We start from the raw sequence: 72,089 nt of genomic DNA, 5'->3' as shown, positions 1-72,089 counted from the left end.
TCAATATTATTATATAATTATTAGTTATTATTAAGGTGATTATTTTTTGTGTATATAATATATTTCAACTCATCTCAGTAATACATAACAACATTTTTCTTTATTTCATCTGGCGTGTTTCATGGTACTAAAGCGGTAGAGCTATGCTTTTCCTTTTTGAAAATCGCTTTCCAAGTGTTTGGCTACTGAAACGAGCAGCGTCAACGACTCAATGTGAACAAACTGAGTTCGTACAAGCTCGTTGTTTGAGGCACTGCAATCCACATCTAAGATACGTGTCTTGCGGGTCCCAAGCTTCACTACTTGTGGTATTGCTCAATCTCCTGTTCGTGATTTTTTACTCCCTCGTATTGTTTGCTTCCGTGAATTCTACAACTTTGGCTCAATCTATTTCTTTTTGCTTGCACTTTATTCAATGAAAATATCCAAGGTTGCTCAACCAATTTTCATTTTATTGATGATCCTAACTATTACCTATGAATAAAAAAATGTGTGATTTTTTGAAGGGTAAGAAGCTTTAGCGACTTGTGACTAGGAATGTCACACTTTATATTAAATTCTTTGGTAAAGATGATCAGCAATTTATTGACCGATTGAATAATTGGGACAGTAAAAATAATCAGATTATAACATGGTTCAGGAATAATTCAACTGCTAGTATTCATCGGTAGTTTAGGCACTTTAAGACTACTAAAGAGATGTGGGATCACCTTACAAGCAAGCATACTGCTTCTAACTTGTCCATTCAATACCAACTGTAGAAGGACCTGGCTATTCTAAAAATGAAAAAAGGTCAGCCGTTGCTTGGGTTTCTTTTCAAGATTGAGACTATCTGGAATCAACTAGTCTATTCTGAGCCTACATTTAAAATGATAAGGATATTAAAGCCTTTTTCAAGTGGCAAGATAAATTTCGTCTCATACAATTCTTAATGGCTCTTATTGATAATCTTGAGCCTGTCTATGCCTCTCTGCTCCACCAAAGCCTTCTTTAGTCTCTTGAGGATGCTCTTCCTCTTCTTTGTTTTGAGAAAACTCATTTGGGACTTCTCCAAAGGGCCCTTGACATGGCTTTCGCTACTTCTAGAAAGAATTCTAAGCTTTGTCATCGTTGTCCTCAATTTACCCATACTTTTTATCAGTGTTCATATATCAAGTGCAAAACTTACTAGAAGAAGGGACATATTACTATAAACTGTCCTTCTTTTGGAGCGTGTCATTTTACCATCTAACGTTCGATTTGAGCGGTTCAAGTATCCACATGAAGCTCTTCGATTCCTCTAGCTCACACTCAAATAATCATCCGTTAAAAAGATGGATATCCAAACCCAAAATGGTTTGTTTTCACTCAAAATACTTTCAAAGGTGTCCAAAACACACTACCAAATGCCATTAACTTTGGAGTCACTTTGACCATCTCAAATGGACCACACACAACTAACAAGCCAATCATATCACCTAAATAAGCATTCATACTCAAAATGACTACCAAACTCCAAATTCACAACAACATAAAGGGGTGGATAAACTTAACACAATTATCATTTTGGTCATTTTGACACATAAATCATTTAAAATATATCACTTATAATTGTATCTTGGCTAAGCACACTCATTTAATCATAATAACATTAATCTTGGGCCAAGATATGCACACTTCATATATTCTTATACAAGTGATAATAAAATCATGAAATGCTCCTAAGTTGGAATTATATTATAGCATATTCGTTACAAAACCAAAAAAGAGGAAAGGAAAGAGCTATACAACAATGTTCTTCACTCTTCAATCACTCTTTCCTTCTCCTTGCCCCTACCGGAGTCCTCACTTGTAAAATATAACCACGAGGTAAGATAAATATCTCAGTCACAAAATAATTCATTACTATTAATTACATGCACAACCATATAAGAGTAAAGCTTTTATACACTAAAACATACTTTTAACATAGTTCAAGATAATCTTTTTTCATTTTCACTCTAGCATATTCAACAATTCCTTTTCATAAATACAAATCATTTACCACTAGCATGATCACTCTACCATCATAGCCTCCATATCACCCTGATTGAAACCGTATGTTCTTGGACCAAGTGTACATTCACAATAGTCCGAGCTCATCTTTAATGGTAGGATCACCCGACCAAAGGTGTCTTATCTCACTTCAGGACTATGGTCTCCCTCTATCGCACATGAATCGGGGTATCGTTACTCCAACACCGCATCACTGATACTAAGGAGTGTCACTCTCCAATGCCATATCCTGTATGGATACTAAGGAGAAAATCTCTAAAACAGTGCCTCACTACACACTAAGGAGATATATGCTATATAAACTTTCATTGCTCCTTCCTATGGGTAGACTCCCACCCTTCTAACATGATCACACTCACGCTTTCTATACATTTCACACTCTTGTGAAAAATCACGATCTTTTTCACATAAGGATTCAAAAATCTTTATCATTTCAAAAGTAGTTTCTAATGCACAAGCAACATCATTTTTCACAACATACTAAATTTTTGAAACACATGTAAATAAATATATTCATCTACTTACAAACTATTAAGCAATATAATCAATTAGTATAAATTATCCTTTACCTCAACCCTTTATCACACAAAAGGGTTACCGTGATTCAACGTTAGCTCTACACATTCTATATGCACAATAAAACTTGAGCAACACTTAATCTATACAATCAAGTGATAATTGTCAATTATCACTCCAGATAAACCCCAAATTCACTAAGTTCTAAGTACTCATAACACTCAAATTCCTTATCACCATTCAATTATTCACAGTATTCAAAAACTCTCAAATTATGCTTAGGGTTCATTCAAACCTTCAACAAAAATTTTAAATCACCATAAAACTCATAAACCTCGGGTTAGAGTCTTGATTTAACTCCCCAAAACCTTAAATAAGCTAATAGATTTGGTCTAAATCTAAGAAAATTGAGATCGAAGCCCCCATTGCCCCAAAAGTTAGAATTTTCACATAAAGAGAGAGGAGAGAAAATGTGGAACTTACCCAATAATGATTCAAGCTTTAAATGCATCTAAAGTGATCCAAAGGTCGTGCCCTAGCAGTCACGAGCTCCTCTTCATTGCTCTCTCTCATTTTCCTTCTTTCTTCCTTTGATTTTAAGTCTGATTTCGCGATCTGATAAGTATAGAATTTGTACATGTGCCACGGCGTATTGACACATCCACCGTGGCGCATGGAACAAGGATCTCAAGACTCTCTTTGAATTTATCTTTGTGCCATGGCTTGCTCAATATTGACCTAGCCTTATTCTAAGGTTGTCCAAGGATCCAAAAATTATATTAGTCTCCTATAAACATCATTAATCAATAATTTATCTAAATTAACCAAAAATACCCTTAGAAACATTGATAATTCCTAATTTGAAAACTTAGGATGTTATATTAATAGCATGAAAAATGTAAATCTTCACCTTATGTGCTTGTATTTGCTACACTTTTATGTACTTGAATTTATGTGCCTTAGTTACTGAAATTATATAATCTCACTCTCATTGTTTAATACTTTTGAGGAAATGCTAAGTACATGGCTAAAGGGGAAGCATCAGAGGCTAGAGAAGCTTAATTCTTTAGTAAAGCTTTTAGCTTTGTAGTTTGTATATTTGAATACTTATTATTTCTAACATTAGAGGTTTGCACATGTTAGCTATATCTCATTTACATGTTTGGATTATTTAACAATTACTTACTAGACCTATTTGTTAACTTAGGCGTTGCTGATGCTCTGGCCCAAGAGTTGGAAAAGCATTTGTGCAAATGTATTAATATAATTGATAACCTTTATTACTTGATTCAACTTGGTATATTAAATATAGTATTCTTGTGCATATCTATTATTGCAATTAAGCCTATGTTATGAATTAATATTTGAGGAGAGACACTTGTATATATGCAAGGAACTTGAATACTGTTATTGGCACATAGCATTCTAGGATCCTTATTTAGTACTGGATTGAGTTATAATTGGTAGTAGTAGTTAAATATTTAATTTGTCTATGTTTAGATTCTTGGATTTCCCTAATTAGGGATCCAAGTGATTAGTTAAATAAGGTTGAAGTTACTTTCTACATGTTGTTCACTATGCCGTTAACGTAGAATTCGCTGCGGCGAACAACAGTTATGGTTGTGGTGAGTAGAGCTATTAGATATGGCGAGTGGGTCATGGTGATTTGCATTGCACTGAGTGTGTTAATTCGTAGTTGGTTACAGCAAGGGAACTTTTAGCCACAACAAGCTAATGCAAGTTTCCAAAATGACTATTCTATCCTTTAAGCTTTGTTTGGTATGAAGAGAGAGGAGGGGAAGGAAGATGAGGATCCCCCCAATTTAGGGGGGAGGTTTTGGAGAGGAGGGGATGGAAATTTTTATAAAATTTTAACATATTCTCAATCACTCTAATTTTTGAAATATATTATTTATCTCATCAATTATATATGTGGGGTCCCAATTTCTAGTTTGACATTTATATTTAAAAAAAAACTTCAAAGCTATGGTTGATCCTTTCGTTGTAGGTTGTCTATTAGTGAGTTAATTAAGGGTTAATGATGAAGGTCATTACAAATTTGATGTCAAGTTCTCAAGTCTCAAGAACTAGTGCCTGTGAATGTTGCATTAAACATTGAGCACATAGAAATGTTAGCAATTTTTATTCTTGATAATGCCTTAGAATATCGTGATTCTAAACTGTTCAAATTTCTTAATGCTCAAGGTACAATCTTATAAGACTCCTATCTCTACACTTCTCAACAAAATGGTCGATCTGAATGAAAGCATTGTCATATTCTTAATTTAATCCGTGCTCTCCTCATTTCTTCTTCTTGTCCTAAATGCTTATGGGGACAAGTCACCTTAACTGTTGTATATTGCATAGATAGAGTTCCTATCCGAATTCTTAGTAATATTTCTTCTTTTGAGCATCTTCATGGTATTCCTCTTGACTATAGTCTTTTAAAAGTTTTTACCTGTATCCATTTTGTTCTTCTCCCTCCACATGAAACTATCAAATTGCAAGCTTGTGCTCATGTTTGTTGTTTTCTCGGTTATAACCTTGAGCATAAGGGTTATTGCTGTTGGGATCTCATATCTCATCACATTCAAATTTCCCATCATATTGCTTTCTAGAACATATGATGTTGTAATTCTTAACCAATTTCTACTCATCCTCCACGTCTGAATTTGTGATCTTTCGAATTCATGTTTGCATTTATGATGATGACAGAATAAGATCATGTATTTAGCGAGGGTCATTATATATCAAACTGTACTACAAGAAAGCTCAAGAAAGATCCGAAGAGTCCCACACGGTCTAGTTTCAAACCAACTTATTGTATATAATGGTCTGACACATATGCTCTCCCGCTGAGCTGAGTAACGCCAGCTGGTGAGGCTGGTCAGGTCTATTTTCCTTGCCGGCTAGCCCACTCCAATTTGGGCCATGGGATTTGAGCGAATGTATGGAACTCTTGGCTTCAAGACCAGAAGGGCACTGCGGGGGAGGCTGATTTCACAGTATAGCTAACACACCTTTAGGGCGGCATTGTGGAGGGATAACGGTCTTGTTTTCTTTTCTTTTTGTTATCAAAACAATTCTGTAGAATAGTTTTTTGAAACCAGTTTTAGAAACAAAAATGAAAAAAATCCATTTGAATCATTATTTTAAAAAACATGTCTAAATTGATGAAATAAAGGATGAAACAATAATTTATTCTATTAACATAATTATTATTAATGAAAGCATGACATTTTCTATATTTTCTCTAGTTTTGCATAATAAAAAGTACGAAACATCTAAAAAATGTTCTAGTTTTTTAGTTTTGCAGAACGACTATTAATTTTTTTTCATTTTTAAAAACAGATAACAGAAAATATATTTTCAAACTAGTTTTTTCTTCTTTTTTTGTTTTTCAGAATAAAAAGTTGTTCTAAAAACCGGTTGCCAAATAAGCACAACAAGTCGCTGCTCTTCTGTCCCATAATGTCTAGTAAGCCTAGCTCCTTGGACCACTTTTTTTTTTTTTGGCAATACACTGTTTTTTAATTGCCTAATGCTCGAAATAGGCTGCCCCCAAAAAGTAGGAAGATATTTAAAATGTAGAAAACCAGATGAAGGGCAAATGTTAGTAACCACATCATCATGGTATTATAGTTTTGACTCCATTAACTTAGTGCCTAAATTTTAATTCTGTGTATCTCAACTTCTGTAGTTTTTAACCATTTAAAATGTCGGCATTATATTTTAGAAAATCAAATTATAAGGAATAAAGTTATTTCTTAAAATCTAAAAATTAATATTCTAAATTGTTAAAACTATAAAAATTGAATTATACTGAGTTAATGTTTAAGAATTAAATTAAAATTTAAAGAATAAATTATATCTAGTTAAAGTTTAAAGATTGAATTACAATTGAATTAAAACTATGAAAATCAAATAACTAATTTGTTTTCCTAAATTTTATTATATTATTAACCTTAGCGTCATTCTGTCCCACTTTGGCCCCAAAAATGACTTTCAAGACAATCGGACGAGATTTATCGTTTTCTTTTAGTGTCAAATTGAATTAAATGTATCAATTAAAAATTAAATTTGGTCATCCAACCAATCTATATAAAAACAATTCTTTCATACATGCACATATGTATATATTGAACCAATTTGGATCTTCCAAATTAATTGAGAGACACTTGTTCAACTAGTGAATAAAGTTGAATCAACTTATTTTAAGATTTTCAGTTTAAGTCCTAATATATACAACCACATTAAATAAATGTCAACTTATTTTAAAATTTCAAGTTTAAGTCCTAATATATACAGCCGCATTAAATAAATATGTCAAACTTATAAAGCCACTGTTGATAATAACATTCTTGTACAGCAAAATTTCAGATTCGTCTAAACAAAAAATGAACCAGAGACTTCTCAAAACATCAAGTGGTGAAATAAAAAAAAAAAAATCCTCCAATTAACAAGTAAAAAATTCGTATGATCATTTACAAGTAAAAATCATGGATATATATCTATGGTAAATATGCATCGCAGAGCCAAATTCTTGTCAAGATCACACGCGAATCAGTTTCGTACTCACTTTAGAACCCTCTCCAAAAATAATAATGGCAGGGGTCATACAGAGATGTTGCCATCCTTTATTTTATGATTAAAAATAATTTGCAAAATTGAGTGTTCTAACTTTTAACCTCGGACAAGGTAAACCGCAAGCAGCAAAGCCCAAACAACGAAGGATCAGGAGCAAGGTTTGAACCAAACACCCCTCGTCCTTATAATACAACTCTTGCTAGCTCGTTGCGACAAATTTTGAGGGGCTCGAACAGAGACTTGTAATGACTCTACCTGCTAATTGATCAAGATGACACATTATTACTGTCTGAGCTAGTTGTATGCATCATGTCATGGCTTCACAGATCGTACAATCAAAACAGATTGAAGTTTCTCAAAATGATCACTGATTCAGAACTGTGCTGTGATTTACATGGCCATGCACATATCACCAACAACCTCGAGAATCATAAATTCAAAGACCAAAAGTATCCCATTGGGAAAACATGCTTTATTTTTCTTCGTATGTGCCATGTGGATATTCCATAAAAAATGGCTACAATATCCCTGACATCAGATTCACACTGTATCATCAATGAGACTGGCCACCACCATGCGTTGTTATTATTCTAGCTGTGAGTGATAATCCAGAATGATTTGAATCAAGAAAGCATAAGTAAGATGTTGGAGCCATTTCGGGATACACATGTAAATAAATGAAATGGCAGCAGTCAACAGGATACATAATCTTGAGGTACAAATTGATGCCGAACACGGATTACAAGGCTCAACAAATTTGAGTTTTCATGCTTGTCAATAAATCTGTCGACGTATAATAGCAAAACTAACCCAAGGCAGTGTTGAGATTTCTTGGACTCTTCCTCTCCACTTTTCATGTTTATCAGTGGCTCATGAAGCTGCTACTTCTAGGGCACTAGACAGTGGTCAAGCTGCAAAATAATGTGAAAGCCCTGCAGAAAAGACACAGCAATCACATAATCAAACACAAGACACTAGGATGTAAAATTATGTATTTCTTTATAGGTCTGCCATGTGTTTAAACATACATAAAGAGTTCAACTCTAGAAATTAAGTTTAAAACACAATAAATTATCATTTCTTGGTAAAGCAGTCTGGCACGTGTCCAAAACAATCAAGTTAGACAAGATGGTTTTTTGAAGTCCTGCTGCTGCAGAATTTCAAGCGTGTAGATTCTTTATGAAAGTAGCGAAGTTACCTGGGAAAACAAAATACATACAGAATAGGATTCCAGAGCTACTTTCAACTCCATGATTCCTCTTTAATTCTTTGTTTCTTTGGCCTTTTCACGTGTGCATTGTCCAAGGAAATTGGTTCCTCAACCATAGCATTTTGCTCTGGGATTAGTGATTCTCCCCCATTTTCTCTCTTCTTTGCACTTCTGCACAGATTATGCTAGAGTTACGCACAAAATATCTTCTATGCCAATAATATTAGTATTAGTCTAAAAATATGTTAAAAGTAAAGAACCTGTCACTTTGGGAAACATCTTCCAAGTTCTTGTCTAACCAATGAATGCTGCCAGTGGTATCTGGCTTCAGGGATCCAAAAACATGAAGTATTTCCTCATCAAAGCTGCAGAGATAAATCATTGGTGTGAATACTGTGATGAATAACTTGCCAGATGAAACTTTGACACGCTTAAAACATACATAAGCATATGTCTGATCTAATTAAAATTCAAGAAGCTAGAGAACAAATATAATTAACAATAGCAAATATTAACGAAGTTGCAATAGCAGCAGATATATCAAATCAATAAGCTTAAATGAGGCAATACTCTGTCTTTTCACAATGGAAAGCATCTTCAAGGAGACCTCCATGAGAAAAAATTGGAGATGTATTGGAGATGTATGAAACCAAATTCTTCCTAGTTGCTAATCAACAAAGGAGTGACCAAGGTTTCATGAAGTATTTGACAGACCATCTGAAAATACATAATTCTAAACAATTATTTGAAATGCACATTTCAGTCTACTTTTTAGATCTTACAGTGAGGTCAACTCACTTCATTGAATTGAATTCTGATGCAACATAGAAATGCATTGAACACGTAATCTTATTTTAAGCGGCATCAGCACTATCACCTCTTGACTTGAAAGCGTATCATGGTTCCAACCTTTATCACATGCCGCTTACGCAATCTGCTTGTATATCTACCTTGTCCACGTTTCTATTAGAAAAATACACAGCATGTAGACAACATTAATTATAAATACTAAAATAACAATCATGATTTTAAGGAGGAGGAAGATGTAGATAGATACTATTGAATATCAGGTTGAGGTTACTCACAATTTTGTATGAGAACTCTTCCCTAATGTCTTTGTCAACAATTATTGCAGAAGAAAAGCCGAGCACAATGGCATGAATAGATTCTTGTGTAAGCTTAACCACCTTCCCTTCTGAAAGCAACAATCAATTGACAAATTAGCAAAGAATACACAGGAGGTCCTAAAAACACTTGGGGATGTGAATAAACCCTGGAAAATTAAGAAAACAATAGATAAATCTATAAAACAGAAAAACATGCAGAATATTAGTCTGATATAACCAAGTAACTACAAAATACTAACATCCATGACTCTTAAATCACAATAAGTGAATTACCTAAAAGCATATCCGGCTTTGGAGAAAAAAGTAACAATTTCGCATTTAGTTTAACCCCAAAATAAGGATGAACTCCAGAAAGAATTTTTGCACATTTATCAAGGAGGTTGATATCATAGGCTAACACAACCCCATCAAAGATTTCACTGAACCTGCAAGGACAGCACAACCAAAACAGCATTATAAACAGGAGTGAGTATGTGGGGAGGAATATAATTCTCCATCACATCTTAAAACAAGTAACGTACTAACGTAAGCACATTGGCATGCTTAAACCACAAAAATTTCATGATACTTGAAAATGAAATTTAAACTCAAAAGTAAACTTATGGCTACCACTATGTGACACACAACACACATGCACGCATGTGTATGTGCATGTGCACATATTCAACATGCAGAGAGTTTGGCAATTCTATGATCGTCATTTTTTTCAATTTTCAAATATGTAAAATAAAACCTATATAACATAAATCTCACAATTTGTGGGACTTCTCTCACAGGGAAATGATAAAACAGAGCTAAAAAAGCCAGCACCCAAAATTGCCATAAATCTCTTTCTAACCCAATAAAAAGATAATAACAGCTAAAACTTCATCAAAAATCATGTCCTTTAAACATAACAAAAACCATAATTGCAATCATAAATCGTACTAAAATATAAAATCAAAGGAAGGTGCAATAACTTACGTGAAAAGCAAAGTGCTGAGCTCATTGAGAACTGCTTGGGGAACTTTTTTACTTTTTGAAGGATGAACATATACGACTAGATTAGCATCTGACACCTTCAACCCCTCCATTGCTACTACTCCTGTTTTGTGGAGCAGAAGCGAAGCTACTCTTTGCCCAACAATAGCCTTCCAAAACTGTGAAATCTTTAGCAAAACAAGAAAGAAAAAAAGAAAGAAAAATGAAGGAATCGCAACAAGAATGAATCATAGATTTAGACTGCAAGTTGGGAATATGTCACGAGTCCCACATTGGGGAGCCTAACAAGTAGTGTGGAATTTATAAGAGTGAAGGGTTCTCCCAACCAACAAGTTAGTCTTTTGGAATGGACTCTCCTTTTGAACTTGTGCTCGTTATATTAATGCTTTCATTGAGAGGCTGATGTCACGGAAAAGGCTACCCACCAAGGGTTCTGACCAGTCAAAGGCCGAGTGAAGCGCCGTAGAGTAAAGCCGCTGGGAATGTCAGCTCTTAACGGGGTGGCATTGTCACAAATCCCACATCAGGGAGCCTCATAAGTGGTGTGGGGTTTATAAGTGTAAGGGACTCTCCCACCCAACAAGCTAGTCTTTTGAAATTTTCAATGTCACGACCACAAGCCCTCTGAATAGAACTCACCTCCAAAAGGCGCCTCGCAAGAGGAGGGTGCCCGGTTGACTTATAAACCACCCTCTACCAATGTGGCCTCCTGATATGGGACTCATGACATAGCCCACCCCTCAAAAGCTGGCGTCCGCGACGGCTCACGCTCCACGGCGCTTCATTCGGCCTTCAACTAGTCGGCCCCTCCATGGGCAGTCCTTTCCGCGAATGGCAACTCTTAACGAGAGCACCAATGTCACGACCACAAGCCCTCTGGATAGAACTCGCCCCCTAAAAGGTACCTCATAAGAGAAGGGTGATTTATAATCCACACTCCACCAATGTGGTCTCCTGACATGACAGAATATGGTGCAAGTCATTTGAGAAGTGAAAAGAGAAAACAAGGCTGCAATATGAATGAGGTGGAAAGCAATTGAAATGTCTGGAAACTATAAAAATTGGATTTCTTTCTTCCATATAAGAAAAAACTATATTGTACTCCCCACCTCAATCTGCTGCGTAATACAGTACTAAGCCATTTTCTTTTTCTCTTGCTACCCCCAGGGAAAAAAACTGTATGCATTTTAACCCCAAACATGAAAAACTCTAAGTTGCAAAGAAGAAGTGGCTGAGGGTCAGTTTGAGATTAAAGGATCAGCAGATACTCAGCACCAGGTAAGCTCAAAGTGGATAAATAACTATACATAAGACAGACGAGAAAAGCATCCAAGTGGAGTGTTTAAAAACAAGTTCAGAAAACTCAGCATTTTCCGACATCCGGAGACCTGAAATCGTTGGGTGCCCAGTACGGAAAGGAAAAAATTTTGGGAAAAGAAACACTTAAAAAATCATACCCCACGACGTCAGCAAACGGTGCTTGTCGAAAGGTAGGACGCCGAGCTGTACACAACCCAGGCCTGCTGGGGAAGATACTATAAGAAATAAGCCGCCACCTGACAGAACGTTCACGAAGAACGAAAAGAGGACAAGGCGGACGCTGCCCGGTCTTCAGACTTCAGAGCAAGGGAATGAAGTAGGTGATAGCTGATTCAGTTGAAGTCCGACCAATACTCTATGCTCAGGGGATTTGGAGGCTATGGTGTCGAAGCCGCTTTAAGGGGCTAACTAGGGTTTTGATATTTCTGACTTTTTTCTGTGGAAGGATGGATTTCATGGCACATGAATATTCACCCCGTAATTCTGCTGGATCCCCTGTCCCCTCAATTTTTAATGTAATATTTTTATTTTGTAATTGTAATAATAATTAAAATTTTATTGGAAAAAAAAATTAATCAATATTTTAATTTTAATATTATAGTATTATTAATTAGTACTAATTAAATTTTAAAATTTATTTATTAATGTTAAAAAATTAAGCAGCTACAAAACAAAGATATTAGGAGAAAAAGTAAAGACAAGAGAATGAGAAAATTTCTTATAAATTATTGTGTCCTTCAATATAAATTGCATGCTATATTTATAAATATGATCTTACATATTAAAGGTTACACAAATGATAAAGATAAATAAAGGATAATCAACTTTCATGATGATAAGAGTTTCATGGGAGAAAATGAAGATGAAAAGGTGATGAAGATGGGCATTCCCTATCCTTTTAATATTCATAATACTCCCCTTGAATGTTCATTATATAAGAATGTACCTTATTAAAAACTTCAATTAAGAAAAACCTAGTAAAAAAAAAAAGTACATCATTCATTTATATGCTATTTAATACTGTCTCATTAAAAACCTTATTAGGAAAACCTAATAAAAAAAACTTAGACAAGGAAAAAAGAGTACAATGCGTATTAACTCCCATTTTGACAACATCAATTGATATCTCTAAGTCTGCGAAATCCAATATCATGAATAAACTTTTCAAATATTTTAGCAAGAAGTGACTTAGTGCACATATTAGCTAGATTTTCTTTTGAACGAATTTGCTGGATATTAATTTTATCATTCTTTTGAAGATTGTGAGTGAAAAAAAATTGGTGAAATATATTTCATTCTATCTCCTTTAATGTACCCTTCTTTCAATTGAGTAATATAAGCAGTATTATCTTCATATATGATTGTCAGAATCATTTTGTTAAAAGACAAACCATAAGTAGTTCGAATGTGATGAATTAATGATTTAACTACATACATTCTTGACTTCCTTCATATACAGCTAGAATTTATGCAAGATTAGATGATGTGGCTAATGTTGTTTGTTTCATAAATCATCATGAAATGGTTATACCACCACATGTGAACAAATAGCTTGTATGTAATCTACCAACATAAGGCTTAAACAAAAATCCAACATCTACATAACCAATAACGTCAACTTTAGGTACTTTGGAATAAAATAATCACATATCCATAATACCCTTAAGATAACGAAAAATGCGCTTAACACCATTCCTGTTCTTTTGTGTTAGTGAAGAATTATATCTCGTTAATAAGTTAATAGCAAATGAGATATCAAGTCGCATGTGACTAATAAGATACATTAGTGCTCCGATTGCACTAAGATATGGTGTTTCTGGATCGAGAAGTTTTTCGTCACATTTTTAAGGTCTAAAAGGATTTTTATCTATCTTCAATGATCTTACAATCATTGGGACACATCATAGATGTAATTTATCCACATAACAATGTTTTAAGACCTTTCTTGTATACGTTTCTTGATATAGAAAAATTGCATTATTCATATATTTCATTTGTAATTCAAGGCAAAATTTTGTTCTTCCAAAATCTTTTATTTCAAATTCTTTCTTTAAGCAATTTATAACTTTGAAAGCTCTTTAGGTGTTTCAATAATATTTATGTCATCAACATAAATAGTAATTATAGCAAACTCTTTTTCAAATCTTTTCATAAAATTACAAGGGCAAATTGGATCATTTTTATATTATTCTTTCAACAGATATTCACTAAGTTAGTTATACTACATATATCTTGATTATTTCAATCCATATAAGGATTTATTTAACTTAATTAAATAATTTTTGTGAGAACTTGAATTGTATGCTTTTAGCAATTTGAATCATTTAGAGAGTTTCATGTAAATGTCACTATCGAGTGAACCATACAAATAAGTTGTAATAACATTCATTAGATGCAAATTGAGTACTTCACTTATTGCTAGGCTAATTAAATATCAAAAAGTAGTTACATCTACTATTGGTGAGTATGTTTTAACAACATCAATTCCAAGCCTTTGTGTAAATCCTTAAGTCACAAGCCGTATCTTATATCTTACAATTTCATTATTTTCATTTCTTTCTCGCACAAAAACCCATTTATATCTAACCGACTTAATACCTTCGGGTGTATAGACTATAAATCTAAAAACATTTCGCTTTTCAAGTGATTTTAATTCTGCCTCAATTGTGTCTTTCCATTTTGGCCAATCCTCTCTTTGTTTGCATTCCTTAGTGTATTTTGGTTCGCGATTTTCATTATCATTTATTACATCAAGCGTTACATTATATGCAAAAATATCGTTGATGTTAACATCATTTCGATTCCATTGTATTTCATTTATAACATAATTTATTGAGATCTCATTATTTTCACACATTGCAACTACCTAAACTTCTTCTAGAATTAAAATATTAGTAGTGTTAATGACTCTTCGTGAGTTACTAACTTTTCTTGATTTCCTCAATCTAACCATCTGTGTTTCTAACCCCTTTTTTTTCAAGGACTTTTATCTTTAAAACCAATAGGCCTTCCACATTTTATGCATTCTTTAGAATCATTTGCAATAAAGGCTATCCAACAGGGACATCAATTCTAATTAGAGCATTAGTAGTTAGAATATGTGATTTAGTTATTTTCTTTGGTCAATAAATGCATTTGTCAATTAATTTGCTAAATTTTATAAATAAATTATCTTTTGAACTTCTAGTTCACATTGCTTTGTATGGGGATGAAGATGAGATAATGATAATTCATCTCAACTAATTTCTTTTTCCAACTGCTTATTTTCTCTCCTAATGTTGGGAAAACTAATTAATCAAAATGATAATCAGTAAATCTAGCTATAAAATAAATCTCCTATTGATGGTTTTAAATATTTAATTATAGATGGAGATTCATATATTCTCATTCTTTTTTGAGGACCTATCTTAGTATGTTGTGATGGAGTAATCAGAATATATACTGCACATCAAAAAATTCTTAGATGGAAAATATTAGGTTCCTAACCAAAAATCAATTCTAAAGGAGAGCTCTTAGGATAACTTGTTGGCCTGATATGAATTAATGATGCTACATGTAAAATTGCATGTCCCTAAGTAGAAATTGAGAGATTCGACCGCATAAATAATGGTTGTGTAATCAATTGTAAGCATTTGATTAATGATTCTGCAAGTCTATTTTGTGTATGAACGTGTGCTATAGGATGTTCAATATCAATTCCAAGAGACATGCGATATTCATTAAAAGCTTGTAAAGTAAATTCACCAACATTACCTAGACGTATTTTTTGAATAGGATGTGCTCTTAATCTAATAAGTTGAGCAAACAATTTTGGAAATGTTAGGTTAACAGAAGATAATAAGCAAACACGCAATTATTTTGTCGATGCATCAATTAAAACCATAAAGTACTTAAATGGTTTGCATGATGGGTGTATAGGTCCACAAATATTACCTTGTATGCGTTCTAGAAATATGAAAGAATCATTTTCTATTTTTGCTGGTGATGATCAAATAACTAACTTTCCTTTAAAACATGTAGCACATGAGAAATTATAGAATTGTGGAATATGTTGACCTTTCAATGAATGTCTATATGATTTTTCAATTATCTTTTGCATTATAATTGACCTGGCATGGCCTAGCTGATTATGTCAAATATTGAGTTTATTACCATTTGTAAACTTCTAGTTTACAATAGCATGTGTTTCAATTGTATTTATAAATGTATAATACAAGCTAATGTAAAAGGCAGGTAATTTTTCTAGTGTCCATTTTTTACCAAAAATTAAATTTGTGATATTAATATATTCTATATTTTCTTCATTTATTTCTCAATATGGTATCCATTTCTGTGGATATCCTTGAAACTTAATAATTTTTTTGGACTTAGTAGAATAAAATGCACGATCAATGTGTAATTTTGTTCCTCCAAACAATAATATATTAGCTCTACCAAAGCCATCCATCATCTTTATACTTTTGGGTATAGTTTAAACATTAACTTCTTACATTACCAAAGGAGAAAAATATTTTCTATTTTTAAATTTTGTATGAGTTGTTGCACTATCAACGAGACACATATTTCTATTATTGTCGTTAGTACCAATCAAATGAATACTCATTCTTCATTAAAAAAACATAAAAATATATAATTAAAACATGGCACAAGAAAACTTTATTCATTGAAAAAAACATCATAAGTAAATTCTCTAAAAAAAATAACATTATAAGTAAATTCTTTATTCCAATGCAACAAAATTAAAATGATACTTAACTATAAAATTTAACAATATCAAGATTTAAAAAATTTACCTCTGGACATTTTCATCCCCAATTAGGTGATCAATTCTTCCTTTAGGATTGGCAAAGAAATCAACAACATTCAAATAGATAACGTTCATGTCGCCATAATCAAAATCGCCTTCTTCAGAAATAAAATGTGTCTTTATCTTCACCTTTTTGTTTTTACTTTTACTTTTAAGCGAATCTTAGTAAAGATTAGTCAAATGTTTTGAAGTACGAAAAGTACGTGACCAAATGACCTTTACAACCACAATGTTAATACAAATTTTCTATATTATTGTCGTCATCGTCGTTGTCATCATCATCCCCACTTGTTTCTTTCTCATTTTCTCTTCATTATTTATCTACTTTTGGTGAAAAGATGTACTACCATGGCCATGTCCACGTCCACGACTATGGCCATGACCATAGCCAAAATCCTGAGCTCGAGCTGATTCATTTGGCACTACATTCACTTTTGGAAATGGGGTAGAACTTGTTGGACGAGATTCATCATTTTTTTTATAGATTACCAGAGTTCTCGTGTTGATAATGTGTTATAAAATTAAGTAACTAAAAAATAAAGATATTGGGAAAAGAAGTAGAGACAAGAAAATGAGATAATTTCTTATAGATTATTGTGTCCTTCAATACAAATTATATGCCCTATTTATAGGCATAATCTTACACATAAAAGGTTACACAAATGATAGAGGCAAATAAAGAGTAATTAACTCTCATGATTGGGAGAGTTTCATGGAAGAATATGAAGACGGAGTTTCGCTATCCTTTTAATATTCATAACAATCAATGAATTACATTTTCATGATATGATATATTTTTTACTTTGGTTTCATCTGAATAAATTTTTCGCTTGCTTGTTTGATGGCAAATATGTATATATATATAATATATATATATATATATATATATTGCTTGTTTGTTTTCTGAAATTTGGGATTTCTTGCTGGATTTTCAAGTGTTTGTGATTCAGGTTATAGCATGAAAAATATAGCGACCAAATTGTAAATTAATCTAATTGATAATAGATTATTTTGAAAATCATAATATCTGAGGGATGAATTAAACAAAAACTATTATTAAGAAGGGATTAAAATGAAATTTTGTTCAAATAAAATATGAAAAATGTTTCTACCCCAAAAAAAAAATAGAAAAAGTGTTTATTTTTATATAATAATAAATAATAAATCATCTGAAAATATTTCTAATATCAAATTACTTTTAGGTCGAATTCTCAAATCAGTTGATAATGGATTCATGCCTGTAACAAAAATGTAAAAAAATAATTGAAGACAATATGATACTCGGTCCTCGGACGACAACAACGGTTAACAGCACTACAAAATGGTTCCTTCTGGATTAAACGGCACGGGTGAAAGAGTGATTTCTTTATCCTTTCTCTGTCGCTCTCTTCATTTCTCACATCTTCATGGATTCGCTTTCTATACTTCTCCCTTCTTTTCCACTCTCCAAAAAGCACTCCAAAACCCAGAAAAATCCGTCTGAATTCAAACCCTTCAATCTTCTCTCAAACCCCAAACCACCTGATACTTCATTCCAACGTTCATATCCCACTAAGAACATTCCTATTTCGCTCCAAACCCATTCTCAGAGTTCTCTTCAAAATTTAGCCAACTGCTTCTCTTTCGCTTTAATTGACCTCTTAGCTACTTTTCCGTGCCTTGCCTCTGAATCTGTGGCCGAGCCAGCATTGGGAAAAATCAGCCTGGAATCGATTGTAGTTTCGATTGATAACTTTTTCAACAGATACCCTTTTTTCGTTGCTGGGTGTACTTTCATTTGGCTCGTTGTTATACCTCTGACTCAAGAGTATTTCAGAAAATACAAGTTCATATCTGCCATAGATGCATACCGGAAGCTCCGAGATGACCCTAATTCTCAGCTCTTGGACATAAGAGATGGAAAGAATTTGAAGTTCCTGAGATCTCCCAATTTGAAAATTTTGAATAAGGAAGTAGTGCAGGTTGAGTTTTCAGAAGGAGACGAAGAGGGGTTTATCAAGAAGGTATTGGAAAGCTTCAACGATGCGCCAAATACAGTCCTTTGTATTCTGGAGAAGTAAGCGAAACAAAATATAGAATTTCAAAGCAATATATTCTCCTATGGTGAAAAAAGATTCTGAATCTTGTGTTCTTTAGGTTTAAAAGACAGATTTTTGGAAACCAAAAGGGCAAAATGAAAATTATAGTTTGTGCCATAATAAAAAAAATTGTCTGATCAAATTGTTTAATTGGGCAAATGCAGAGTTGTTTCTGACGGTTTTACTTTTGGACCTCTATGAAGGTCAAGTAAAAAATTATGTTAGAAATTTGATATGCATAATTTATTTGACCGTTAAAATTTTAAACTATCGGACAAATAATCATATTATGGGACGTGGAAGAATGTACGTGATGCATTTTCAGTTTTTTGCTCTTGCAAAGGACTGATTGGATAATTGCTTCAATCTTTGGTCCTGTGACATGTAAAGAGCCTAGGGGCCTTCTCTGCGCAGTTTTTTCTTGTTTGTGAGGCAAGCTAATTTATTTTGACCTACAAAATGTCTTAATTTGATGTGTCATATTTCATCATCTGATTACACTGTTGACTTCTTCACTTCATGATTTTTACAGAAGATTGAAATATTTAGTTTATATAAATAAGTCTGTCATAAGGTGGATAGAAATTGCATTGTAGACGAACAGAATTTCATTTTCTTTTACTAAATGCTATACACAATTACAAAGTTCACTAGCTGCTTCGTTTTTTGTGTGTAAGGTAGTTTTGATGGTAAATCCATGCGAGTAGCTGAGTTGCTATTTAAGAATGGTTTCAAGGAGGCCTATGCAATTAGAGGTGGAGTTAGAGGCGAGCAAGGGTGGATGGTATGTGTTTTCTTTTGGCCCAATTCTGGCTGATGTTCTTTACCACGGAAAATTTATAAGAAATTTGATATATGTTGGCAAATAATCAAATTCTTCAACCTTTACTTTGGCATCTATTTAATACTCTGTTGAATTCGAAAAATCCTAAATTGGGGATTCATTATTAAGTTATGATAATTCAGTTCCCACCCTTTGATTTGATTATTACCTTAGAATCAAGGTTTCAGGTTGTGGAAAGTCTGTTGGAAGGATGGTTTAGAGGAATGAATTTTATGCCTCTATATTTGCAGGAAATACAGGATAACCTTTTACCTCCTTCTGTGCATATTTACCCAAGGAAAAAGAAAAATGCTTCAGAACAACTTGGTGCCAATGGGGCCATTCAGCAAAATAAAGATAACGGCAACACTATATTGCCAGATGTCCCCAAATCTGTAGATCAAAAGTTGGACAGTGGACGGGTGAGAAAGTCAGCAGAATCCTTTCCAGATGTTAAAATTGATTCTAAAGCTTCCTCCTCTCCCTACCCGAATGTACGTTCACTGAAACTATATTTTTTCTCCCCAGTTACCATTCATTTAAGTACTGTCAATCATTTTTGGATATTTTAGCAAGAAACAAAAAGCATGTCCTTGTAAGATTTAATAATATTCTGTTTGTTCATTGGTGAAAGGCTCAACTCCTTCCTCATTGTAATCAATGAGCAAATATGTGGGAGCACGAAAGTTAGCATTTCAATAGGACCATAGTTGGGCTCACACTTGTATACCGTGGCATGTTACTTTACTGGTGTTCTAAATCACACTGTTTAAGAAATAGGGAGAAAAATAGTTTAGGATGACATGGTATATAATATTAGGGTGATTCTCTGGAAAGCACTCCCTTTCAAAATGTTAATCTCTCTCTATCTCTCTCATTCATAATATAATGTATGTAATATTACTTTATTGATTAGAACAATCTGAAAGTCTCAAGATCCATCTAATGGTGAGGCCTATTGAGAAGCAAAGGTCTCTAATAAATTGCCCTATGATTTAGGTACTCAATGATGGCGTGGGTAAGAATGACCATTCTACCTCTGTTTGTGGTAATATTATAACTACGCAAAGACACCAACCCTCTTTGTTTATGGATAATGTATGCACTTCTTTTCTTGCATCATATCATGTCAAGGACCATTTGCATTAAAAAGATTGAACTGCTAAGTAAATGTTCTTGAATAATTTTATTATATCTCTTACATTTTTAGTGAAAGTCCCATTAGACTCACAAACTCAAGTAGTTACGTGAAGGCCTATGAATAGTTTTATTTAATCTCCAGAATTTCATGCTTCAATCCCACAACTAAATAGGGACTTTTTCATGATTGTTTTTATGTTCTTGACAGTACCCAGATATGAAGCCACCATCCTCCCCAACGCCATCAAAGCCGCAATAGCAACATTGTTGGTATATGATTCCCATTCTTGCCTAATATTTGATTGTTTTAACTTGACTATGATATCTTCTGTTTTATGTATGTTAAATTTCTGGAATAATTGAAGCAGTGTTTTCAGTTAGGAATGAGCTACAGAATTATTTGTCACCTTTTCTTTCCTGGCAATGAAAATTAGTCTTGTAATAATGGATTTATTGCATGTGATCCTAAGTCCTCACTATTTACGAACAAAACCAATCTGAATTTCTTCTGTAAAGTTAAAATAGTACAAAATTCAGTTACACTAAAGAAATAGGTGTGCCATCTATCATTTTGGAAGACACACCAGCCCTAAACTATTGAGGTGGAATACTTTGGCTGGCTTGGACACACCAATGCATACAACAACTAAACCTTGCACGCATAACATTTCATGAGCAGAGACATCATAGAATAAAGAGAATAATTTACCAAGAAGGATTATGATGAGTAGTGAGACTTTTACTTCAATGTTTTATTTTACCTGCTGAAGGATATTGGGATACTCTTTGATTAATGTACATAAACTCATACTGTGATCTACATTTATGTTTGAACGAAAGAAACAAATAGAACAGCAGTAATTTGATAAAACCTATGGCTGCCTTTGTGATCGATCAAAAAACCAACCCTATGCGTATCTATTTGTATCTTTCCATGTTTGTCAGTTGTCAGCTGTCAGATTGTTGATGGGTGGCTTGGGGTCAGGCATTCCCTCGTCGTAATCCTTTTACATATTAGCCATTCCTGGGTTTGATATGTTTGTTTTAATTTTTTCCCTTCAGAGTTCTATGCAAATTTTTGTAGAACAAATATTAAAATAAAGTCAACCTTTAGGAGTAGTGGAGTCAAACAAGAAGTCCTTGAAGTTAGCTATCCTGGGAGGGCCAAATGGAATTTTACTTGTTTCATTATAATCTTTGAATATAAATTTCGGTTTCTTTGTATTACTAAATAAAGATGCTATCATTATTCTTTTATCTTCTTGACAGGGTCCCCCAGAAATGAAGCCATCAGCTACCTGATTCTTTCATCCATCAGAGCTTCAACAGTGATCTGGTTAACTATGACATTCTCAACTGGCATCTTTAGGCAGAAATGAGTTTTATAAGCAGAAATCGAGTAGTTGAATTTCTTATCTCCACAATTGTATTTTCTTTGTATGCTTGTTGAATTTCAGAGATAGTGAAAACTATGTTCTCAGTTATGATTGAGCTTAGGGAATTAGTTGTCTTTTTTTTGTTCCCCGACAGCAATCAAAATTCTTTGTATCTTAATGAATGTACTGCATGAGATCCTTTGTCCTCACACTGTACCCACAGAATCAATCGGACTCTCATTTGTGATTGTTATTCTATGAAGCTGTTTAATAAGCCAGCATGAGAAATTACATTTAAATTGAAATATATTAGGAATTTGTGGTGCGAGCAAGGTATCTATTCCCCTGTGGTTTCTGGAAAATATGTTTTGAAGATGACAAGTCTTGCTCAGAAACGTGTTTCTTGAGTTTTATGGATTATCACATGCAGTTTTAGAAAGCTGATTTTTCTTAAAGAATGACTTCCTTCTTACACTTTGTTTCTATTATCCATGTATTGGTGAAAAGAAAGACTTCAAATTGGTTTCTCTGAAAATTAAAAAATATGGACTTAGCATGCACATCGTATGAAGAGAGTTTATCTTCAGATAACATTGTAGGAATGGAAAGCTCTTATCAAAGGATATCTTAAAAACAACAATCTTTGGAAGCCCAATGCACCCATTCAACAATCTTTAGACACAAATACACAACATTGTCCGACATATCAAGACAGATTTTAAAAGGGAAAATGACAGTTGGGGTCAATTTTGACAAGATAATGAGAGTTAAAGACCCTAAAACCTGAAAATGCCAATTAAAAGCCAAGGTCCTTTATTGATTAGGGAAGTTCTATGAACCAAATTTCCCTTGCTGGGTTGAAAAAATATGGTTGAAATGTGTACCAGTTGAGCTTCTATGATTTCTATCATGCATGTAGAGTCTCACTATTGAAAGTCAAGAATCAATATGTCAAAAGTGCTTAATTGAAAACTCTTCCAGCTAAGATTTTTATGATCATGCATAAATAAAATTTCCCCCAATGGAGTTTCCACGATCTTCAATTTATATATAAAGCTCTTCCTTAGCTTCCATCGTTTAAATCAGCAAGGGCAACATGGTCCATACATTATCTTTATATCTTATATCAACGAAAGACTTTGATTCTTAATTGGCATGTTTAAATTTTGGGGTCCTTCTTAAAAAGGTCCATAATTGTCGTTTTACCTTTTTGAGAGTTGCAACTAAATCAGAAGTGCTGATGCTTTTATTACAAACCGAAATCAGTTTTCCCAACAACTAATTCAGTAACCTGCGACGCTTAGAACCGTCATAGGCCAGGTATGCTGCAAACTTCTTCACAGTAAATTGAGACCCAATGCATAAAACAAGCTCCACGAGATCATGAGGTTGAATACTTGAAATGATACTTTGCCATTCTGCATCTTCATGGAAAGTTGTTGAGTCTCCATTGTGATGTTGAACAGTAGCCTTCGTGTAGTTAATGATCAGAACATTTATGAGAAATTGAGTCGTCTCACCAATGCATGAAACAAACACAATGTTGAGAACCACTGCTTTTAAGCAGCAACCCATAACCTGAGGTGCCTTGAAAAGTACTGAGCGTCCTTCGCCCTTGTAAATGAACCAATCAGGATACTCATCGCCTGGTAAGTGAGAATCATCCCACCTTCCATTATTCCTTCCCAATATATAGCATCAACATTTGAATGACGAACTTGTATTTAACCACTTATAACACCAAAAAAAAAAAAAAAAACTGTCCTTCATTTTAAGAAGGAAGAATGACAATTACTGATTCCAAAAGATTGAAATAATGATAATTAGGCTCCTGATAAAAGTTTTAAAAATATGAGTTGCAAAATGTCAATTCAAACCGTTGCAAACAAAAATCTCATTTACAATATAACAATTACATTTAAATGTCCCATTTATAATTAAAACTTTTATATTTATAATTGTCTAAATGCGTATTTTTAACTTATTTTTTTAGAAAAAAAACTTATCAGATCTAACTATTATTAATCCAATCTTTTGAGAGCTAATTGTCATTTACATTTTTTTTTTTTTAAGAAACATACTAATAAGACTTGCCGCTCCAGAAGCAGCAGTGCATATGTGGAGTACTTATCACAAAACTCTAGCTTTTTCATCCATGATGGGGTCCTAAAGAAAACTCATTTTCAAACATGATGGGGTAGAGAAAAGACAGGGACAAACCTGCAAAATTTTCTCTTTCAATAAGTCTGATTTGTCGCACAATCCCATTTGAATTAAAAGAGAATTGTAGGAATCTGTTGCTCTTTCAATGTGAACTTGGTCATGGCCCTCAGATGATGCAGAAGCTTCCATATGTGAGAATTGTGGTGTATCTGAAGTTGATTCCAATTCCATAAAATTTGCTGTCTCATACAAGGCGTCCAAAAGTCTAGCCATTTTTCCACTGAATTGAAACTTTAGTCTGCATTCCTCCCACATACCTCGAAGCCTCGCAAGATTGCCCAGAACTGGAGATAGGCCGTGGAAGCTACCATTCTGTACAGCTGAGAAAACCAGAGATGATATTCCCTGCAAAAATGCTTCACTACGGGACTGGGGAATATTGGTGGGTGACATCCAAGACCATATGAGAGAAGGAAATATATCTTGTGCTCTCCATACCCACACAAGGATACATTTCCATGCTTAAGCCCTTCCAAACTTACTAATGACCTGGGTATTTGTGTTATGGCAGTTTTATCTGCCATTAGAGTAGTCAAGGATTCCATCTGCTCAAAATCTTCTTCTAAATGATCAATCATTGAACAATTAGAAAGAATGAGAGTTTTCAAAGATTTCAACTTGTAGATACTTCTAGGGAGATCTCTAAGGCACTTGCAGTCCTTTAGACTTACCAGGAGAAGATTTTTTAGATCTCCAATGCTCTGGTGAACTGAAATCAAGCTTGGACAATCTTTTAGTATCAGTTTTTCAAGGTTTGGCAGTTTCTTGAAATCAGGAGTTTGTCTTAAGAAGGAGGAATGGCTAAGAGTGAGTGTTTTCAACCACCGCAGAAACTGCAAAATATGAAGTTTCATATGATAAATTAAACAAAATATATGGCAACAATTTTATCATCGATAATGTACTGCTTTAAAACATAGAAAATCACACACAATAATACACCGGGGGCTTCTTCCAAACTAGTTTGAGGCTGGTGTATTTGAGGTCATTACCAACTAAATTTTCCTGATGAAAGTTGTCTGGTGTGCATTTTTATGGAAATCCATGCCAAAAAAGCCACCTCAGGTTTTTGGAAATATACTTATAATCGCCATTAAGATTTACATAATCTAGTTGAAGTAATCTGAGTCTCTTCATCACCTTAAATGCCTTGGCTTCAATCAAAGTCTTGCTATCAGTTCTTGGCAATTTCAGAGCTATGCCCTCAATAGCTTTTGTTGCCTGCAAGTACATAGGAGAAGAAAAATGAGGGAAGGAAAAAGCATATGCCTCAAACTTGTTTGATAAGCACATGCTTTTCTTTTGGTTTAATGCATGGTAATGAAGTACACAAAATGGACAAATGATCAACGAAGATTGAAGAGGGCTTTCAAATGCGTACAAACCATACTGTACTTTAATCAGGATTTGTCCTCTATTGATGCTGCAAGGTTAAGAAGAAGTTGTTTGTAGGAGTTATCCAAAACATCCAAGAGAGGAATACACAAGAAATAGTGAAACCCTCTCCTTCTAGAATGAAGTTTTGAATTAGAGAAATGAATTGAGTTGTATATTTGCACAAAAAACTGTTATGCTGAAGTGAGTTTCCGAAAGCATTCTTTTATACACAAATTTCTGAACAGAACGTTCCTTAACCAAAAGGTAATCGAAATCTACCATTCATGAAAGAATGAATCATGAATCATTCATGAAAGAATCAAAATTTCTCAATTATATTAGCTGATTGTTTATGAAAGGTACTTAATCATAAAGCAAAAGCTACTGAGAAAATGTTGAAACATCATCCTGAACCCTGATCAGTTTATCAAACTATTTTCAACACTTCTTACTTTGAAGACTACACCAAATTGAAAAAAATCATCCCTTGACTTTAGAACTTGCCAAACAAAACAGTTGCATAGAAAATTACTACAGTTTGTTCTGTTAACACATGAAGCACTTCTTCATGAAAGCATAATCTGCCGCGTTCCTCAAGGTACTTTGGTGGACTTCCATGGATGATTTCTCTTCCCATATCCCGTATTAAATCATGCATTTCAAGCTTGTTATCCCTACTAACACTTATGGGGCTCCGCTCTATAAGTATTTGTATCCCAATTTTTGCATGAAATCCACAACCATTTAATATTTGTGTGACATATTCTCTGTCCTTATTGATAAAGAAGAAACACATGTCAGGGAATATGTCCTGTTCCATATAATCCTTTAACCCATCAAAGCTTATTCTCAACTTTCTTTGTATCTCATCGTTGGGAATGGATTTTAGTTTGAACAGCACATACTCCCATTCTTCAATTGTTCTCTCAAACAAATGACAACCAAGGACTTCCAGAGCTAATGGAAGTCCTCCACTGTAAACAACTAAATTTCTAGAAAGTTCCATGAAATTTTCAGGAGGAGCTGGTTGTTTAAAGGCATGCCAACTCAAAAGCTCAAGAGATTCACTTTCATTCATTTCCTTCATTCTATATACTTGGTCAGCTTTGAGGTCTTTAAGAAGATGCACATCTCTAGTGGTAATGATTATTACACTCCCTGGGCAAAACCGTTCACGACTTCCACATAATGCCATTAGTTGGCTCAAACTATCCACGTCATCCAATACAATAAGTGACTTTCTACGAGGGAGTCTCTCCTGTATTAAAAATTTTGCTCTTTCACTGTTTGGTAACTTCATAATACTTGACTTGATGATGTCAGCAATGAGTTGTTGTTGTAAATAAACTAGGCCATTATGTTGCTTTGAAACTTCTCTAATATTTGAGAGGAAATTTTTCCCTTCAAAGTAATGACCAATTTCATTGTAAACGACTTTGGAGAGAGTTGTTTTACCACTTCCTCCCATTCCCCAGAGGCCAAATATAAAAACATTTCGTGATCTCTCTATCTGACATTGAATTTTCAGTTCATGAACTTGTGATTCTTCTCCCACAGAGTGATCAGGAACAAATAATTGTTTTTCATCTAACCTTCCAAGAACATGATCAACAGTTTCTTAACTAGCTCACCATTCCTGTCAATAATTAATGTCCATAAAATATGAGCATCTATCAGAAACATCATTTGCAATAATAATAAATGTGACTAATAGTATTGATCATTAGTTAAGCAAAAAATTTTTCAGTAGACTGCTAAGGACTGGTAATGGACTTCCTTTTGGCCTTACAAATGGACTAATTTAGCTATTGAATATCTACAAGTCTCATAGATTCATAATAAAACTTTGAAATATGGAACGTGAAATAAAAATCAATGACAGTCAATTCATAATACAAGAGTTAAGCATAAATGATAGGTGCTTAAATGAATTCTACTGGAAAGAAGTGCGATAATATGTAGAATTTCTTTCCTTGCCCACATTGACATGAATGCAATGAAAGTATATTTGTTAATGACTAATAAATATTACACCGTATTACATAAAAGGGTCCTATATTTAAGGCTAGCTAGAGGGAGTGATTATCAATGAAATTATGATTAGCTCTCGCTCAAATTGAAATTTTTTAATCATATTTCTACTTTTAAAAATTGAAATTGATATTAAATCTTACACTCTCTACAAATACATGTAATGCTCTTTCATAATTATAATCTCATACCAACCAGTCTTTGTGCTTCTCTAACCCTTCCCTAAACATTCAATAAGAATCATGGGCAAATTGTAGTTTTAATCACTACTACAAAAATTTAAATATAAGATGCCATAAAAAATGATGGTTAAAAAAAAAAATACATCATGTATGAGAGAGGCGGGTGACGGTTTGGCAATAAATAATTGGTGTTTAAACATCCATTATTTATTCTCAAACCTTTAAATGACGGGTATTTAAAACACCCGTCATTTAAAGGTAAAAAACCTTTTGATTTTTTAATTTTAAAAAAATAAAAAAAATTAATTTTAAGTGACGGGTGTTTAGAACACCCGTCATTTAAAGGTCTAAAAATAAATGACGGGTGTTTAAATACCCTCATTTATTATTGCCCAACGTTTCATTTTTTGGAAATTAAAAAAATAAAAAAATTTAAACTTTAAATGACGGGTGTTTTAAACACCTGTCATATATTGGGAATAAATGATGGGCATTAAAATACCATTAAAATACCCGTCATTTATTCTATTTTATTAGTTAGTTTGTTGTTCATTGTTCATTCCTGCCTATTCGTCTTCGCATCTCCTCTCTTCTCCACTTGCACACGAAATTAATAGAAATCTCTCAATCTTTCTCCATTGTTGTCACTGACCATTGTTGTCCTCTTCGACGTGAAGGCACCACCACCTACATAGTCTGGTTTTCTTCATCTTTGGGTTTCAATCCTTTTTTCTCCAAGGTACGTCGGTGTGTGATTTCTATGGTTTTCATTTTCTTCCAATATCTTTAGATTTCTAGGTTATGGGATTGATTTATTTAATGTTATGGATTGTTTTACCAGTTGATTTTTCTTGTTTAAGTTTCTACTCATTTGTTGCCCATTTTAGTATTGTGAGGTGTCAAAAATTGTTAATGTTTGATGTGTTATTGACTTAAAAATGGTAGTAGATGATATAATTAGCCTTAGGATGATTGTTAAGATGAAAATGAGTGATCAAAATGGGATATTTATGATGATTGTATTTTTCTACAAATTTTGACTAATTTATTTCAATAATTTTTAATTTAAATTCTGTGTTTTGTTTGATCAGAGTAGTTTTATCGTTCAAAACCACATACTAAAATGTACTAGCATGTCAATTTTCATTACAATTGGAGTTGATTTAGGTGACCGAAACTAAGGCATGGTTTTTCTAAAAATCATTGCTATTTATTAAGATTTTTACATTTTCTAAAGAATGATTTTTTTTCTTGGCTTGGGATTGCTAATATAGGATATATGTAACCTTAGAATGATTAATGAGACAGAAAACATTGATTGAAAGTGATGTTTATGGTGTTTTTCTTTTTTCTATGATTTTTTAACAAATTTTAGATATAATTTTATAATAATTAGAGTTAATTTAAAAATGCTATTTTGTGAGAATTTTGTTGCTATTGTGATTGTATATGGTTGAAATTAGTTTGTTAAGTGAGATGCTAGGATTGAAAAGAGGATTTGAGCTTAGAAAATACTTTTTCTATGCCGTTATACTACTGAATTTTTTTCGACGGTTGAAGGAATATGTGAATGCTTATGCATTACAACTCATGATTCATTAATTACTCTATATTATATGTAGAGTAGTCAATTTTTTTTTTGATAATTTTTCTATCATTCCTTTCCTCTCCATATTCATGAGTCACTGATCATATTTCCTTGAATGATTTTTTTAGATTAAAGTTATGGATAAAGAATGGATATCTGCCAATCATTAAGTAAAGAGTATTTGAATGACGTGAAAGAGTTTATAAGGTTTGCTCTCAAGCATATAAAAGACCCTAAAAGAATAGTGTGCCCTTGTGTAAGATGTGATCTTTTAAATAAAGTTAATGCATCTGAGTTGGAAGACCATTTATATATTGTAGCATTATGACGATTCTTACATTGAAAATTCAAGAATGCGGAAATAAATGAGGTAATTAAAAAAATGATGTCAATACATTTTTCAAGTATGGACCTCATACAAAGAAGATTAATAGAACTACCTCGAATAAGTAGCTAGTATGTTTATATTTTTAATAGGTAGTTTATTTTTAAAAATATTTTATTTTATATAATTACATTTGTTTACTTGATATAGATTAGTTAAGAGATGGTCATTGATTAATTTGAAATTAAATACAATAAATTTCATTGATATTCAAATTTGAAATGGCTGTCTGCTGCTATTTTGATTTTTTTTTTGTAAGGAGGTTGGTATAAAAACAGCTCTCATTAAGAAAAACCATATAATAAATGACGGTTATCTAAATAAACCGTCATTTATATGACAATATTTACCCATCATATATTTTGAACCCATCATTTAAAGCCACAATAAATGATGGGTAAATTTACCCGTCATTTATTATTTCATATGGCTCAGCCTTCTGTTAAATTTTATTTTAAATGATGGTTATATAACTGTCATTTATTGGGAGATTTTAAACGTCAGCTACATAAATGACACGTATTAATCGTCATTTATGAGCTAAAATAATCGTCATTTATTTTTTTTTTTTTGTAGTAGTAGTGAATTATGAGAGGGCCAAGATTAAAAATCATATATGCTACAAAATTTTTGTAAATCTTGAAGGGGGCCAAACCATGAAAGTATATAAAGATTATATAATAATAAAAAAATTTAAAAAGTCAAGAGCCAATGACCACGGCTAGTCCCCCTCCCTCCCAAGAATATGTTTGTTTTTGGTATGTTGATTATTGTGTATGTTACATGCAAACGCCCAAGCAATAAAGGGGATAAGATTGGGAGAACAATATTTGTGTTTATCGACATGCAGTAGCAAGAGGTTATTGAAAATGGGTTTTAACATCAACTTGAGTTTGTTTTGGCAAAAAGCAAAATCAATTTCAAATGTTTTGTCTATTCCCTTCATAATAGTAGCTACTTTATAAAGTTCACGATGGTCATTAATTTGGACTTGCCAAAAGATGCAAGGTAGAATGACTTCTACTAGCGGCTTCCACACTCTCAATATGAACTTGTCGATTGAATTTCATTTAAAAAAAAATACGAACAAAATCAAGGGAAAAAAAAAAAAGAAGAAGACTAAATCAATGTTTTAGTTATCACATAATTCCTCGAATCTTTGTTATAGGTTACTTTTAACCAATGAATTCTAGAAATGCCTAGAATCTTTTAATTTAGTGACACCCCAGGCTACATTAAAAAAGAGAAGTTGTGAGCTCTATGCCTAAATAGTTTAAGAAAAAATGTTTCAATTTAATTGAAAACAAATAGTTTGAGTATATTATTTTTTTCATAGTTCAAATTACTGGAATTTTTTTTAACCAGCAAAGCTGCAATTCATTATAGATTTATTATTTTACATTTATATTAATTATTTAACCTAAATAAACTTGCATTGCATGCTGTCTCTTTTTTTTTCCTGCTTTGTATTCCCTGCAAAATATGGAAGCCAGTTTAGATTACCGATCGTTCAAAAAATGGAAGCTAAGCCTAAAATATCTACTCTGAGCACCGTCCTCTAATGAATCACCTGATTCTTGCTCCTTCCTAGCCATTGCTCATGTTCTCTCATTGCTTCACCATATCTGCCCCCTCCCTGATGCAAACTCTTCTATATTCCATTATTTTCACCAGTTCTTCCAGACACTAGCTAGAAGAAGCGTAATTCTCAGAGAAAACTACGATCCCAATCCATGATTCTTCAATTGCTTGCAGTAACGATCGTGCAATCTCTTATCCCCTTCCGAGCTGCATGTCGTCCATGAAAGTAAAGATTCTGGCCTATGTTAGAGCGTGGTAGAGATGGCTGTTATGAGTGTCTGCACCTCTGAAACCTAAGAGCACGTCATAGAACCATCTTTGTTTTATGGATAACGAACTAGAACATGAAGCCGCCATTGTTTGAAGGAATTATGGGGTTAAATTCGAAATGACACGCAATCGGAGAAGAAGAGATAGAAATAAGAGGGAAGAATGAAGGGAAGGTTTTTGGCTCATAATTATTGGTCAAACCCGTTATATAGCCAATGGTGAGATGCATTATTCTAATATATTCCTTTTTTCTTCAAAAAATTGCAATGAAAGGGTTGACTCGGCGGCAAATAATCCAACTGCAAAAGATCAAATGTAAAAGGTAACAATGAGTTCAAATAACTTCCAACATATAAATGCATTAATTTTTTTTTCCACTTTGCATCAGATATATATTTTTTAATTGCAGGTAATCTATTGTTTCTTTGTGACAGTTATAACTTATTACTGTCGACTGCTTTGTGTGAGCAATTGTAGAGATTAGAGAACTGTGAGAGCAATTTTGAGAGTTATAACTTATTAATTGCAAGTCCAATTGCTATAAATATCTATGACTACTTTAATTTAAGTAATGACTATTTTTTTTCTGAAAATAATCAAAATGGAACAAGCAATTACAACTTCACCTCTGCAACTACTTTTTTGCTAGTAATGATTAAAATGGAACAAGCAATTACAACTTCCCTTATGCAAATTACAGAGAAGAAGTTCTAATTGCGTGTATACCATTTTGGTCATTGTCAAAAGAAAAATAATTATTGCTTAAATTAAAGTAGTAACTAATATTTACTTTTAGGTTAAAGTGTATTTTTATTTCTATACTTTTCTTCTTGGAGCAATGGATACTCTATAGTAACAAGTAAAATATTTTTTCTCTTAAACCATTTTTTAGAGGAGGAAAAATCCTCCTCCATTAACTGAGGGGATTTTTGCTCATCTAGAAAATGGTTTAAGGATAAAAATGCCCTACTTATTAATATAGCATGTCCAACACTCTGAAGAAAAGTAAAGGGGTAAAAATATACTCTAACCCTTTATATTATCAAAGTAATCAAATGCAATTTGATTAGGATTAATTTGTGTTTTATGTATAACTTTTTACATATGGTTAAGTTGACCTATCATATTTACATTTATTGTGATCTGTTATTAAATTTAGATTGTATTTTCCTATTTTGTATTCGTCAAGATTTCATGTTCTTGTGTTACATACATACATACATACATACATACCTTCATTTAGTGAATGAACAAACAAGCATAGTTTACCTCAAATATGCCTCTTCCTTTGCTCTTTGTTTCTTTCTTTTCGAACCTAAACTCCATTTATTCTATAAACTCAAGCTAGATCTCAAAAAGCCAAAGGCACTTGAATGGATAATAATAGGGATAACGCTAAGACATATGATGAAGCAAATACCCCAAAAAAAGGAAGAGGGGAAAGAATGTTGTTCAACGCACACTACTACTACAAAAGATGGCTTTTAATACGCTAATTTCACATCGCTTTTAAAAAAGGTGAGGTAATAAAGTTTATCCATGTCACATTTCATGAAAAACAACATGGTTTTACGAATTCATGTCGCTTATTCGAAAAGGTGACTTGAAAAGTTGAGAACATAATTTATTAAAAAAAATTTAAGAGGCCACGTCGCATTTTATTTAAATCGACATGGATACTTGGATAGGCATTTACATCCCTTCATTTTTACCTTTGGCTCCTCATGACTGTTCTTCTCCACCTCTTAGGGATCCTAGGCAAAACTCAGTTGGAGCTTCGTTTTACTATTGTTGCTATATGCATCTCTCTCACGCTCACTAACTTAGCCACTATTTTTGCTCATGCTTCATGGTAGCGCTATTTTCTGGCCTCCATTCTTGACAGCGCTGCTGTCTCTTTATGCTTGTCTATATGGTTTTCACCTAAAGAGGTGATGTTCCTTTCTTTCGTACCTACTAACTTTGAGTATAAAAGCAGTCATCATCCTTTTGTCTTGCTAGGATATCTATATTCTTAAGCTTTTGAGGAAGGAAAACAAATTTGAGATTTTCAGGTGAGCATTTCCTTTCGCCTCTTTTCTCTTATGTAAAGCATTAATTGGAAGGTAAGCTTGTCCTTCTCAAGATTTTTGCAAAATCTTAAAATTTATAAGAACTATTGGTTCTTTGTTGTGTATATTCGACTCATGGTATTAGACAGTTGAGAACTAGTTTAATGCAGGGGGAGATTGGTTTCGGGGTTTTAGGGCTAGGGCATGAAAGTTTTGGCATATATTGGTTTGTTAGTTTTTGGTATTATAAGTAGTATATTTGTTAAGTTAAAGTATTGGTACAGCGAGCACACATAATTGCATATTCATGACGTTTCTTAACACTATTGCTGAATTATAATCTAGCTAGCACATTATATGTTGTGTCTTTAGATTGTCATGACCATATTTACTGCAACCACTGTGGAATAAAGATTTTTGTTTACTTATTTTTCTATAGTGAGTGACTCAATCAACATGAACAGGTGAGCCAATCAAAGTCAAGATAAAAAGGAGAAATGCTTTTGTTTGAAGCTTCTGCTTTCATTGCTTGATTCTATGCTCTCATGTCTTTGACTTTAAGCATCCACTAGTACAAACAGATAAATCTACACTGATTAAAATAGCTTATCTACTCTAGTTGAGTAACCGGTGTAGATAAGACTAGTGTAGATATCATGAAGTTATCTACACCGGTTATTTAATTGGTGTAGTTAACGGATATATCTACACCGGTTGTAAATTCGGTGTAGATAACATTAATTATGAATATGTAATTTTTTTAAAAGTTGATATCTACACCGGTTCTGGATATAACAGGTGTAGATAATCATATATCTACACCGATCATTGCCTAAACTAGTGTAGATAACCTATATATCTACACCAAGTTATATTGTTATTATTATCTAACCGTGTAGATATATTATTATCTACACCGATTATTCATGGAACGGGTGTAGATGATGATATATCTACACCGTTTATATCCATAACCCGGTGTAGCTATTTGTTTTTCTAAATAAAAATTACTCCCATTTTTTTCATTTACCCCAACCATTATAGGCTGCAATTTATATCCTGCATTAATCAAACATATAATAGCCAAATAACAATGAGCCAGCCAAACAATCATATATTGTTCAAATCAAATGAATTTAAAATTGTGTACAATTCCAAACACATAAAACATAAATTGTCAACTAAGTAATCCTACACACAACTATATTTACTAATATTTACAACTACATAGTTCACTCTTCCAAAGGATGATTATTATGAAAATCAAACATGAAGAGTCCCCAATGTTGCCTTATTTGATAGATCTCTGAATCCGAAAATGGAGATGGATCATTGAACATCTGAAAAGATTAGGGATAAGGGAATTAAATTAGTAATTAGAAAAAAAAAATAATATCTAAAATTACATTTACCTCCTCAGTGAACTCAGTCAAGCCAGCGGTGATGATATTGTATGCATGTCTCAATACATAAAAGCCGTATAAATTAATAGGGGGTTGCCGATGGCTCTATAGAATAACACAACATTGTCATAATTATACTGAAAGAAGGCTCTATCATCAAAATTACATAAAATAAAAACATGTATAACTTGTTACCTTTGGTGTTATCCATGTAGGATCCTTGACATCACGTGGGGCCTTGCCCAACCGGACTTGCTGGCCAATCCTCATAGCCCTATCATTAAACATGACATAGTTAGTAACTTAATCACTAAAAAATTTTATTATAAGACTCCTTAAGCACACTTACTGCTCGCAAGATTTTTTCATTGCTGGATTGAGTTTACGATGCAAAGAGCATAAAAAGATTATAGAATTGCTCTTCATCGAAAAACACTATCAATTGCCAGTGTGTACTGCAAAAAAAAAAGTCATTTAAGCAAATATTCGATACCATTATGAATAAATTCAAATATATTTACTTACAGATTGAGAAATATGGAAAAATAACACTCCTTTTCGCCTTCACTGAGCCTCTAGTTCATATATGCCTCCTTTGCCTCTTTGGTGGTCTCTTTATCATTAGTGTAATGTGGGCAAAGAAATTCGTATTGTTTGTCTTTACCCGAGGAAACTAGCAATTGATGCAAAAACCTACAAAATGAAAACAAGTTAGTTTGAAAAGCTGAATTGTTTAATTTCATTTAAATGTACAAGAAGACACTTACATCATCCCAATTTGGATGTTCGCCATGGTTAGGTCAGTATCAATGAGAATCCAACGGAGGTCCTCATTCTCAACAAAGATTTCATAGTTGTTTTAAGCCAGCAAGATCAGGATTCACTTTAAAACTCTGAGGTGGAAATGATCCACCATATGCCATCAATACAAATCGGTCCCATAGACTTAGCTCGAACAATTGTGGCTTTCGACCCACTTTATGGACGATGGGGTTTCTTGTTAAATAAAAAAAAATTAGTAACACATTCTAAAATAAGGAAATCATTACAATTAATTAATAAAATTTGTTACCGGATCTTGAGGCTTCCCAACAAGTCTTTTTGGCCATAAGCAAAAAGTGCCTTGGCATTTCACTGTCTTGATCTCATCAGTGGGGAATGGGACAGAAGCATTATCGATTTTTACCTCTTCAACAGTGACCTTGACAACATCTTCTTGAACTTCCTGGAAGTCGCATTTTGACCCCTCATGAATGTAACCGTGTGCTACTAAGCGTCTTTCTAGATCCTCCACATACAAGTAGCATAGTTCACCCTCTGGAGCAGGGTCATTCTCTGAAGGAAGTGGAACGATATTGCTCCCTTAGTACTCGGATGACAAGTAGGGGAGTGAGTCTGTGGGCCACTTGGCTCCTTGATGAGCTCATCATCATCATCATTTCTTCCTTCATCTTTTGTAGCCTAGCTTCAAGAGTAGCCTCAGCCTCAGCCCTTGCCTCAGCCTTGATTGAGCTAACATCACATCCTCCCTAGTCACGAGTCCTGAAGAATGGCATTTTTGAGGTGGTCCAAATACATCTCTTATACTCACCCCTGATCCCAATCCCCAACACATCTAGGATGCTCTCCTTTTCCCGTAGCAACAGCCAAGATATCATTTCTTCCCTCTGGGATGAATGATCCCTCGGATTGCTTCTGTTTAAGCTCATCCTGTAACATATAAATAATAATTAATTAGTAATATTTGATATTTAAAATAAGATTACAAATGACAATTGTACTTACAATTTTCTGAGCAACCTCACAAGCATACTGACTTGAAAAGGACTCGTCCTTCTTCTTGTGGGCATAAATCCATCTCTGATTGAGCTTGTTCTTCTCTGTTCCTCCTCTTGGCATCCATCAATTCCTTGTCGACTAACACATAACCGCTACGAGACTTTGTTTGGGGGCAATTGTTCTTCCTTCCAACTTCTTGTGCCTTTCTCCTCCTTTCCTGTGAATTAGAATTACACAATATTCGTTATCTAATAAAGACAATGATATATAACTAAAATAAATAAAAAAATAAATTAAAATAATCTAACTCACTAGAGCATCTAGCGTAGTCCGAAGCCTAACGAATTCTTCAAAAGTAGCTGTATCGAGAAATGTGTATTCGGTACAAGGATTAGGCCATGGCTGTCCTTCTGGCACCTTAATATGCACAAATCTCTTAGCTAGTGATGTCTTGAAACCCCTCCAATGATCATAAGCCCAGGTCATTAACCTATGTTTAAAGTCTATACTCATAGGGACATTGTATGTGACCTGCAATACATGTCATTGCAATAGTTAGTGATATAGTCATAATAATCAGTAACAAATAATGATAACAAGTGATAAAAAACACATTTCTCATACATTGATGGCTTCCCATATCTGTTCCTTCACTTGTTCTGGGACATCGTCCCATGTGGGTGCCAATATACTTGGCTTACTACGAGCTTGGAGGCCTAAAAAACTAGTAAACTTAGCCCCATTAGGCCCGATTGGCTTCCAATTGTTATCAAACTGGATCAAATCTTCTTGCCTTTGCTCCGACTTAGAGCTAACTCAATCGTGTGCCACTTCTAGGCCTCTTGGATCATGTAGATTGGCTGCTACCCGCAGTTTGAGGACTAACAATCACACAGCCATCACCACTGGTAGACACAATCGGGGTAGAAGGGTCAGGCTGGTCCTGATTAACACTCCGATCCTCCATGTTCCTATTTAGACAATAAGTAAAAATCATCAGTGATATAACTAATAAATAAAGCATGTTCTAATATGAATAAAACACAGTAAATAACCAATTTATAAATCATACATGTTGTAAATAAATAACTAACTTTTAACATATTTTTAAATAACAATATTCTCCCGTATCCCTTCGTGATGATCATCTCTCGTGCCATATTCGTCATCCAATTCATCTTCTACATTACATTCAATACAGGCAAGCCTATGAGAAAGAAGGAGTCTCAGAAATATTGAAATTTGAACAATCCTTCTCATCAATTATTAACCTCTCTTTTTCCTTCAAGAACTACTGACCATGTTTTACTTCTCGGATCTATGACATAAAACACTTGTTTCGTTTGGTCTGCCATAATAAAAGGTTCATTGCCAAAAACTTAAAGTACTCAAGTTGACTAATGTAAATCTCATCCTATCTTGATAAAAATTATTTTTAACATCAACCCACTTGCATTTGAAATATGGATTTTAAATTTAATATAGTCAACCTCCCAGATCTCTTCAATAACCCCCTAATAAGGCATGGATGTGAATAAAGGATTTTGGTCTTTCGAGCTGGAGAAGTGCATGCCTGAGGCCACTAGCGTAACACCACTGTTATGCACATTACTCCTGTTGTCTAGAGACTTTGTGTAGAATAAATACCCATTAATATCAAATGCAGTCCAGCATATAACATCACACTCAGGACCTTGTGCCAGCCCCTTAACAATATCAGAAACACAATCTTCCTTCTCAACCTTCTGCTTAAATCACTTTGCAAAAGTATTGTTATGCTCTCTAATTAATCTTTGCTCAGTTATCCTAATTCGACTATTTTGCTTCCTCACAAGTTCTTTATGCACATCTATATATTCTTGAACTTGATCAACATTATTCAAGATATGTAAGTGTGCTTGTTGCAATTCATGAGGATCAGCGGTCTTCACAGAAATGCCACGTCTATGATCTTTGACATCATTTGTCTCAACCCAATAGGTCGTACATTGATAGTCGTACATTATTCAAATAATCTTGGCAAATTCTGCTGCTTCTTCAGAGACATTTTTTTGTACAATGGATGCTTCAGGACGGTGTGGACTCTTCACATGTCCTTTTAGAACTTCATTGTTCTTTCATTGGGTATATCCATCGTAAATGCACAGCGCCACATAACTTTATCTCCCTCACTAGATGAACAATAGATGTATCATAATGTCAAAAAATGATGGAAGAAAGAGCTTTTCAAGTTGGCATAAGATAAGATATGCTTCATTTCTAATTCATCCAATTATGACATCTCTCAATTCATCTTTCTAGAAGCCTTGAATAGCCACTGGTAATAGTTGTTTGCATTATATGACAATCATGAGACTTGAGACCCACTAATTTTAAATCTTTCATTAACACGAGCTTTTTAAAATTTGAAGAATACCCTGAGGGAACTTTCATGTCGTATAAGCACTGACAAGGCTTCTTTCTCATCCTTGCATAAGTATGTTCAGCCGGAGGACAGTAAGTCCTCTTACCAACCGGCCTTGGATGTAAGTCTTCTTTAATTTTCATGTCCACCAAATCCAATCTTGCCTTCACACCATCCATCTTGACTTGCCTGGTATATCAAGAAGCGTTCCAACAATACTATCACACACATTCTTCTCCATATACATGACATCAATACAATGTCTCACATTAAGATAGCGCCAATATGGAAGGTCAAGAAGAGATCGATTTTTTTTTCATATACTTTTTTCACTATTCTTTAAGTCTTGCCAAATGTAACATTGATATCTTCACCAATTCATAAACTTGCTCCCCTGTCAATGGCTTTGGGCAGTTCCATCTCTTAACCACCATAGAAAGCTTTCCCATTCTACGATAATGGTGGTCCTTTTCAAGAAACCTCCTATGGCCAAGATAGACTGTCTTCTTTTCATGATGAAGTTGATGATAGCAGTGCCTGCTTCACAAATTGGACATGCTTTATGCCCCTTAACACTGTAGCCTGAACAAATTTCCATATGCAGGGAAGTCATTTTTGGTGCAAAAGATCATCGCATGCAACTTGAATACCTCCTTTTGATTCGTACCGAACACATCCACACCTACTTCCCACAGCTTTTTCAAGTCTTCGACCAAGGGTCTTAGGTAAACATCAATGTCATTTCCCGATTGTTTCGGTCCCGAAATGAACAATAGACAACATGATATACTTGCGTTGCATGCATAACATGGGAGATAAGTTGTAAATCACCAACAAAACAGGCCATGAACTATGTATGTTGTTAAGGCTGTTGTAAGGATTCATGCCATCTGTACTAAGTCCAAGCTTGAGGTTCCTGGATCACTGCCGAACTCAAGAAACAAAGTGTCAATTTTATATTCCATTGCTCTGAATCGGCTGGGATGTTGAAGCTTCCATCTGAAATCCTATCATCCGCATGCCATCTCAGATTCTTCCATCCTTTTCATTAGCAAACAATCGTTTAACCTTGGAATGATTGGAAGATATCATAACACATTCATAGGAGCTTGTTTTCTTTATACCTTGGTGTTTCACATACAGGACACTTTTGCTCCTCTTTATGCTCTCTCCTGTACAATATGCAGTAATATTCATCGGGCATGCGTATGTATTTTCTTTAAACTTATGCCCAGTGGGCATGAAAATAAATTTTCTTTGCCTCATAGTACACGAAAACAAGACAATACATTTTCTCTTGGAAGCATTAATTTGAATAACTCAAGCATTTCTGTGAAACTCTTATCACTCCACCCAGATCTAGCTTTCAAGTTCAAATTCACCAATTCCAACACTGCTTTCAACAAACTAAATTCCTCACACCCTGGATATAAGGTGTCTCTGCATCACTGTACATATTATTGTGTGCCTTGGGATTGCTCAAAAGCCTCTTTACCCACGTCACGAATCATGTCCTTTAATCGATCAACCATATCATCCTCCTCATCATCACAACAACAACAACACATGCCGCGATTGAGATGTACTCGCATGGTATATATCAATCTTTCACATGCCCATAGATCCATACTCTATAATAACTTTTGAGAAACCCCTCACAAATTAAATGTTCGTATACTTTCTAACTACACTTAGCTGCCTCTCATTCAAAACAGCCCCTACAAGGACAATAAAACCTCCTACTATCATCTTGAGCATTGCTTGAGCAAATTCCAAAACTCCTTAACCCCATTAACATACTTTGCGCTCGTTCGTTTGGCATCTATCCAACTACGATCCATGTTTAATTGTCTTCCTAAAACACGACAAAGTTTTATGGATTATTACTGAATCCATTATGATAGGGCCAAACAAAGAGTTATATATTAAAAAAAATAAGAAAGAAGTATGCTAACACAATAATTTTCAATTTAATTTGGAAATTTTTAATCTTTTGAGAATATTTTTAGAGTTGACTTCCCTCCTATCTAATAAGTAGGAGGGAAGCCAACTTTATATTTTGTGGCCCTTTCTATAAAGAAGGAGGGCCAAACATAATAATTTAAAAAAAATTTGGCAGAGTCTCCTTTAAAAGTTGGACTTTCCAATAAATTTACAATTAAAAATATAAGGAAAAATAATATCATTTAAATAAAATAAAGTCACATGCAATGCTTAATGGCCTTAGGCCTCTATCAGTACTCCACTAGCGTACAGAAAATAAATTAGTAATGATGTCACAACAATTTAATTCACAGAAAATAAACTAGCCTAATAAAATTTATATATGCACAACCCAATTCCTTTAAATTCAAAATCAATTAAAAATACCTAGTTCAGTTCCAATGAAAATACAAAAATAGCAATTTGGCTAAGCCCCCAGATGATTGGAACAAATAATCAATACATTACCCCAGGTTACTTCTTAACTAATCATCTTGTATTTTAAATAGTTTTGTATTTTAAAAAAAATTCAAACACCTACTTGTCTGACATTATATTGCAATCTTATTCTCTAGAGCAAATAATCCAAAATGGAATGAGGATTGTCAGAAAAAGAAAGAAGTAGTAAGAATGAAAAAACCATCCAAATTATAGGAATGGTACACTTTAAAACTTTGTTATTAATTTACAATTGTTTCACTTCCTTAACCTCTAATTTCCCAGATGAAATACACTATAACGTCCATAGTAATATTCTTGCTTTCTGAGCCTAGATGTTTTTTTTCTTCTTTTTCTAAACTCCCAAAGACAACTAACATGGGCTTTGAATTTGGAGAGGAAGAAAGATGATATGCAATCGTGTGTATATATATATTGAATAGTATCACTTATAAGTGTTAAGACGTTAAAGCTTAATTGGTTTAGTGAATGATATTTGCAGGCATATGTGCAATTTTTGTTAAATGGTCACATAATCATTAGTATGGCTTTATCTTAAAGTTATCGCTTCAAACCAAAGTTACTTTAAAGTTATACATATACTAGCAAGTCAGGGGCAGGAAGGACCTAACATTCAAACATCACTTACCTATCTTTTTCAAACAAAAAATGAAAAGAAAATTAAAAATTTTAAATATAATCCAAGAAAAGGAGGTTAAATTAATTAGCAGCATAATTTATCATTATACACGGATTAGCAGAGAAAAGAAGGGAAAAATTTCAAACACAACATAAGCAAGATTTCAGACATTAACGTAAGCACCCAATAAATAATTAATCTCAATCCACAACAATAAAGAAAGGATCAAAGCTGCTGACCTTAGAACTCCAACAACACGAAAAGGAGGGAGGATTTCACGATCAAGCCACGAATAGGGAAGGATGAAGGTTTATCCATGCATACCACCAGTCACCAGCTACAAAGGACGTCTCGCCCTAGTGTTTCAACAGCAAAAGAATGAAAGCAAATCTCGAACAATTGCAAGAGATTTTAGCAGAGAAGGGAAAGGGGTTTCGAAGAATTTGGCATAGGGAACGATCTCCACCAACTGCAATCAACCCACAGCCATCGACGATGCAAAATGACAGCACAGGTCGAACGAAGAAGGGCGAAGGAACGAAATAAGTGGGAGGAAGATCAGAGTAACAGCAATTTGGAAACAAAACCTAAACGAGAGGGTTAGAAGATGATGAACTCCTCGGCGCGAGTGACGAATATTTTGAAAAATGAAAGTTTCCAAATGAAAGTGACGTGAAGAAAAGGGGTAGAATGCAATATCTACACCGGTTAACAGGGCAACCCGGTATAGATATGGGTTCAGAAATTTATTTTTTAAAAAAAAAGACATCTACACCCGGTTGCTAAAGAAATCGGTGTAGATATTCTAGTTTTATTAAACCAGGTATATTTGAAACTAGTGTAGATAAGTTAATAAAAAAAGAAAAAAATATAATAAATAACTATGAAATACATCTACATCGGTTTACTAAGGGAACCAATATAGATATGAATATAACTACACCGGGTATAATTGGAACCGGTGTAGATAAATTTATAAACCCAAAAAAAACTATAATAATCTACACCAAGTACGAAGTATAGCTGGTGTAGATGTGACAAAAAGGGATATATATTGTTTAAAAAATATAGACATATTTACACACCGTTTAGAATTAACCTGGTGTAGATGTGTATATCTATACCGATTTAGAAGTAGATTCGGTGTAGATATTGGTGGAAAAAAATTTTATTTATGAAATTGCCACCGCCTCTATTTCTACACTATAGGCGCTATAACCGGTGTAGATATGGGGGTATAAATTTCATATTTTGTATAGTGATCACTTCATAAGCAACATAATGGGGTGTGAATAACATGATTAGCATGGGAACTTGACAACAGCTATTATCTAAAAATGGATTGATTAATATTGAGATCATGTTGTTTAAGTTTTCCAAGTGATTATTGAATAATACTAAGTATGTACTTATTATAGTCTTAAGCTTTGGACGAGCACTTATAGTAACAATTTTATTTGCTTCTTCCTGTAACTCAATGACACATGACAAGAGGCCTTAATTGGATGGTAATAGTTCTCGTTTTCTGCAAATTCAAATTTAAGCATGAGGTGTACAATATCAAGTCTTATCTTCTCTTTCTTTCTTTTTTTTATTTGATAGCAGTATAGGCTATATTTCTTTTCACCTATATTTATCACTTTATACATTATATGATTCTTTTGTCTAGGCAAACAAGAGGATATTAATTTTTCTTTTTCTAAAAATAAAAAATTACAAAGTTGTGACTAGGTGCAGTTTGATCATGACTTGGTGAAGGAATCACATGCACAGAGAAAATTGATTTGATAGCATCTATGTTTTGTCAATATAAGTAGATGAGCAATTCATTCCTTTAATAGTTCTTAAGATTTAATCATTTTGTAATCTAGCTTTATTAAGGTCCTGTTACTATAATTTTGGATTATCTATAGTTTCTTTCTTAAATAATCTAATTATGTTTGCTTTTGTCCCCGTTCATTTGCATCTTTAATGTAAATTTTTACTGCTATTTTTTTTATTAGTCATTATGGTAATCATGCTAATCATGCTAACTCTGCCTATGTTTATAGTCGGTCCCAAGCCCGGGTAAAGGAAGAGGGTTGTGTTAGGCCATCAACAGCCAAAGTAAAACTTTATTGAATCTATCATGAACATGGACAATAGATGTTATAATGCTAATACTAGGTCCTTGCCTGTAAGTAACACGCTGCATGGCTCAAGTACAGTGATAAGTGAGTTTAAAGCCATTGCATCGGAAATGTAGTGTTAAATGAACAAGGGCTATCGCGTCATTCTAGACGTGTTTGGCTAAAGAAGTTAGTCCATGAGAGCAAGATTAAATTTGGTACTTGGAATATTGAGACATTAAATTGTAAGCCTGTAGAGGTTGTAGGGGTTATGATTCAAAGGAAAATCAATATCCTATGCCTGTAAGAAACAAAATGGCATGGAGAAGAAGCTAAGGATATTTAAGGTTTCAAACTTTAGTATACAGGAAAAGTAAGCACACGCAATAGAGTAGGCATCATTATTGATAAGGAGTGGAAGAAGAACGTTGAAGAAGTTAGCAGAATTGGAGATAGAATTATTTCCTTAAAAATGATAGTTGGACGTGAGACTATTAATATTATTAGTGCTTATGCACACTTAACTCGGGACAGAAGCCAGTCTTGAAGAATTATTTTAGGAGGACTTGGAGGGGTTGATTCAACACATACCACAGAGTGAAAAGATTTTTATTGGAGGAGACTTTAATAGGCATGTCAGGAGGGAGGTTGGTCAGTATGCGAGGGTGCATGGTGGTTTTGGCTTTGGAAAGCTAAACAATGAAGGACAAACTCTTCTTGATTTTCATTGGCATATGATTTTAAAATTGCCAACACTTGTTTCAAGAAGAGAAATGAGCATCTCATCACTTACAAAAGTGGAGCCTCAAGGTCACAGATTGATTTTCTTTTAGTTAGGTACATGGATAAAAGACTATGTAAAAATTGCAAGGTGATTCCCGGGGATGCTGTAACGACACAACATAGGGTCCTTGTCCTTGATGTGTGTATTGTGAGCAAAATTCAAAAACGTTGACAAGTAGTAGCACTAAGGATTAGGTGGTGGCAATTAAAAGATGAGAAGCAAGACATTTTCAAGCAGAATCTTTTGGACAAAGAAATTTGGAAATCTCAAGGAAATACTAACATCTTGTGGGAGATATAGCTAAAAAGATAAGGGAGGTTGCAAAAATAGTTTTGGGAGAATCAAAAGGTTTTGGTTCGAGAGATAAGGAGTCTTGGTGGTGGAATAATAGTGTACAGGACAAAATCAAACATAAGAAAAACTGTTTTAAAGCCATACATTTGTGTAACAATAAGGAAATTAAGAAAGGTACCGTATGACTAAAAAGGAAACTAAGAGCGCTGTGAGTAAAGCTTATTCTAAAGCTTTTAAAGAATTTATAAGAGCCTTGAGACAAAGGAAGGAGAACTAAACATTTATAAGATTGCTAAAAGTAGGGAAAGAAAATCAAGAGATCTAGAACAGGTAAAGTATATAAAGAATGAAGAGGGAAGAATTTTAGTTGCAGATGATGAAATTAAAAACAGATAGGAGACTTACTTCTCCAAACTTTTCAATGATGGAGAGGGTTCGTCTAGTAACTTGGAGGATTTAGTAACTCATGAAGGAGAACAAAATTTGTCATTCTATCGAATAATATGTGATAAGGAGGTAAAGAAACTCTTAAAAATGACAAATGGTAGAGCCAATAGACCTGATTGTATATCTATTAAAGTGTGAAAATGTTTAGGTGAAGAAGGGGTGAGATGGTTAACTAAGTTATTTAATGTGATTTTACGATCTAAGAAAATGCCTGATGACTGGAGGAGAAGTACATTAATTCCTATTTATAAAAATAAAGGGAATATTCAGAATTGTATTAACTATAAAGGAATTAAACTCATGAGCCACATAATGAAATTGTGGGAGAAAGTAATTAAGCATAGGTTGAGATTGGAGACAAGTATTTTTAAAAATTAGTTTGTTTTATGCCAGGTAGATCGACTATAGAGGCGATTTATCTATTAAGGGGATTAATAAAAAAGTATCGTCATAAAGATAAAGATTTACACATGATTTTTATTGATTTGGAAAAAGCATATGATCGTATACCAAGAGAAGTGCTTTAGAAAGCCTTGGAAAATAGGGGAGTACGGATTGCTTATATTAAAGTTATACAAGATATGTACGAGGGGGCAAAAACTAGTATAAGAATGTCTAGTGGTCAAACAAAGGACTTTCCTATAAAGATTGGACTACATTAGGAATCATCTTTGAGTCCTTATCTATTTAACTTGGTCCTAAATGTTTTGATGGAACATATTCAAGGAAAAATTCTCAAATGTATGCTCTTCGCGGATGATATAGTTCTTATAGCAGAGACAAGAGAAGATTAATTGTAAACTTGAGTTATGGAGGAAAACATTGGAGTCTAAAGGTTTTCATTTGAGTAGGAGTAAAACGAAATATTTATATTGTAAATTTGGTAAGAGACTAGTCCGACAGTAATTTGAAAGTGAAATTGGGAGATTAAATTATACCTCAAGTGAAAAAGTTTAGATATTTGGAGCCATTATTAATCTGATTAGATATTTGGGAGCCATTATTTAATATGATGGCGAAATCAGTAGGGATATTTTACATAGGATCAAGCTGGGTGGTTTAATTGGATAAAAGCTTAAGGAGTTATTTACGATCGTAAGGTACCTAATAAACTTAAAGAAAGTTTTAATCGTACTACTATCAAATTGACTATGTTATATAGTAGTGAATGCTAGGCTCTAACAGACAGCAAGAGCATAAAGTTCGATAGCAGAGATGAGAATGTTACGATAGATGTGTGGACATAACACGTAAATATAAAATTCAAAAAATTCTCAAATGTATGCTCTTCGCGGATGATATAGTTCTTATAGCAAAGACAAGAGAAGAGATTAATTATAAACTTGAGTTATGGAGGAAAACATTGGAGTCTAAAGGTTTTCATTTAAGTAGGAGTAAAACGAAATATTTATATTGTAAATTTAGTAAGAGACTAGTCGACAGTAATTTGGAAGTAAAATTGGGAGATTAAATTATACCTCAAGTGAAAAAGTTTAGATATTTGGGAGCCATTATTCAAAATGATGGCGAATCAGTAGGGATATTTTACATAGGATTCAAGCTGGGTGGTTTAATTGGATAAAAGTTAAGGAGTTATTTGCAATCATAAGGTGCCTAATAACTTAAAGAAAAGTTTTATCGTACTACTATCAAATTGACTATGTTATATAGTAGTGAATGCTAGGCTCTAACAAGACAGCAAGAGCATAAAGTTAGAGTAGCAGAGATGAGAATGTTATGATAGATGTGTGGACATACACGTAAAGATAAATTCAAAATGAGCACATACGCGAAAAAGTGAGGGTAGCATCTATTGAGAAAAAATGGTAGAAATCATTTGAGATGGTTTGGGCATGTACAAAGAAGACCATAAGAGGGCACCAGTAAGAAGAATTGAACATATAACTTTGAGCCCTAGTAAAAGGGGTGGAGGAAGGTCTAAGAGAATACTCTTAGAAGTTGTTAAACGCAATCTCTTAATTAATAATATTTCTAAAAGCTTGGTAAATGATAGAGCACAATGACGTCTTGCAAATCATATAGCCGACTCCACCTAGTGAGATAAAGGCTTGTTGTTTGTTGTTGTTGTTGTATGGTAATCATGTTGTCAATTAAAGCTAGCCACATAGGAAAATGAGATTTTTTTTATAATTCCCCTACTTCAATCCTATTTATGTTCTTTAAACTTCTTAATCACATTTAAGTAAGAGGATTTGACAATTCTCTATTACATTCTTGGTTGTCATTGAAATGGATGTTGCTGCTTTTGAATTCTACAAATTTATGATAGATGTGTGGACATACACGTAAGATAAATTCAAAATGAGCACATACGCGAAAAAGTGAGGGTAGCATCTATTGAGAAAAAAATGGTAGAAAATCATTTGAGATGGTTTGGGCATGTACAAAGAAGACCATAAGAGGCACCAGTAAGAAGAATTGAACATATAACTTTGAGCCCTAGTAAAAAAAGGGGTGGAGGAAGGTCTAAGAGAATACTCTTAGAAGTTGTTAAACGCAATCTCTTAATTAATAATATTTCTAAAAGCTTGGTAAATGATAGAGCACAATGACGTCTTGCATCCATATAGCCGACTCCACCTAGTGAGATAAAGGCTTGTTGTTGTTGTTGTTGTTTGTATGGTAATCATGTTGTCAATTAAAGCTAGCCACATCGGAAAATGAAGATTTTTTTTATAATTCCCCTACTTCAATCCTATTTAGGGTTCTTTAACTTTCTTAATCACTTCATTTAAGAGGATTTGACATTCTCTATTACATTCTTGGTTGTCATTGAAATGGATGTTGCTGCTTTTTGAATTCTACAAATTGGACAAAACATATGACTGACTTCAAGGAAGAGGTGAGCTCATTGTAATATGTAAACATTAAAGTGTGGGTTAGTTGAAATTTAAAGTTGTGCTCCCTCCTTTATCATCTTATGGTAAGAAGATTTGTTTACTATAAAATTCATTCATTCATTTCACTACCATTAGCTAACAGCCTAAACTTTATCTATTCTATATGTATCAGTTAAGCACTTACAACAAGAACTTGAAGAGATGAAGCACATGACTAGGCAAGAATTTGTGGCCACTTGAGAAGGTACTCACTCGAATCTTTCCTCATGATCTTGTTAGATACATCATACAAGTTTGAAATAGCAATCCTTCAACAAATGAGTGGGTGGTTTTTGTACAGCTCAATAAAAGGAATTTGTGATAATTTTCAAGAGGTGCTTCCATGTATAGGGGGGCGTGACAAGGTATGGCTAAAAGTTCTGAGCTTTTCATCAATAATATTAATGAAAGTTTTCCATTATTTATTGCAATTCCAGAATTGAATTAACTTGGTGGCCATTATTGCAAAACATTTATATGCTTTATCAGTAAGATGCTATCTTTAAAAAACCTCTCTCTCTCTCTCTATGCACACACAGAGCTCATGAGAACATATGACAACATGGTATACTATGTTTGCATAAGCATTATTGTTAAGAACTGTGTTTGGCTTCTTTCCAAGGCATATGGTAGGGCAAATGGTAGGGAATGATCATTAGAGTTGTTATTCAGACAATAATTCTAATATTTATGTTGTTTTATTATTTTGTTATTTGTTTCATGACATTTTAATTTGTAGTTAAATTCTTTCATTAAATAAATATCTCCTTTTTTGGTAATAGTTGTTTTCCTCAATTATTATTTTTTATTAATAATATAGGGTATTTTTTTAGATTGAGGATGATTTTAACCATTTTCAATCCAAAAAATGCCACAGGGATAAGGTAACTTTCTATGTCTCCTAATATTATGCCCCCGATAGTGATGTGAAAGGGTATAAAAAAGTGACATAAAAATATTTGTCTGTAGTACTGACAATTGGAACTTGTGCCTTATTATGGCTACCATTTCCATGTGTAGCATCATTATGGCCATTCAAGCTTCAACTAAGTTTGTAGAGCAAGGGGCCAGCTCGTAAGTCAAAATTAATTGATAGAGTGTGGGATGCTAAGAATTAGAGATGATAAAATGGCTCTATAGTCTATACATGCAAAGAGTGACTATATTATTAATCCACCAATTTGTTGTCACTAACAAACTTCGTTGACATATATGATCCTACATAGATTGTTTTAATACACCCCCCTCTTTAGTCTTTAGTTGACGCATCATGTTACTGCTTCTTTCTAGTTAGCAAAGAAGGACCCCTTATGTTGTTACATTGGGTTTTAAATATATAAGCTGATGACTCTTTTTTCCCCCAGTAGAACAAATTATTTTTCATATGGCAAAGTGAAGAAATCTTAAACGAACGAATATCGTATTCAAAAGTCTAATTCATACCTCTGACTCTTCAAACACAAACACATTATTGGTCCAACATACCACAACTTTCAACAGCCATAATTACATGAGCAAGTGCCCAGGCTTTGATTCATACATAAACAACATATTGCAATTATTATTTCAATAACTTATGACTTTTTGGAACCATCAAAAATCAGGTATGTTGCAATCTTCTTTATAGAAATTGAGGCCCAATATTAACAGGAAGTTCCACCAAATCATCAGGTTAAATACTTGAAATGACACTTAGCCATTCTTCATCTTCATGGAAAGTTACCCAGTCTCCTTTATGATGTTGAACAGTAGCCTTTATATGGTTGATGATCAGAACACTTACGAGAAATTCATCAGGCATGTGTTATCCATGCAAGAAGAATGCATAACATGAGAATCATTGCTTTCAAGCAACAACTGATGACATGAGGAACCTTAAAATTACTGAGTGTCCTTCACCCTTGTAGGTGAACAAATCAGGATACTGATCAACACACAGCAGTTTGAAAATCATCCCACCCCTATAACTCTATCCCTTTAAATATAGCATTAACACAGGAATAAAGAGCTAGGTTAAATACTTGTTAGAGAAATAAGGTGGCCATAAAAGGAAGAAATTTTGGCAGAAAGGGAAAACAATCAAACATTGCATGCTCAATACATGAATTGGTACAAATATTCATCATGCATGAACCATGCTAATCAAGATGAAGTAATATAGTACTAAATGAAATATAAGTGTAAAGGGGAAAGTTAAATTAAGATGAGACATGTAAAATGATACTAGTTACTAAAATTAAAATCCTATGAGTAAAAAAACCATAGAATGAAAAACATTGAGGACCAACATATAAATTAATTTGTAGGTAGATGAATTAAAATCTCAAAAATGGCACTCAAAAAAATAATATTGCAGAGAATCCTAAAATAATATTTCCACAATTATATATTGCATGTAGCATTAATTTGAAGAAGCTACTCATCTAAATAGGAGTTTAGTATAGCATGATGACTTCGTGGGGGAAATGTCAAATAAACATGTCGGGAAATTAATTCTAGCAAATACGATTTTCTCATTATTCCCATAAACATGGATTTTTAATAATCATCAGCTAATACTTAATTGAACATCCTATTCAAACAAAATGATCATATTTACATTTATTGTGATTTGTTATTAAATTTAGATTGTATTTTCCTATTATGTATTCGTTAGGATTTCATGTTCGTTGGTTCTATACTAATATATACTGCAGACATGCCTTCATCTAGTGAATGAATAAACAGGCATAGTTTACCTCAAATTTGCCTCTTGCTCTCCTCTTTCTTTCTTTCTTACCTAAACTCTATTTATCCTATAAACACATGCTAGACCTTAAAAAGCCAGAGGCACATGAATGGATAATAATGGGGATATGCTAGACATATGATGAAACAGATACCCAAAAAAGGAAGAGGGGAAATAATATTGTTCAAAACAATTGGAACTTGTGCTTTTTAAATACTTATACGGAGAATAAATGTGGCCCAAAGGAAAGAAATTATTGGCAGAATGGAAAAACAAATAAAACATTACATGCTCAATACATGAATGGTACACATATTCGTCATGCACGAACCATGCTAGTCAAGGTACAGTGACGATAGTAGTAAATGAAATATAAGTGTTCAAAGGAAAGTTAATTACGATGAGACATTTAAAATCATACTAGTTACTAAAATTAAAATCTTGAGTAAAAAAAGTAGCAGAATGAAAAATAATTGAGAACTAATATATAAATTACCTATAGGTAGATGAATTCAAATCTCAACAAGGTAATGTACTAAATAAATAATATTACAAAAGCCACTAAAATAAATATTTTCACAATTGTATATTACAAGTAGTATTAATTTGAAGAAGCTACTCATCTAAATAGGAGTCTAGTATAGCATGATGACTTTGTGGGGAAAAGATAAAATACTAAGAAAAGGAGTAAGATGATTCAGAGGGCACACAGTGCCTTAGGTAAGCATTTCTTTATATAGATGATGTTATAAGCCCTAATAGGGCTAGCGGTACAATGAAATAAAGAATAAAAATGATAAGAGTTGAGACATTATAATGGCCACGTTTATAAACCCTAAGCCTAATTCTACTAGGCTTTCCTAATATTCTTGGCAGCCCCTTAAACGAATGGACTGGATGTTTCACTAGTCCAAGTTTGTCTTTGAAGCTAAAAACTTTAAAGGAGACAATGCTTTAGTAAATACATTGGCAATCTAATTAGATGAAGGAATATATTGAACTTTTAGCTTCCAAGATAAACATGGTCTCGAATAAAATGAACATCGAGTTCGATGTGTTTTGTTCATGAATGATAGACAAGATTTGGTATAAGAGCTGAAGCACCAAGATTATCACACCAAGGATCTAATTCAATCGCAAAGAAATGAATCTAATTTATCGAATATTGCTGAAAAGGTGATGATGGACCATGCAATCATTAACTACTAGATTAGCTAGTAATTGATACTCTGATTCGGTGCTAGATCAGGCAACCACTCTCTATTTCTTGCTAGACCAGGTGACTAAGTGAATTTCTAAAGAACACACAATACCCTCTGAAAGATCGATGATCATCAACACAAATAGCTCGCTTAGCATCTGAGAACCCTTACAAGGCAAGATGTTTACTGGGGCTAATGTGTAAGTTAGGTTTGAGGTACCCTTAAGTTATTGCAGGACTCTTTTAGTTTCTTTCCAATGTTCACTAGTAGGGTCTTTGAGATATTGACTAAGTTGATTTACTGCAAATAGAATATCTGCCTGGTATTGACTAAGTATTGAAGTGCTCCAATTGCTTTCCTATATATAGATAGGTCTTGAAGAAGGATTCTGTCATTAATTGACAAAACCTTGTTAATCACCATAGCCGTAGGAATAGGGGAACAATTTGTCATCCTGAATCTCTTTAGAATATCTATAATGTACTTTTCTTATTTGAGATACAATCTTGTAGAATCTCTATAGCTTCAATGCCTAAGAAATGATGCAGCTAACCCAAGTCCTTTAATGGAAATAAAGGATTGAGCTTCTTGATAAATATAGTTAAGTACATGCTCATTATTCCCTATCACAATGATATCATCCACATATATAAGCACAAACATCACATTTGTCTTTGTCTTGAAGACAAACAAAGACATATCACACTTGGAGTGTTTGAAATTCTAGCTAAGAAGAGCATTTCTCAGCCTATCAACTTAGCCTTAGCGTGTTTGTTTGAGCCATAGATAGCCTTATGAAGAAGACATACATGATTAGGAAATCTTTTATCTTGAACCTTCCTGGTTGCTTTAAATAGACTCTTTCTTGTAAGAATCCATTTAAAAATGTATTGTTGATATCCAGTTGCCTAATTAACCACTTAAAACAAACAGCAAGGTTTAAAATAAACCTTAAGGTAGAAGACTTTAATACAGGATTGAACGTTCTCATCATAATCAATCCTTAGACTTTTTTGAAAACCTTTAGCCACTAATCTTGTTTTAGGTTTTAAGAATGATCCATCTAGATTAAATTTGGATTTAAAATCCACTTGCAATCAACTACTTTCTCTTTTCCAGTAAAGGAAACTGAGATCCATATGTATTTCTAATAAAAGCATTGTATTCATCAATCATACCCTTTCTCTAAAAATTAGACTTTAGTGTAGACTGTACACTAGTTGGCTCATCACACTTAGTTTTATGATCAACAATTAAACCAGCAAATGGTGTTTTTGGTTTGAATATACCTACCCTGCTCCTTGTCACCATTTGATGACGATTCTTTCCTTGTTGTGGTACTTCTTTAGTATTCTCTGGTTCAGATAGTTGTTGATGAATGATGTTTTCACTGGTTGCATTATCACTTTCATTTGATATTTTTCAATTTTGCAGTGACTCTGAGTCCTAAAAGGAGCTACACGCAGATGATAAAACTAATTCATTTGATTAAGTTTCAACTTCAATTTAAGCTATTGAGATGATCGCCAAGAGTTAAGAGTGGATTGAGTACAGATAAAGGGTTGCAAAATACTGTAGAGTGAACTTCAATTATAAGTTTAGTTCTCCTATTAATAAACTTTGATGAGAATGGAAAATCATTTTCATTGAACTCTACATGCCTTGAGAGATAAATTCACCCTATAGACTTAAGCACTTGTACCTTTTATGTGTGGTGCTATAACCAAGAAACACAACATTTAGTACTACTAAATTGTAAGTTATGTTGCTTGTAAGCTCTCAAGTATGGATAACATGCTGAGCCAAATACCTTAAACTTTGCATAATTCAGCTTCTTTTTAAATAGCTTGAAAAATGATTTGTCTCCCTCTAGGACAGTGCTAGGTAGAACATTAATTACTTTAGTTGCTGTGTGTAACATGCCGCCTACCAAGAATGAAGAGGCATGTGAGCTTGAGCAAAAGGAGTAAGTCCTGTTTCCATAATTTGTCTATGCTTTCTCTCGGCTTTGCCATTTTGTTATGATGTGTGGGGCATGAATGTCTGAATTGAATGCTTGCATCTATAAGAGTCTTTTAAAAACTCGTATACTCACTACCCTAATCACTATGTACAACTTTGATTTTTCTATCAAAAAGTCTTTCAACATTCTGCTTAAATTGAAAAAGCATAGTTTAATGCTTCATCTTTTGTTTTTAGGAAAAATCCATGAGAACTTGCTATAATCATCTAGGAACAAAACATAGCATCTGAAACCATTAAGGGATGAGAAGAATGGGATTAAGATAACTTGAATGGGAGAGGGTGTGATTTTCCATATGCAAGACTCACAGAATAGTAAATCATCTTTTGCATTAATTTCAAATTACATTCACTAATCACTTTACTTAAAACTGTCACTTGGATGTCCAAGTCTACAATGCAATAATTTCCTACTACTATTTCCACTACTGGAAGCATTATTAGTTATGTCATGATTGACTTCTTTACCTTCAGTAGCAAAACTAACTCTGATCTTCCTCTCTCCTTTGTCTTCACTTTCTTAACATTAACCTTATAGAGACCCCTATAAACTTCTCATCCTGTGAAGGATTGGCTTTTCTTGTCTCTTGCTTCTCAACAAAGGCATCATGAGAATCCATTGTAACAACATTATTATCATCAAAAATTTTAAGTATGCTCAAATGATTCTTCTTAGCTTTAGGAGCAATTAACATATCATTTAAAACCACACACTAATTAGGTAAATTATGTAAATAGCACTGCCAATTTGTTTGACAACTTAAGTTTTGTCTATTAGCAATACTCAAAGAGACCTTACCATTATTGTTCACATCACCATCTAGGTAATAGCATCTTTGGTGATGTAACTGGTAGCTCCACTATCCAAGTACCAAGAATCATCTCCCATAATCTTAAGGGTAGGATAAAATGCCTCATCTGTGTTTTCACATCAACCAGCTTCTTTCCATGTGTAGGAAGGTTAAATGTTCTATCAAAATGATGAGCAATTCTTCATAGAATTCCCAAGTTTCTCACAAAAAGGGTAGTAATCATAGCTACCATTTCCATATCTGTTTCCACAAACTCTTCCATATGGAGATTTGCTACCTCTCTTGCTTCCTTAGCCTAAAAACACCAGAATACTCAGCTTTTGCCATATTAACAAACTGAGTGTTAATATTCAACTGAATCAACTGAGCAAGCTCTCTATCGAGCTTTAAAGATGAGAAGCTGAGATTGAAACAACTCAATCCAGCTTAGTCTTCTTTAAAAGAAGCAAGTTGAAAACCACAGGGTTGTATTCAACATCTAACCCAGTAAACACTTAAAGAATGAGATTAGATAAAGGGATAGAACTAGCATCTAGGGCAAGATTTTTGGCTAGAGACCTCATTTTAGCAAGATACTCTTCCATACGCATGTTAACTTCCTTGTGTGTTGGAGTTCTGACTTGAGCAACAAGATTCTGGCCTTATTCTAGGCACTACGAGCTCCTTTGCTACGTTCCAAGACCTGCAGCATTGGTCACTTAAGTCATCTATGACGAGATCTCCTGAGACATAATATTTAGTAGCCATCCAAACAAAATTGGTCAGCTGAGACCTAGTCTTCAAATTGGTCAACTTGTCTCACGTTCAATAGTGATGAATTAAGGGGTGTAACATCCAAAAATGAAATAATCAGATTAAGTAAAAGAGAGATTGAATAAATTAGTATGATGTGTGATCAAAGAGGTATAACAAGTGGTTTTGGTTATGATTCAGCCCCTAGGATTGAATCCGAGTGAAGTCAAGCCACCTGGACCTTGAAAGGAAGAAAAACAAGGAGAAATGGCTTTATGCCATATGCCGCAGTGCACGAGCCACTAGAAAGTAAAGAAAGCTTCTTTGTACTACATGCCGCGATGAGTGATACAGCGTTATAGTGCACTATGCATTTTTATAGAAATACTTTATAAACAAACTTAAAAATCAAACAGAAAGAAGGAGAAAACAAGGAGCATTTGGAGAGCTCTGCTAGGCCTTCAATTTCAAGAAGATTAGAGATGTTTTTAAGCTATCTAACCCTAAAAGTAAGTCTCCTAACCTCTTCTCCTCCCTTTTCAATCTATTTTCATGAGGATTTGAGTTAAGGTTTAAATGAAAAAAGTATTTTAGGACTATATAAGTTATGGGTTCGAACCCATTAACTAAAATAGAGCTAGTAGGAGTAGTTTAGGTTATTAAAATCTAGTATTAATGGTTTTATAAGTTGTTGGTTAGTAAATGCCATTAATGTTTGAAATTGATTATAACGAAGGTTGTTGGGAGTGTTTAATGGCCATTAATGATAGTTTAATGGTTTATTAATGACAATATGATCTTAAGGATCCTAGTAAACCTAATGGATATTATGAGAAATGAAAGATTGTATTTTTTGTGGAGTTGGAAAGGAGTGATAGAGTGTTGGAAAGTATTTAAATGAAGATATTAATGTTTACCCTTGGGTTGAATCATAGACTAATCAAGTTGCACCATTCAAGCTTGAGGAGAGCTTGGGAAGTTTTGTGTTTTGAGGAATAAACCTTTGACCTCTCAAAGGTTTGAGGTAATTAGGGGGAAATTTGGTATATACTTTTGTGTAGTTAATTAATTATTTATTGGAAAGAGGATTTAAAACTCATTGATGTTTGTAAACTTGTGTCTAATACAAATTTGGTAATGTGATAGATTATGTGTTGTACAAGTATGCGTATGGGTTGATATAAATGAAATGTATATTTATACATATATATTTGATGCCAAAGTAGAGCATGCATACATTTGAAAATGAATATCATGAGTTGTTGTGCATACTGAGATATGAGGAGTAAGATGGAGTCAAATTGTTATGAGTAAGATACAATGTGATGAAAGTTTATATATGTGCATAATATGTGTTCATGTGTGCATGGCATAATCATTGATGGTTAGAGTTCGCTTATGAGGAGAGGAGTAGATGTGACCAATCTATATGGTAGTGGCAATTTATCGTTGGAATCGAAAGCTAGCCTTAACACCGACTGTTGAAATCGGGAGGTAGCCCATTCGATAGTTGATTAAGGACTATCCTACTTGTTCTTCAAGGGACTCGATTTAAGTAGTCTCTACTGATTCATGAGGAGGCTAGATTAGGGGTACAACACCCCATGGTTGTTAGTATTGGGAGAAATCATGGATTATAAGTGAGTGAGGTAGCCTTAGCCAGAAAACTGCTCACATGTGTAAGGCTCTATTAGTTCGAGTAAAGGACATAGTTGCTTAATGTCACAGGTTTCAGGTTGGAAGTATCAAGAGGGTGTAAAGTTAGCATATATCATGCATCTCATATTCGACCATATAGTTGTTGTTATTATTGTGGTCTGGCGTGTCTTAATAGGGGTGCATGGTTATTGTTATTGTGATTCTATGTATGTATTATTGATTGTATGTGACAATATGTGTTTGGTGCCCGACCACATAGTTGTTAATATTGTGGTCGAGGCAACCTTTGGAAGATATGCAGAAACTGATTGTGAAAAAAATAAAATTGCCATTGCATATTTAATTAATTGATATGCAATTGTATATGCTAGATTGACCTTGGTTATTGAGTGGTTATACTCATCTCTCATTTTTCAATATTACAGGGACTATCTCATTGGACCAGGATAGGGGAAAACGACCGAAGGCTTAGGATTCTGTGTAAATCATAAATCCTACTGGTAGGCCTCAATAATTTATTTATGTGTATTTTGAGTTTTATTTGCCAACTAAGAACTCATATGATTCATTTTGACTACTTGCACTATTGTTTAAAATGATTTGAATGTATGTTGTGTCTTGGGTTGTTTGTGATGTGGTTGTAAAGCTAAATAGGGCTAAAATAGTAGTGTAAGTAGGGAATTGTGTAATTGGTTGAGATTGATGATTCTTATGTTGATTTATGCAAAATTAACTCCCTTATGTTTTTGTAAATCAAGGGGTTAAGTGTTGAAATTATGAAATAAGTATGATTGTTTGGCTGTAGTGTGTTACACGAGTCTTGTGCATTCCATTGAATGTGGTCTAAGGAATGGTATAGGCCTTTACACTTGTATATGGGTTGGGTAGCCTAGTTGTGTATTTTTATGGAAAATGAGTGAGTTTTGTAAAGGATGTTCAATTTTTGATAGACAAATAAATTGCTTGTGAAATTTATGTCATTAGCTAGAGTTAGAAGAAAGATCTCTGTAAATATCTAGATCACCTCAATCGAATGACAGATGGAAAATAGGTGCATCAGAAGTACGTCCTCGAGTTATTTTATGATAGCAAAATGCTATCAAATTTCGTGCAATGCGCCATGATGCATGACACAGAGGTAGTATGCCATGATGCATCTATAGTATGCTGTGTTGCACATGATATTTTAGTTGAAAAGGTGTTTTCTCTACTTGTTGCAACTGCTGTATATATATATTTTGAATTCCTATGCTTCCGTAAAGATTTTTACTTTGATTTTCAATTAATATGTGAATTGTGAAGGGTTTTAACTTGTGAAAACTTGGGATCTCACTCTTGCAATTTTACAAACTTTGTAATCCTTTTGAGGTTAGAACCTTAATTACCTTGGTTTTGGAGTTTAATGTAGATTAGTGACGGTAATCTTACTCGTCTACTTGGAGATTTTACAAGGGGGACACAATTTAGTACTAAAAATCAATCCCTCAAGCTTATATATATATATATATATATCCATGAAGGATAGGCAGCACATGGGTATGCCAAAAGGAGTAATTAGTTTTGTTCAACTTGATAGAACAAGGAGAAGAAAGGGTAGAGGGGGGTGCCAAGCTTGGGGAGAATGGTAGCTGAGAGAATTGAGCTAGAGTCATTAATGGGAGTGGTATTTTGGGGAATAGTAGCAGAGTTTTCAGAGGTGGCAACCATGGTAGTTAGCCTGCTCTGAAACCAAGATAAAATATTAAGAAAGAAATAAAGATGATTCAGAGGGCGCACAGTGCCCTAGATCAGCATTTCTTTATATAGATGATGTTACAAACCCTAAGAGGTTTAGCTGTACAATGAAATAAAGAATAAAAATAATAAGAGCTGATACATTATAATGGGCCACATTTGTAAACCCTAGGCCCAATTTTACTAGGCTTCCTAATATTATTGACAGGAAATGTTAAATAAACATGTAATTTCTTATTATCCCCATAAACGTGGATGTTTAATAATCATAAGCTAATACACAACTGAACATCTTATTCAATCAAAATAGGAAAAAAAGATTATAACAATAGAAAATTAATAAACTACTCTTCAACCACATATAGCTTTCCCCTTTAACTTGATTCTAACACAGTTTATTTGTGTAAATAGCTAGTATGCAGTGACAAAATGAAAGAAATCATATTGATATTTTGGCATTTCACAAAGCTGAGCATGCTTTCAAACTTATGGTTTAAAAATAAAAAAGAGACAAACCTGCAGAATTTTCTCTTTCAATAAGTCTACTTTGGTGGACAATCCCATTTGAACAAAAAGAGAGTTCAAGGAATTTGTTGAACTTGCAATGTACACTTGGTTATGACCCTCAGATGATGATGCAGAAGTTTCCATATATGAGATCTGTGGTGTACGTGAAGTTGATTCCAATTCCATAAAATTTGTCTCATACAAGGCATCCAAAAGTCTGGCCATTTTTCACTGAATTGAAACTGTGGTCAACATTCTTCCCATATGCCTCGAAGCTTTGCAAGATTGCCCAGAAATGGAGATAGGCCATGGAAGCTACCAATCTGTACAGCTGAGAAAAATAGAGATGATAGGCCCTGCAAAAATGCTTCACTGTAGGATTGGAAAATATTTGTGGGTGACATCCAAGACTGTATGAGAGAAGGAAATACATCTTGTGCTCTTCCTTCATACCCACACAAAGATACATATCCATGTACAAGCGCCTGCAATCTTGCTAATGACCTGGGTGCTTGTGTTATGGCAGTATTATCTGCCATTAAAACAGTCAAGGATTCCATTTGCTCAAAATCTTCTTCTAAATGGTCAATCAATGAACAACCAGAAAAATAAGAGTTTTTAAAGATTTCAACTTGTAGATGCTTCTAGGAAGAAGCCTAAGGCACCTGCAATCTTTTAGATTCACTACAAGAAGATTTTCTAAATCTCCAATGCTCTCGTGAACTAACATCAAGCTCGGACAATCTTTTAGTTTTAGCTTTTCAAGGTTTGGCAGTTTTGTAAAATCAGGAGTTTGTGTCAAATAAGAGGAATGGCTGAGATTGAGTGTCTTCAACCTTTCCAGTAACTGTAAAAACATGGAAGTTTCAAATAAAGTATTAAAAATTCCATACCGAAGAAATTAGATCTTCAATGATCTTGATTATCTAAAATAAATAGTAAATAACAAATATAAATATACCTGGGGCTCTTTCCAAACTCTTACGAGCCTGCTGCATTTGACGTCAGTAGCAACTAAATTTTTTTGGTGAACTTTATTTGGAGTGTATTTTAATGGAAATCCATGCCAACAAAGCCACCTCAACTTTTTGGGAAGATATTGATAATCTCCTTTAAGATTTAAATAATCTAGTTGGAGCAATCTAAGCTTGTTCATTTCCTTAAATGCCACAGAATCAATCAAACACTCTCTATGGGTTCTTGGCAACTTCAGTGATATACCCTCAACAGCTTTTGTTCCCTGTAAATGCATAGTGGAGAAAAAAAATGTTATAAGCAAAGGAAGCATAATTTGATGTGCGTGTGCACGCGTGCTCTAAGAGAAAGCCAATGCATAACATATCAAGAAAATAATGCATCCCTTGACATCAAAATCTTGCAAAAGAAAATAGTATATGAAGAAAATTCTTACACTATATTCCCTTAACACTTCAAGTACATCTTCATGAATCCATAATCTGCTACGTTTTTTAGGATTCTTAGGCAGCCTTTCACAGATGATTTCTCTTCCCATGTCCCGTAATAGATCATGGATTTCAAGCTTGTTATTCCTACTGACTTTTATGAGGCTCCGCTCTATGAGGATTTGTAGTCCATTTTCTGCATAAAATCCACAACCATCCAATATCTGTGTTACATAGTTTCTGTCTCTATTGATAAAGAAACAGCATATGTCAAGGAAGATTTCCTTCTGTGTATAATCATCTAAACCATCAAAGCTTATTTTTAACTTTGCTTGAATATCTTTATGAGGAATCCTTTTTAGTTTGGACAATGCAGCCTTCCACAGTTGAATTGTTCTCTCACACAAACAAGAACCAATAACTTCAAGAGCAAGTGGAAGTCCTCCACAGTAAGCAACCACACTTCTAGAGAGTTCTATGAAGTCCTCAGAGGGAGCTTCTTGCTTAAATGCATACCAACTAAAAAGCTCAAGAGCCTCACTGTCATCCATTTTTCTCATTTCATATTTATAGTCAGCTTTAAGGACATTAGTAGATGCCAATCTCTTGTTGTAATGATTATTACACTCCCTGGATAAAACCATTCACGACTCACACATAATGCGTTTAGTTGACTGACACTATTCCACATCATCCAATACAACAAATGCTTCTATGTGGGGAAATCTGTCTTGAATATTTTTTTCCCTTATCAATGTCAGGTATCTTGAAAACTTTCATCCCAGTGATATCATAAATAAGTTGTTTTTGCAAAATAACTTGGCCATTATCTTGCTTTGAAATTTCTCTAATATTTTTTAAGATACTTCTTCTACAGCGACGACCAATTTTATTGTAGATTGCTCTGGCGACAGTTGTTTTGCCAATGCCTCCCATTCCCCAGAGGCCTATGATAAGAACTTTTTGTGATCTCTTTTTTAACCATTCACTTGTCAATTCATGAAGCCGTGATTCTATTCCCACTGGATGGTCGGCAACAACCAAATATTCAGCAGTTGCTCTTAAAAAAACATCATTGACTATATTTTCAATTAAGCGAGCTTCATTCTTGTCAATATTGAGCACCCATAAAGAAAATGAGCATCTACATAAATACTTCCACAATCTCAATTTATAAAACACTTTTAGATAAAATTACACCAACCAATAAAGCACATTAAATGCACTCTACAATTTTACTTTTTAAAAGAAAAATATAAACTTTTTAAAATACTCTTCATTTAATACTCCATTAATAAAAGAATATTAACAAAAGATAATATACGAAAAGGGTAATATTGAAAAATATAATTAATTAAACCTTATTTTTATCAAAATATTTTATATTTTGGAATAACGAATATCTCTTAAAAGTGTCTTATAATTTGAGATAGAAAGATACATCATTAACAATCATAAAATGTGTCAAATAGCACTGATTATTTAACAGCTAATACATTTCAGTAGATCATCCCTACCAAAAAAAAAAAAAAAAAGATTCAGCGGACCATTAAGAATATGAAATGGACTAATTTGGCTACTAAATATATGCATTATAGATTCATAGGAAAACTTTGAAGTATTAAGGATGGGACGAAAATAATGACTTCAATATTTGAGGGCAAGTCAGTTATTATTTAACTACAAACTGTAACACAACCGACACTAAATTTATAACGATGGAAGTTAAGCATGTTTGCATTAGGGGGTGTGAGAGTTTGTGGTAACCAGCTCACCGATTGGACGGTGGTAAAATCTTGAATAGATAGAGACCAGGCGTTGCTGGAATCGAATAGAAGGGCTCAAAGTGGCAACGGCACATCTTTGGTGTGATTTTCTGGGCTAAAAACTAGAACTGTCGATTATTGCTGGCCTAGCACAAGATTTGAAATGTTTGGCTTACTTGTGTAAAATACAAAATCATTCCCCTGTTGTTGATCGACACGCTGATACAATGAACAGACAGAGGATGCAAACTTGATGATTCTATTCAGAGGGGTATAGTGGATATAAATAGCTATTGGGATGCAACAATGGACTATGATATTCCAGATATTAGCCGAGAAATAAGGAGGTTAGTCACTTGGCATAAAAGTGCAAGTAACATCAGAGCCGGACCCACGTTATTTGTTAACGCCTTGCAAGAAACATCCCTCCTATATGAAATATGAACACATACCATACATATTATGTGTGTTTGTTTGTGTCTTTATTGTTATATTCATGGAAAAAATATAGCATATATTTTTCTTACTTTCTAGTTTTATAGATAATTCATCTAAAAAAACTGATAGTCCTTTTTATAAAGTATAGCACTTTATATAAAAAGATTGACCATTAATTACTTTTTTTTTTTCAGTTTTACTCTCTTACAATTTTTATGAGTAGGTTAAGATGTTACATATGTAAGAGGAAATATTTTTAACAATGATGTGTTTGATAAGGTAAACTGAGAAATTTCTTTCTTTTATAGATAACATTAATAATTTAACTATCTTTTCTTAATTCCAGGGAGAATAATGAGAAATGACTTACATATAGAATTGAAAAGAGTATTTTATTAAAATACTGTTATTATTAAAATTAATGTTCCATTAACAACAAATGATACTATTTGGTCATACTATAAGTGTTATTTTTTAACTAAATTATTTATAATCAATTATTATAAAATTGAGCATTTGCATGAGCATATTATTTATTTTTTGTTCAATTTAGAATTGATACTAATAAGAGTATATTAACTAAGTTAAACACATATAATTTTAAAGTATGCATATTAAATTATAATTTCATAAATTTTGAAGATCTCTTATATTTTTTTTTAAATCAACAATATATAACGATATTCTATATATTTTTTAAAAAATTGATATATTAGATATATGATGTGATTTGGTAGTTTGATATTCTATTATGCATAATTATGATTTAATGACATTTTAAATTTTATAATTTATTTTTTAAAAATTAATTATAATAAAAATTAAAAAGTAATTTCAATAAAACTGACCCCCCTGTGTAACGTGAAACATGATTGTAATATTGTAAACTATAAATATAGGATCAAGTATCGAATCCAAACCGCTATATAATTTGTGAGTCACTTAGGAGTCTCATATATCTCACAATGATTTGTCGAGATATTTTTTATGTTGTTGATATTTTCAGTCAATTTTTGTTAGCTTCCTCTAACCACCCTTTATGCAGCCATCTGTCAAAGGTACTTCTCATCATGGCCTTCATTTCTCTACAAGTTCATCTCTTGTTTTATGGGACTGATCTTACATCCATCGGGGAGGTGACCATACTAATTATGGCCTGCTAGTTTAGCATATTCTTCGGTGACTCTCTCATCTCATGGTGAAATAAGAAACTCAATATAGTTTTCATTTTCTCTTATCTTGAATTTGCTTTGGCCTTGTTGGTTACTTGCTGTTTGTTGATAAGTAAGAGTCTCCCACAGCTCTACTATGTTTATGATAGTGAGAGTTCCACACAAATTGCTAACACTGATATGTTTCATGAGCATACTAATCATATTGGAATTGATTATCATTTTACTCAACAGTGTTGTTAGCGGCACTCTCTAACTAGTTCCCATCCAGATAGCTGAGCAGCTGGTTTATTCATAAAGTCACTTGATCTAGGCTAATTTCATATCTTAGTGAACAAACTCAAGATGGTTTTCATTCTCTATTATCTTGAATTTGAGGGGTGTTGATTGTAATAAGTTTTGGACATACAATTTGCCCCTACCTTATTTTGTATTTATTGGGATATATTATTTTTCTTGTATAGAAACCTTTATTGGATGAATAGAAATAGAAGCGTACATGGCCCCAACGCAAGTATAGCTCGAGTTAACCCAGTGCCCAATTGTTCAGGTCGGGCAACCCGAATCTTTTTTTCAGAAAAAAGCTTTTTTATCAACAAAATATAATTATTTTTATTTAAGATATATTTTCTATAAAGCTAAATATTGCAATGAAAGGTAATAATTTTTAAAATTATATATATTTACAAATTATTCATTATTTCTATATATTGCTATGTTCAAAAATTATTTAAAAATATTTAAAATGACTAAAAAATTATAATAATAAAATGTCAATGATAATCATAAAAACAAGATGTAACCTAAAACATGCTAAGAAATATGATATTATAAAATAATTACTTTTAACCCAAAAAAAAAATAGATATATATGTTCAAGCGAGCATTCCCTTGGGGCATCCAAAATTGCTGAACAGGGCATATCAGGCCCCTGAACAGCCTTAGATAAAAGTATTCTCAGTCTTTTTTCTCTCTTTTTGTGCGCCTTTCTAAAAAATTATTTTTCTTTCTTTTTTGTTTTTCAATTAGAGAGGATAAACTATCCTTCTAAGGTATCCAACCTAACTCAATCACTTTTTTATTGTTTTTTTATTGTACAGGTGTTCAGGTAATCTTAGGGTACAATTTGTTAATTAAGAGAAATAAAAATAATTTTTGATTTAAAATATAGAATATTTTATAATAATTAAAATAAAAATATATTTCACTTTTTTATTATATAATTTTTTTTTAGATGAATGAAACAGTTCAAAGTAATTGGAGGGAGTATTTCTCTAAGCATACTTATTTCTTTCAATACTGCTTCATTGTGTTTGTTGAAAATAAAGCACGACGAGAAAAGGCAATCAACCAAAACAACACCACTTCTCTAGTGACAAATTATTAAAGTAAATTAAATTTTATTTTTTTATATTACCGATTCTTTCTTGTTTAATAAAAGGTTAAATGATAATATTAATAATAAAACGTTCATATATTACCGATTCTAATTTAAAGAAAAACTAGAGGAGGTTTAGTAATATATTACTTATTCCTTGCATCGTAGCCGGACAAATTCGCAACCGCTCTGAGTGCCTTCCGCCACTGCGACACTCGATCGCTCGCCCTTCCCAACTTATGCTCGTGTTGTTCCATCGCCTCACCATATGAGCCTCTCTGATGACGAACGTCAGACGGATCCACGCCACAGAATATGGGTATAACCCACTGGCCTTGACTTGTTTGACATTCCATTATTTTCACCAGCTCATCCAGACACCATCTAGAAGATGCGTGATCTGAGACAAAATCACGAGCGCAATTTGTGATCCTTCGATTGCTTGCAGTAATGATCGAGAGATCTCTTGTCCCTTTTCAAGCCCCGTATCGTCCCTGAAAGTAACGAGTCCGAACCGACTTAGAGCATCGAAAAGATGCGAAGTGAAACCCATACGAGTGTCTGTGCCTCTGAAACTCAAGAAGACGTCGTAAGCCCATGCTTGCCGTTTGTAGGAAGAAGTAGAAGACGAAGAAGCCATGGAAGTTGAGAAGAGATGAGATGAGATGAGATACGAGGAAATAAAACACTTTAAACGAGCTTTCCTTTGCCAGAGGAAGAGGATCGGGATGTTTGCTTGGATAGCTATCCGCTTTACATACGAAAAGAAAAATAATAATAAATTTTTATTTGAATTTATTCAAGGCTAATTACATATAGGTATCTAATTACGGTCAAATTAGGCCTAGACTTATCCATACAAGACAAAATTGCTTTCGGTAAAAAGAAAGAAGGACCCACGTTCATCTTATAAATATGACTAAAGTGGAATAAAATTCAAGCTTAAAGGTGATATTTAAATGAAAGTTCACATTTTAAAAATTAATTTTTTTAAAATAATTAAATTTAAAGGTTTGATCTTAATAAATTCATTGAAAAAAGATTCGAGTTTGGGTGGTCCTTCAACAAATATATATATACACATACATATATATTTGATTAATAGTGATACAGTTTGATTAATATCTATTATAAATAATGAAAAAAGAAATTGTAGAGATAATTAATATAAAATTTACAACTCCATCTTCAATAAATAAACCTACATTTCAAGCATCTAATATTTTATTTTTAAATGATAATAAGGAAGATTTAGATTTACAATGATGAATATTTTAATCTTCATCTTAAATATAAAATTTAAAATTTTTATTAAATTTTATGTGAGACTTTAATTTATTTTATGTTGAATTTTAAAATATTTTATTTAAATTAAAATGTTAAATTTTTTTAAAAAAGAAAACTTAAAAATCTAACCCTAAGTTTTTTTTTTTGTTAAACCCTAAGTTTTATAGGCTATAGAATTAGATTGAATTTTAAGTAGCTGAACTCTAAGGACTCAGGCCCATAAAAACTCGACCCATAAGAGCCGGACTACCCTGATTTTGACCTATAAATATGACCTCCCTCCACCTCCTCATTTCATTTCCCGTGAGGCACGCAGCGTTCTCCTTTCTCTCCAGTCTCCAGGGACGTACCTGTGTTTAAGGGTGAGCATCGATCGGTTCGGTTCGATTCGATCTCAAAATATGTAGAACCGATCGATCGAATAAAAACGAATGAAAAACAAAAATCGAACCGAACAAGGATCGAACCGAAATTTGATAATTCGGTTTAGTCGGTTAATTCATTTTTTAGTTTCATATTGGGCTATTAAAATTGGGCCTATTTTTTTAAATATTAAAACAAACAACACTATAAAATTGGGCCTTTTTTTTCTATTCGTTTTTTTCAATATGAGCCCATTTTAATTACACCCATATGATATAAAGCCCAAATATTATAAAGGCATGGATAATTAAATAAACAACCATAAATAAACACCAATGATCAAATAATGACCCCATAATCCAGTCACAACACCATAATCCAATCACAGCCATGCTAAATATATAATTGTAACAAAACAGACACGTGAGTGATGAAAAATAAAAATAAAATAAAATAATTTATAAATTAAATATAATTTATAAATTAATAAATTATATGTAATTGGTCGGTTCGATCTATTCAATTTTAAATTTTACTAACCGAATCGAACTGATCAACCGAAATATTTAAAATAAAAAAACCAAATCGAACCGATAAAATCAAATAGATAAAATTCGATTCGATTTTGCTCACCCCTACCTGCGTTACTCATGGAGGAGGCAATTGTCCCTAAAGCTGATAACATAGGTGAATATAAGTTAAATTTTATTATTGACGTTTATATATCTTTTTATTTTTTTTATTTTTCATCAATTTTAAGTTAAAAATTAACACATTATTTTTAATTTTTTATTTTTATTTTAAATGTCAACTTATCTCTCTTTCATTTAAAATTTTTTAAATTATTCAAATAAAAATTTTAAATGCCAAATTTAAAATGTGATATTTTAAATATAAAATTTATTTTCTAAATAAAACCAAGAAAATAACGGGGTTCAAGATTAAGCGAAGCCTGTTGTGGAGTGGGAGAGAAATTAAATGTTTAGACCATATTCTGATTTGAAAAACCACAGGTTTTTTTTTTTTTTTCCGCCGCGTTCACCCCAAATAGAGATGGGTTCAGGGAACAAAGAGGACCATTTTCTCTATTTGGACCATCTTCATTGAGGAATTGTGTGCGTGATTTGATCAAGAAAAATAGATAGAAATGGAAGAAGAAAGTCAGCAAGAATCATGGACGCACCGTTAAGGGTGGAGAGTTGAAAAATTATTTAGAGTACAAAAAGAAGAAGGAGAAATCCAAAGATATTGGATTAGCGAAGTCTGACAATGAGAAAAGGATTAAGGATTGGTTAAAAAAAAAAAAAAAAAAAAAGCCAAAAGCGCTCAGAAGAGAAGAGGGGCGAACCGAAGGCGGATCGAATATGGATCGTGTGTAGTGAAAAATCGTGCAGTAGATGGAAAGTAAAAAATTCTGACCATAAATTTTTATCTAATGACTAATAAAAAATGCGTGTATAAAAATATTTTTCATTTTCAAACAAACAATCACGTTTTATTAAAATAAAATTTATAAAAAATATAATTTTTTAATAAATTTGTTAATAATTAATTTGAATACTATATATTTTATTTGAGTGGTTTAATTTAATATTAATTTTTTTATTTTTTATAATTTGACTTTCCAAATATACTTTAAAGTTTGGACAGTTTATAGTTAATATTAAATTTTTCATAATTCTTATAATTTTTTTATTTTGATAAATATAATATTTCTAGCACTTTTTAAAAAATATTTTTTAAAAAAATTACAAGTTAAAAATTTTAAATATAAATCAAAATCAAATCTGAACTATTTAAAATACATATGAATAATCAATTTATAATAAATAAAAAAATTAATATTAAACTGGATTATTTAAATAAAATTTGAATTATTTAAATTAATTATTAATAGATTTATTAAAATTATTATATTTTTTAAATTTTTATTTTAAATAAAATATGATTGTGTGTTTGTAAATGAAAAACCTTTTGATATATTTATTTATTATTAGTCATTAAATAAAAATTCGTGGTCAACATTTTTCACTTTCCATCCACTGTGCGATTGTCACTGCACACGATCTACATTCAAAGGGGATCATGTAACTGTATGACAGTACGAGTGAGCAGATTTGAGAAGATTTTTTAAAAATACGGGTTGATGATGACACTGCCTAGAGTGTAGTATAAGCGAGAAACGTAAGCTCAAGAAACTCCAAAAGCAGGGTACGGTTGTGCTCTATCGACGCAGAATATGACAAATAGACTGAGGATGAAAAATGGAATAGGTTTCGATTATTTGATAATTGATAGCGTCCATGGTTGAAAAAAAATCTATGACCTCCTGAACTCACTGGGAAAAGTGGGAAACAAAGAAAAGTTGTTTAGAAGACAAAGAGAAAAAGGAGGAAACGTGTGAAATTAGAAAAGTCTGACAATGAGTAAAGGATAAGGGAAAAAAGGTCAAAAGCGTGCAGAGAAAATTAGGGATGGGTTAAAAAGATGTTCATAAGATATTTTTTTTAAGATAAACATAATTTTTAATTTTATATTTTTTTTAATATTTTTAATTTTTCAAATTTTTATTTTTTATTATTTTTAATCTCTTTATAAACAAAATATAAAAACTTCAAAAAAAATTAAAATAATAAAAAATAAAATATAAGATTAAAATATAAAATATATAAAAATAAAATATAAGATCAAAAGTTATATTTATCATTATTTTTATTTTTATCAAAGATGTTGATAAGAGATACCGACACCCAAATGAACACATTTGCGAGGGGAAAAAAAACAAAGAGAGCCGTAGTATTCATTGCTACAGGAAATTGTATTTGAAGCCATCCTTTTTCTCGACTCGGCTCCCAAAGTATCAGAAGGAATATAGATATGTGCATGTTTGTTTAAAACAAAAAAATAAGTAATTTTTATATAATTTAAAAACTTTATAAGAAAAATTTACTTTGTAAAAATTTTATAAAAAAAATATTATTTTATATTTAATTATAAATTACTAGTTAATAATTTTAAAATTTTATAATATTTTTTATTTTTGTTTTATAAAAATAATTCATTATTTAATTATTTTACAATTTTATGATACATATCATGTCTTTTTAAAATATTTTTTTCTCATCTATCAAATCAAATTATTTTTAAAAATTATTTTATTAAAATAATCAAAATTATTTTTGTTAGATTTTAATTATTTTCAACAACTTAAACCATCTTATCAAAACTTACAAAATAATTTTTTTAAGAAAAAATAAGTAATTTCTTTTATAAAATAAACTGAAACAAACTCCCCTATGTCTCTTTTTTTCTAACAAAATCTATTCAACAAACAAATTTCAAATTCAAGCATGAATTTACTTAAAAATCTATATCCAAGCTAACTCTTTCAAGAACTCAAATGAAAAAATAAGTTAAATGGTGGCCAATAATAGCATTAAGTGAAGAGTGTAATCAACACATAAATATCATTAATCATTAAAAGAGAAGAGTAATCAAGTACTATTAATTAATCCATACATATGTTAAAAATAACCCTATAACAAAATGTCTGGCCCCTCCAGGTCAACCACAAGTTGAAAATTACAATTACATATATGTATAATAATCACAACTATACTATTAGTAGGACAAGTTTAAAGAAAAAGTCTATCATAAAATACTAACATGTTAAATGAGAGAGCCTATTAAACTTATAAACCTCACTTCACTTGTGAGGCTTTTGATGTGAGAGCTCATTCCAAAAAAATAGATTGTTGGGTAGGAGAACTCTTGAACTTATAAACCCATCTTTTCTTGTAAGGCTTCTCAACATTGGACTCATGACACATAGCCAAATACAAGAGTGGAAACGGAAGAAGAACAAGAAAAATCAAAGAAAGTGTTTGGGCTTAAAATGAAATGTCAACCCAATGAAAGGTGTAACACCCTAAATTTTCACACTCATTCATTGCAAATTAGTAGTTTAATAAATTATTTTAATAATTTTAAACTCTTATCATGATATAAAAAGAGTTTTT

The 72,089-nt window shown here is 32.9% G+C and overlaps 3 protein-coding genes and 3 pseudogenes across 13 annotated transcripts; 1 reads left to right on the top strand and 5 right to left on the bottom strand.

Moving 5' to 3' along the window:
- Positions 1–7,572: 7,572 nt before the first annotated feature.
- LOC129287620 (uncharacterized) lies at positions 7,573–12,219 on the bottom strand. Of its 8 annotated transcripts, none has more exons than XM_054923836.1 (9): positions 11,913–12,212; positions 11,095–11,409; positions 10,438–10,622; positions 9,748–9,899; positions 9,433–9,542; positions 9,225–9,310; positions 8,608–8,712; positions 8,336–8,518; positions 7,573–8,069 (listed from the first exon to the last, which is right to left on the bottom strand). In XM_054923836.1, the coding sequence occupies exons 3-8, from the start codon at positions 10,545–10,547 to the stop codon at positions 8,380–8,382; spliced, it is 702 nt and encodes a 233-aa protein (XP_054779811.1). In that variant the 5' UTR covers positions 10,548–10,622; positions 11,095–11,409; positions 11,913–12,212; the 3' UTR covers positions 7,573–8,069; positions 8,336–8,379. The 8 variants fall into 8 exon arrangements, 7 of the variants coding, with proteins under 7 accessions (XP_054779811.1, XP_054779813.1, XP_054779812.1 ...); XM_054923838.1 differs by having other exon boundaries at positions 10,438–10,613; XM_054923837.1 differs by having other exon boundaries at positions 11,361–11,409.
- A 5,714-nt stretch (positions 12,220–17,933) lies between these two features.
- Positions 17,934–22,273, top strand: LOC129287927 (rhodanese-like domain-containing protein 4A, chloroplastic). Of its 3 annotated transcripts, none has more exons than XM_054924213.1 (5): positions 17,934–18,638; positions 19,342–19,444; positions 19,735–19,977; positions 20,832–20,889; positions 21,893–22,273. In XM_054924213.1, the coding sequence occupies exons 1-4, from the start codon at positions 17,989–17,991 to the stop codon at positions 20,880–20,882; spliced, it is 1,047 nt and encodes a 348-aa protein (XP_054780188.1). In that variant the 5' UTR covers positions 17,934–17,988; the 3' UTR covers positions 20,883–20,889; positions 21,893–22,273. The 3 variants fall into 3 exon arrangements, with proteins under 3 accessions (XP_054780188.1, XP_054780187.1, XP_054780185.1); XM_054924212.1 differs by having other exon boundaries at positions 20,832–20,893; XM_054924210.1 differs by lacking the exons at positions 20,832–20,889; positions 21,893–22,273 and adding an exon at positions 20,483–20,788.
- A 1,004-nt stretch (positions 22,274–23,277) lies between these two features.
- On the bottom strand, positions 23,278–27,067 carry LOC129288345 (disease resistance protein RUN1-like; annotated as a pseudogene).
- A 7,731-nt stretch (positions 27,068–34,798) lies between these two features.
- On the bottom strand, positions 34,799–36,042 carry LOC129287816 (uncharacterized). 2 transcript variants are annotated; one of them, XM_054924063.1, is made up of 6 exons: positions 35,858–36,042; positions 35,616–35,783; positions 35,440–35,545; positions 35,286–35,364; positions 35,100–35,195; positions 34,799–35,027 (listed from the first exon to the last, which is right to left on the bottom strand). In XM_054924063.1, exons 3-6 carry the CDS (start codon positions 35,514–35,516, stop codon positions 34,920–34,922), a joined length of 360 nt encoding a protein of 119 aa, XP_054780038.1. In that variant the 5' UTR covers positions 35,517–35,545; positions 35,616–35,783; positions 35,858–36,042; the 3' UTR covers positions 34,799–34,919. The 2 variants fall into 2 exon arrangements, with proteins under 2 accessions (XP_054780038.1, XP_054780039.1); XM_054924064.1 differs by having other exon boundaries at positions 35,440–35,783.
- A 16,763-nt stretch (positions 36,043–52,805) lies between these two features.
- LOC129289672 (disease resistance protein RUN1-like) lies at positions 52,806–64,159 on the bottom strand (annotated as a pseudogene).
- Positions 61,724–67,129, bottom strand: LOC129289673 (TMV resistance protein N-like; annotated as a pseudogene).
- Positions 67,130–72,089: the final 4,960 nt, after the last annotated feature.

The sequence above is a fragment of the Prosopis cineraria genome, unplaced genomic scaffold (assembly GCF_029017545.1).
Source record: "Prosopis cineraria cultivar Desert tree isolate PC_DT_omini unplaced genomic scaffold, ASM2901754v1 PC12, whole genome shotgun sequence".
In the NCBI taxonomy this organism is placed as follows: domain Eukaryota; kingdom Viridiplantae; phylum Streptophyta; class Magnoliopsida; order Fabales; family Fabaceae; genus Prosopis; species Prosopis cineraria.
This window is presented reverse-complemented; position numbering and strand designations above follow the sequence as displayed.

Bases quoted from the DNA above. Each gene is read 5' to 3' on its own strand.
- LOC129287620 (XM_054923841.1), bottom strand. From the start codon at position 10,547: ATGGAGGGGTTGAAGGTGTCAGATGCTAATCTAGTCGTATATGTTCAT. The intron at 9,311-9,432 runs GTGAGTAACCTC...TTTTTCTAATAG, and splicing joins AAGAGTTCTCATACAAAATT to AAACGTGGACAAGGTAGATA. The intron at 8,519-8,607 runs GTTCTTTACTTT...TAATCTGTGCAG, and splicing joins GATGTTTCCCAAAGTGACAG to AAGTGCAAAGAAGAGAGAAA.
- LOC129287927 (XM_054924210.1), top strand. From the start codon at position 17,989: ATGGATTCGCTTTCTATACTTCTCCCTTCTTTTCCACTCTCCAAAAAG. The intron at 18,639-19,341 runs GTAAGCGAAACA...TGTGTAAGGTAG, and splicing joins GTCCTTTGTATTCTGGAGAA to TTTTGATGGTAAATCCATGC. The intron at 19,445-19,734 runs GTATGTGTTTTC...CTATATTTGCAG, and splicing joins GAGGCGAGCAAGGGTGGATG to GAAATACAGGATAACCTTTT.
- LOC129287816 (XM_054924064.1), bottom strand. From the start codon at position 35,516: ATGAAGAGCAATTCTATAATCTTTTTATGCTCTTTGCATCGTAAACTC. The intron at 35,365-35,439 runs GTAAGTGTGCTT...GTTTAATGATAG, and splicing joins ATGAAAAAATCTTGCGAGCA to GGCTATGAGGATTGGCCAGC. The intron at 35,196-35,285 runs GTAACAAGTTAT...GTTATTCTATAG, and splicing joins CTACATGGATAACACCAAAG to AGCCATCGGCAACCCCCTAT.